The sequence below is a fragment of the Quercus lobata genome, chromosome 5 (genome assembly GCF_001633185.2).
Source record: "Quercus lobata isolate SW786 chromosome 5, ValleyOak3.0 Primary Assembly, whole genome shotgun sequence".
NCBI lineage: Eukaryota > Viridiplantae > Streptophyta > Magnoliopsida > Fagales > Fagaceae > Quercus > Quercus lobata.
The window spans coordinates 15,636,863-15,708,143 of record NC_044908.1 but is presented as its reverse complement, the minus strand read 5'-3'; the positions used below and the strand labels follow the sequence as shown (position 1 = coordinate 15,708,143).

General features: G+C 32.7%; 2 protein-coding genes across 2 annotated transcripts; both read left to right on the top strand.

Annotated features, from left to right (window-relative positions):
- The first annotated feature begins 14,180 nt into the window (after positions 1 to 14,180).
- LOC115990043 lies at positions 14,181 to 28,170 on the top strand. The gene is made up of 6 exons (XM_031113903.1): positions 14,181 to 14,437; positions 24,867 to 24,951; positions 25,147 to 25,241; positions 26,465 to 26,532; positions 27,818 to 27,905; positions 28,000 to 28,170. The coding sequence occupies exons 1-6, from the start codon at positions 14,181 to 14,183 to the stop codon at positions 28,052 to 28,054; spliced, it is 648 nt and encodes a 215-aa protein (XP_030969763.1). The 3' UTR covers positions 28,055 to 28,170.
- Positions 28,171 to 36,146: 7,976 nt separating this feature from the next.
- On the top strand, positions 36,147 to 38,484 carry LOC115990042 (protein FAR-RED IMPAIRED RESPONSE 1-like). Its single transcript, XM_031113902.1, has 2 exons — positions 36,147 to 36,195; positions 36,674 to 38,484. Exon 2 carries the CDS (start codon positions 36,676 to 36,678, stop codon positions 38,482 to 38,484), a length of 1,809 nt encoding a protein of 602 aa, XP_030969762.1. The 5' UTR covers positions 36,147 to 36,195; positions 36,674 to 36,675.
- Positions 38,485 to 71,281: the final 32,797 nt, after the last annotated feature.

The window sequence follows — 71,281 nt, the reverse complement described above, 5'->3', positions numbered from 1 at the left end:
TTTTGGTTTTTATTGGCTTTATGAGTCTTGATCATGGTTTGCCAACATATACAAATTGAAGTTCTAATACATTAGTTCCTAAAGTATTAGAAACTAACATAATCTTTGTTGTGTGATCCTTTGACCCTTATTGTTATGGATCGTGGAAATCTTTTATTATTCCTCCTTGATTTGATGGTACTAACTATGCATACTGGAAAGTACGCATGAGAGCTTTTTTGCAATCCTTAACTATTTGGAATTCTAAGTTTCAAAGGCTCACTACCAATTTTGATGAAATCCAAATCAAGTAACTATGTGCTGTGATTGAAGTTACTATAATCAACTTTTTTTTTCCCTGCTAACTTTGTCAAGGATCCCTTACAGTGGGATCTGCTTGCAAATTTGATTTATCTATCCGATATAAAGAGTCCGGCATTGAGGAAATGAGAAGACAATTGGGAATTTTCCAACAACAAAGCCAGAATATCATTGACTCGGAATTGTTGGATGAAACAGTACATAAAAAATTTCAACAAAAGCAATCCCTAAAGAAAACAATAGGACTATGCATAATGAAGGAGGCGGCAGACTACAAAAGAGAGCTCGAGAAGCTCAAGATAGTAACACTTAATGTTGAAATGGTGGAGTCACACGTCAAGGCTCACTGGAAGGAAGGGACAAGTTTGGAGACAAAGAAGGAATTTCTAAGGATTCCCTTAAGCTTCATTTTGCAACGGAGGAATTGGCCTTGACGGTTATAAAAGAGGAGGTGGAGAGGTTCAAGGCCGTGAAAAATTGGAATTCTAATTCAGAATGCTATTGTTGTAAAAAGTGGTTTCCTGACTCTATCTTGAATAGGAATCACATTGACCGTGAGCATTTCGAGGTTTTCTTCAATGAATTAGCATTACAAAAAATTGGATCTATAGTGGCATTTGAGAAACGCCACAATAGGTCCCTTTGGGCTGTAGTGGCGGTTATGAACATCACTATTGTATTGGACCTATAGACCTATAGTGGTGTTTATAAAACATTGCTATAGGTCGAATTTGATTTTTTTAAAAAAAGGCTATAGCAGCATTTTCAAATGCCACTATAGGTCCATACCCTATGGTGGTGTTTTTAAATGCTACTATAGACCCTTATATTTTTTTTAAAAAAAATTGGCTATAGCAGTGTTTCAAAACGCCACTATAGCCAACAAATCTTTAAAAAAAAAAAATTATGAAACATAAAAATAAATGCTGTCAAATTTTAAAAATTAAAATTACAATTTTAATTAAATTAAGAAATACAACACATAATTAAAACAGGAAAAAAAAAATTCAAACAAAAACCTAGAAAATTCAAAATTAAACACAACATGCTCACAATACAAACACAACATGCTCCAAAATACAAGAACACAAACCTATAAAATCTCATCTCCTTCAATGAATCCAACCCAAATCCATTCAAGGAACATAGAAGCTCAAGCTTAGAAACACAAAAGCCCAAGTTCAAGAACACAAACCTAGATTTAAAAATAAGCACAAAATCAAATACACAATAGCACAAATCCAAGAACACAAACCCAGATTTAAAAAAAAGCACAAGATCAGATACACAATAGCACAACATGGTATCTAACTCACACACACACTAGCATACATCTAGCAATCAACATGGTATCAAACATCCCTAACCATACATCTATCATGCTCACAAACAAAGCCTACCATACATCTAACCATGCATATCACCCAGGGATGGACCTAGGTGGGGTCCTAAGGGGCCTGAGCCCCCCCCCCCCCCCCCCCAGGCCCCAAAAAAAAAAAAATTAGTAGGTTAAATTTTCCAAAAAAAAAAAAATATATATATATATATATATAGGCTTGGGCCCCCTTAGTTTTTAGCTCAGGCCCCTTTCATGAATTCCTAGCCTAGCCGGCCAGCCTAGGAGGCAAGAGCCCATGACCTATGTAAATAAAAAAAAAAGAAAAAGAAAAAAGAAAACTTAGCAGTCCAAAATGGCAAAACCTAACGGAGAAACTAGAAAGTGAAAGACGAAGGAAAAAAGAAAGAAAGGAAACTTAGGAAAGTGAGGCAAGACAGAGAGATAGAGAGGTGAGACAGAGAGATAGAGAGTACTCAGACCGGACCCTGCCATCATCACGTCGACATCAACGCGAGTCTACCCAGTACCCATGTCGACGCCGCCATCATCAGTCATCACGCGAGAGTCTCAGCTGTCGTCGCCGCCCGCGTAAGACCTATCTTGCCGCCACCACCGGTTGCTCGATCTGCCCAGCCCAGCTTCGTTGCTCTAGCCTTCATAGTTCATAGGTATTTAATCTATCCTTTCCTTTAGAACCTAATAAAATGTATATAATACCTGTGAGCTGTGAATTTCAAAATCTGTGCTTGACTGCTTATGGAGTGTTTGTGTTTTTACTAATGAGTGATGAACTAATGTTGGTGATTGTGAATTGAATCTGTGATTCTGTGCTGCCGCCTGTGGTGTTCATTTATTTATTTATTTTTTCCTTTTTGGCTTTGTGACTCTCTGTCACTCTGTGTTTGTGAATTGTGACTCTCTCTCTTGTATTATATAGATAAGAGAGATAGAGAGAGAGAGAGAGAGAGTAGAGTTTATAGAGATTACTCAAATTAGAGAATATTTTTTTGACTGTTTGTTTGTTCTTTGTTAACTGGTAGTTGGGCATAATAGGGACAAGTGACACAAAAAAAAAAAAGAGTAAAGTTAAGAAAAGCTTTTGTTAGTAGTGCAGAATAAATTTATAGTGTCAGTAGTGGGATTGGGTTAGTGGGTCAATGTCAAAAAGATGGAGACAAACACAAAGACAAAGAGATAAAATTGATAAATAAAGGCAGACCGAAGCCAAAAAGAAAAAACAAATTATATAATATAGAAAACTGTCACAAAAATTTAAGAAAATAACAGTGATTCACTTGCTCCTATTTTATTTGTAGATCATGTAAAAATCAACTACAATGCTTGATTTTTTCAAAAGAAAAGATTCAAATTCTTCCGAAGTCAACGTGGGATTGCCAACAACTAATATTGCTATTCCAATTCTAGAAAATGTGGATGTTCCAATTCTAGAAAATATGCATTCCCCAATTCCGGAAAATGGATCTCGAAATTTTTTTTTCCGCTTAACTCCACCCCCCCTAGCTTGAAATCCTGGGTTTGTCCCTGATATCACCTCATCACAAACCCTAGTATTCATCTAACATGGCATAACATATCATTTCTAACAAGGCAGCACATGTATCATCAAATCGAAGCAAAAATATAGCAAACATATCATGTTATATCATCATTAAAAGCATTGCATGTACACTTTGGAAATACTCAACAAAACAAGCATGTTCATCTCTACCCCAAATGCATGAACATTACAAATGCATAACTTACCTTTACTTACCTTGCAGCAACTCAGCACTAATGCCATCATGCATGAGCATGTGAATGGATGATCCTAGCATCAAAGCAATAAAACATAAGATAAACCCTAATTTTAACATATGATGGCAAACCAAGCAATTAAACATGTGAAACATAGGCATTGAAAGCATAAAAGCATGGGAAAAGAAGCTAAACAAACAAACATGTGAAAGCAGGAACAAAATAAACAAAAACAAAAATTTTAGGGTTTTTGGATAGTGGCTTGCGCATGCAAGAACAAGCCTGTGTACGCATAATCAAGCTTGCGTACGTAGACAAGATTATGCGTATACAGGTTGTTAGGTTCTAAAGTTTAGAACTTTATGTATTTTAGAACTCTAATTTGTAATGTTGGCAAACCATGATCAAAATAATGTGTTTAGAAGTGTTTAAAACTAGCTCAAAGTTGTATGTCAATGTAAAGTTGGAATCGAGTGTAAAGCAGAAAGCAGTGTGGCTTTCGGCCTGGCTCGATCGATCGAAGTTTAGGCTCGACCGATCGAAGCTCGGGCAGATTGCTTTTCTGTAGATTTTTCCAACTCAGCCCTAGTTGTTTTAAAACGTTTTTAGGGTTTCTTATTTGTCCTAAGTATAAAAGGCAAACCCTAGCCACGTTTTAATGTTGCTCATATTGCGGTTTGTGTAAATCTCTTGTGAGATCTAGAGGAGCTTTCCTTTACACAAACTTAGGGTTTTCAAGGAAGAGATATTCTCTACACCTTGATGATCAAAACAGTTGCTGCCATTAAAGCTTAAAGAATACACAAGCGAGGGTGCTTGTAGCTGGTGGGAATCCAAAGAAAGAAGGAGTCCGTGGATTCGGAGCTTGCACGTGGTCGTGTCAGTAAGTTCGACTGGTTGGTAGCATTAGGAAATTGAGCGGGGGTGCTTGTAAGTCCTTTTGTATGAACTTCGATTCTTTCTGATAGTGGATTCAAGTTTACCTTGAGGATTGCTTGGTCAAATCCTCCCCAGGTTTTTATCGGTTTGGTTTCCTGGGTGATCATATCTTGTGTTATTTATTTTCCGCTGCTTTACTTGATTTGATCTTTATTATTGTGACAACCTAGACTTGTTTAATTGGACTAAGCAACAACTTGGTTAATTAACTAGGTTTAATCAATTGTTTTAAGGGGTCTAAAAACTGTCAAGTGGTATCAGAGTAGGTTGCTCTTTTGTTTTTGATCCTTTGATCTTTGAGCTAATCCTTGGCCCCTGTTGTCATGGAACACGGACACTCTCTAGTTATTCTTCCTCACTTTGATGGGAATAATTATGCTTACTGGAAAGTAAGGATGAAAACTTTCCTGAAATCCATTGATGAGAGGGTGTGGAATTCCGTTGAATACGGATGGGAGAAGCCTACTACTCCTGTTAGTGAGTGGCAAACTTCTCAGAAAGAAGCAGCATCGTTTAATAGCAAGGCTATGAATGCGATTTTTAATGCTGTTTCTATGGAGGAATTTAAGAGAATCTCAAATGTTGAGATTGCTCATATTGCTTGGAATATCCTCCAGACTGTGCATGAAGGCATGAAGGCTGTCAAAATAAATAAATTGCAGCAATTGACTTCTAAATTTGAAAGCATTAGGATGTCTGATGATGAATCTTTTGATGAATTCTATGCTAAACTGAATGATATTGTTAATTCTGCTTTTAACTTGGGTGAAATCTATGATTAACCTAAAATTGTTAGGAAGATTCTTAGATATTTGACTGAGGACTTTAGACCCAAGGTGACTGCCATTACTAAAAGTAAGGATGTGGACTCCATCCCTGTTGATGAGCTTGTAGGATCTCTTCAATCCTATGAGTTGGATCTACCCAAAACTTCCAAATCCAAATCAATGGCTCTTAAGTCAGTTGATGATGTTAATAGTGGTGGATTTGATGATGAGCTCTCTGCTACAGAGATTGCCTATCTTGCCAAGAACTTTAGAAACTTTCTCAGAAATAACAATAGAAAGGCAAGAGGCACAAACACTGCTGAACCTAGAAATTTTAGGAAGCATGATCCCACTAAGGTTAATAACAATGATAAACCTAGAGAAAAAGTAGGTCAATCTTCCAATAATTCTTCAGGCTCTCAATGTTTTGGATGTCAAGGGTATGGACACTTGAAATCTGAATGTCCAACTTATTTGAAGTCTATGGGTAAGGCTATGACTGTAACCCTTAGTGATGGTGAAGTTTCTGATCATGATTCTGATTGTGATGAGGATGGAAACTTCATTGCTTTCACTGCTATTGCTGTAGTTGATGAAAGCATATCTGTTGAAGAGAACCCTTCTGATGGGGAACTCTCTGAAGATGCAGATCTTCAAGAGGCCTATAACAAACTTTGCAAAGTTGCTGCAAAAGATGCTATGAATGTTGAACTTGGCCTAAAGAAAATTGAATCTCTTGAGCTTGAAAAAAAAAATTTGCTTGTTAAATTATTTGATGCTAATGACCTTTTGAACAATGTGAAAACTGAAAACATGCTTTTGCTTGATAAAGTTAAATCCTTAGAACTTGATTTATCTGTTGCTAGATCTGCTAGTTCTAAACTTGATCAAATGTTAAGTGTTCAAAAGTCATCTTCTGACAAAACTGGTTTAGGTTATGTTGATAGCATCTGTGTGTCTGCTCCTCATTCCACTAAGTTTGTTCCTTCATCTTCTTCTTCTGAACCTTCTGCGAGTGAGAAAGTGAGTGAAACTGTCAAACCCCTTGTGAGTGAGGTTGCTAAACCCTTAGAAGGTTCATCATCTAGGAAGATTAGGGTTGATCTGAAAGAATCTAGGCCTAAGAAGCCTACCCTATCTAAGGACAAGACACATGATAAACCTGCTTGGGTTTGTCATTTTTGTGGAAAGACTGGACACATACGTCCAAATTGCTACAAGCTGCAAGTTACAAAGAGAGCAAACAAACCAAAAGTACTTGTGCCTCAAGCACTTGATCCTATGGTACTTATTGGTGATTTGGTAAAGACTTTAAACTTTTAGTCAAATCCTGGAGTTGGTAATCATTCTCAAGTGAATAAGAACTCCAATGCTCGTGGTGCATTTAAAAAGTTTTGGATGCAAAAGACTCGACCTAACTGAGTCTTTCTGACTTGGTCCTTGTGCTTCATTACTCTACCCTTTGTGACCATTGTTCTTTGGATTTTGTTTTTGTTTGTCTCTAGGATTTGCATAAGCATAACATTCATGCATTTCATTCTAGGTGTTTTTATTTTTAATAAAAAAAATTAAATAAAAAAGGAAGCACATTTTGTTTTTGCACTATTCTTCTTGGTTTTTGAGAACAAGGTTGGTCAATTTATTTTCACATAACATGTTGTTTGTACCTTGTTTAGCTTTGATGAGCTTATTTATTGCACTCAACTAGTTGAAGATTTGTAGTGCATGTTGTGTGGGAAAGATGTGTATGGTTTTTGACTACTATGTCTTAATCTTGAAGTCACTTGTTTTTAAATGATGGACTTGAACTTTTAGAGAAAGGCATAAATAACCATCTCACCACTGTTCACTAGCCAATTATGAGCACCTTAGTGCATATCATAAGATTTTGTATTCGAGAAAGTGTAGCACATGCACAAAAATAAGGTGAAGCCTCGGTAAAAGTGCTTAATTCTTAAAATCTAATTGGTGTGTACTATTAGGCTTGATGCCAAATTCACATAAACTTAAAATTAGAATGTATATTATGAGGCAAAATTCAAGAAACTTACATGATTGCAAGCTTATGATCTAGGAGATGTAGGAGTTATATGATGTAACTCTTTAGGTGATAGTCTCTTTTAAATTCTTTGTGATGAATTTTGTAGACTGTGTGATTGATTACTATTCACATATCACCTCACATGTATCTCATGTCTTTGCTAGTCGCACACACTACACGAGTTACTCGTTGCTAAACATTGTACATGTTATTGTGTGGCTTTATGGTCTGACCAACCAAGTTTTTGCAATCATCTTGAATTATGTGCAAACTATATTTGTTGCTTGAAAATTTGTGAAGAATGCAAAATTTTGTTTTTGGGAATATTCGGCTTAAAATTTTTGTTTGGAAAATCATATCATCTCATACTTATGCATTTTTGTTCTTAAATTTCAATGCTTTGAGTTAAATCTTTTTATTTTTCAAAAATTGTGTTTTCCAGAAAAATTTGGCGAGCCTCTGCCTGATTTGATCGGTCCAATCTGTTTTTCGACCAATCGAAATTTTTAAAATTTTAAAATTTTTAAGCGTGGGAGTCTCTGTCTATTTCGACCGGTCGAGACTGTTTTTCGACCGATCGAAACTCGTGTTTCTGGTTTTTAAAAAGGCAGAATAGGACTTTTTCAAAGTCACTATTCAAACTTTTTCAAAAGTTCCTCTCTCTCTCCGCGTTGGCACTTGGCTCCACCATCAATTTTTGTCGTTTTCCTTCAAGATTCTTGTTGGGTTTTTGTCCTTGGAAGCCAGTAAGACCCTTTTGCCCTTCTTTTTCAAGTTTATTTCTTGTTTTCATGCATTTTTCATTCATTTTAATGGGTATTTTCACCATCTTCAAAATTATTGGGGTTTTTGATGATTCAAGCCAATTCATGTGTAATTGATCAATGGGTTTTTGTGCCATGATGTTATATTGATGTTCCCTATAGTTTAATTTGATCAATTTGATGGTTTTTGAAAAATTGAAAATTCTAGAGTTTTGAATTTGATCCGAATTGGGGATTTAGTCAAATTGGCTTAAATTGATGAAATTGGCTTCACCAATTGATGTAATTGGTCATTATTGTTGTTATTATAGCATGTATTATGATCAATTCGTCAATTTTTTTTTTTAAATTGATCAAGTGGCTTCTATATATTGTTTTTTTTTTTGTTAAAAACCTTTATGTGCAAGCCAATTTTGTAATTTGAATCTTTTTGACTAAATTCACTGCACTAGCACATGCATCATGACATTTAAATTTGTTCATGCATCATATAGATTTTGTTTCTATTTTTTGTTTTTGTGCTAACTTGCAGTTTGCCTTTGGTTTTGTTTTGTGGTTTTGTTCTTTCGCTCTGTGTTTTGATCCTTATCTTAGCACCATGCCTAGGAAAACTAGAGCTCATAGGACCACATCCACTTCCTCTGAGTCTCCACCTAGAGTAGAATTGTTTAAGAATGATAAGTGTAGAGAAGCCTATGACACCTTGAACTGTAAGCGTAAGATCTGGTCTGAGCGAGTTGTTGTGTTAGATGAGCTTGATCCGGCCATTAGGGCTACTTTTGAGTCTAGGGGTTGGTTGCCTCTTGTACAGATAGATCTTCCACCTCCAACCGCCCTAATTAAAGAGTTCTACTCGAATCTCTCTTGCCACGTCTATGATTCCAACACCCTTGTTAGGAGTTGGATACGAGGTGTAGAGTTCACCATTACCCCTCGGGTGGTGGCTAATGCTCTAGGGGTGTCGGTTGTTCGGGATGCTGACTATCCCTATGATGAGACACCTTCTTTAGATGTAGTGATGTCTTACATCACTGGGTCTTCTATCCAGTGGGGTTCTGATCCTCGGATCACGTCTGCTGAGCTTACCGAGACTGCCTATCTCCTCTTTAGGATAGCGTGTCATTCTGTGTGGCCTATTTCTTACTTCCACACCATCCCTTTAGAGCGATGTGTGTTTTTGTACGCCTTTACTTCTGGAGCATCTATTAGTTTTCTCACTTGTTCCTTCGTTCTTTGAATGAGGTTCATAGGAGTTTTGCCGTAGGGCATACGTTGATTCATCCTATTTTCATTCATAGGATTCTGCTCTATTTGGGTCTAGATGGTTTTCCGTCAGGTGAGCCTGTTCATGTGATAGCTCCTATAGGTGCCACCTTTCTTCGTCAGAGGGCTGCTCAGTTGAGGGTTCCTCCTTCTCGTACTAGGGGTGAGACATCTAGTAGTGTTCCCCCTCCTCCCTCTTCTACAGGTACAGCTGCTGCTGAGCCTTCCGGTACTGCTGTTGATGCTGGTGCTGATGTTCCTCCACCGACTGCTACGGATGATTCAGACATTCGTTGCACGTTGGATCATCTCTTGACCGTTCAGGCGGCTCATGGACAGATTTTGGTGGACGTGCTTGATGAGATCCGTGCCTTGCGTGCGGAGTTGGCGCAGTTTGGACCACCTCCCTTTTGATGATGGATATCTTATGTGCCCTTTGGCATTCCGTCACAAAAAGGGGGAGTACTTGTAGAGTTTTTGCTTTCAGGGGGAGTCTTTTTGTTTTTGGTTGGAGCTTGTGGAGTTTTTAGATTTTATCTAGGTGCTTCACTATGTACTTAACATTTTTAGCTCTTTCCTTGTTTTTGATGGATATTCATGTTAGGGGGAGTTTTATGTTTTTGTTGGTACTTTATTTGTTTCTTGTTTCAAACTACTTTTATTGATTTATATTCATGAGTTATTCATTGATATATGTCTTTATTTGTGTGTTGTTTGAAATCAAGAAGTTATTTTGTTTACTTGTATTTTTTTCCACACATGCGGTTATGCATTTTGTTTAGTTTTTCAGGAAATATACAGGTCGATTCAATTGAGCTGCTGTCTACACTTGCAACTGATGGATAGTAGTTAGGATTGAATTTTTGTTTATGAGCATTATTTTGTAAAGGGCTTTTCATTTTGTAAACTTTAAGTTTCTAAGTTGTGTTTTGTCACGAATTGCCAAAGGGGGAGTTTGTTAGGTTCTAAAGTTTAGGACTTTATGTATTTTAGAACTCTAATTTGTAATGTTGGCAAACCATGATCAAAACAATGTGTTTAGAAGTGTTTAAAGCTAGCTCAAAGTTGTATGTCAATGTAAAGTTGGAATCGAGTGTAAAGTAGAAAGCAGTGTGGCTTTCGACCTGGCTCGATTGATCGAAGCTTAGGCTCAACTGATCGAAGCTCGGGCAGATTGCTTTTCTGCAGATTTTTCCAACTCAGCTCTAGTTGTCTTAAAACGTTTTTAGGGTTTCTTATTTGTCCTAAGTATAAAAGGCAAACCCTAGCCACCTTTTAGTGTTGCTCATATTGCGGTTTGTGTAAATCTCTTGTGAGATCTAGAGGAGCTTTCCTTTACACAAACTTAGGGTTTTCAAGGAAGAGATATTCTCTACACCTTGATGATCAAAAAAGTTGCTACCATTAAAGCTTAAAGAATACACAAGTGGGGGTGCTTATAGCTGGTGGGAATCCAAAGAAAGAAGGAGTCCGTGGATTCGGAGTTTGCACGTGGTCGTGTCAGTAAGTTCTACTGGTTGGTAGTATTAGGAAGTTGAGCGGGGGTGCTTGTAAGTCCTTTTGTATGAATTTCGATTCTTTCTGATAGTGGATTCAAGTTTACCTTGAGGATAGCTAGGTCAAATCCTCCCCAGGTTTTTATCGGTTTGGTTTCCTAGGTGATCATATCTTGTGTTATTTATTTTCCGCTGCTTTACTTGATTTGATCTTTATTATTGTGACAACCTAGACTTGTTTAATTGGACTAAGTAACAACTTGGTTAATTAACTAGGTTTAATCAATTGTTTTAAGGGGTCTAAAAACTGTCACAGGTTCTTGCCCAGAAACCCTAAAAATAGGGCAGAACCTCAAAACGTGAATTCTAATAACCTAACATGTATTTAAAACACACAAACATACAAATCTAAGGTAGATAAACATGTTAAAGCATATAAAAACAAGAAAACAAGACAAGCAGAAAGATTTAAAAGAAAAAAAAAAGAAAGAAAGAAAAAGAAAAGTTTAGACTAGATATCTCAAAGAAAAGCCCTTTACGCTTAATTTTTGACCGTTTCCCTCAATCAAATCTATTCGCAAACCAATAAGAAAGTGATTAGTAAAGATTGAACTCAAAGATCAAGGTTAGAAGAGGCCCTAATCAAAAGAAAATTGATTTGAGGGTGTTTTGTGAAAAACTCCCTTTTGATTCACTATTTCTAGTGAATCTTAGTATTTTCCCATGGGATTTCTGTGTGTTTGAAAATATACCATGTAAGGCTTTTTATAATGTGAAAAAAGGGGTTTGGAACGATTCTCAAACGATGTGGGATTCGTTCCAAACCTCAAAATAAATGCAGAAAACTTGCCTTGTATAACTTTCTGGAAATTACTATGCGTGCGCAAGATCAAGCTTGCGTACGCATGTAGAAAGTCGCGTACGCAGGTTGATTCATGCGTACGCATAGTGAGGGTTTCCTTTGGCCTCATTTTTCAAATTTTGATTTATTTGCTCATTAAAATTTATATTTTTCATTTTAACACTTCTTAAGTCAATTTAAACTTTTGATTGGGTCCTAAACCAACTTTGGGTCTTAAAATTCAGCATCATTGGGGAACGGGGGCCTGAGTCATAAGGGGTACAAAATGCGGTGTCTACAACGATCCTAATTAAAAATATCTTTTTTTTTTTCTCTTTTTTTTTCCCAATATAAAACTTTTTTTTTTTTTTTTTTTTTGTATTGACTAACCAATGGGGGTACATCACATCTATAACTAAACCTCCAGCAAAGAAACTCGTTGCCTACACAACTCGTTGTCACACGACATACAATCATTGCACTTATTATCCCTGTATTTCTCTCATTCGTACAAATGAAGTATGAAAACTGTTAGGTTCTAAAGATTTAGGATTAAATGTTTAGAGTCCTAATTTGTTTATGTTGGCAAACCGAGAACAAAAACATGTCTAGAATAGGTGTTAGACATTGCTTAAGGTGATTCAAGTCAAGTCTCAAGAACATTCAAGCTGCAAGAAAAATGATTAAATTTCAATGAAGCTCGATCGATCGAAAATCGCAGAAAAACAAATTTTGCAGAATTTTAAATCAGGCCTAAGCCCGCGAAAATGTTTAGGGTTTCAGTCCAACATTACTAAGTACAAAAGGAAAACCCTAACTACGTTTTGAAGACTTGTGAGTTATTCCTATGAGATCTGATAAGTTGTGTACCTTCTAACTTCACAAGTGTTTACCGTAACAAGATCTACAATCAAGTGCTAGTGAAATCTAGTTGTTGTTGCAAGATCAACAAATGGTGATCTGAAATTTAGCGTGGGAGCTTGTGTGCTGCAAATCCAAGAGAGAAGAGTTCGTGGATTCGGAGCTTGCATGTGGTCGTGTCAGTAAGTTACTACTAGAAGTAGCTATAGATTTAGGGTTAAATCTTATTGTAAAAACTTCAATTCTCTATTAGTGGATTTGTTTACCTTGAGAATAGCTAGGTCAAATTCTCCCCAGGTTTTTACCTTGAAATGGTTAGTTTCATTGGTTTTCCTGGGTGATCATATTTGTGTGTTATTTACTTCTCCGTTGTTGTGCATGATATAATCTTTCACTGTTTAACCTAGATCTCATAATTAACCTAAGTAATCACTTAGCTAATATATTAGGTTAAACAATCTGTTTTAAGTGGTCTAAACAAACAAATAAGTGGTATCAGAGTGGGTTAGCTTTTGATTAGGTAGTCTACCTTAAGTTGATCCTTGACTCCTACTGTCATGGAGCACGGTCACTCTCTTGTGATCCCTCCCCATTTTGATGTTAACAACTATGCTTATTGGAAGGTTAGGATGAAAGCCTTTTTGAAATCTCTAGATGAGAGAGTATGGCTCTTAGTTGAAAATTGTTGGGAGAGACCTACCACTGCTGTAAGTGAATGGACTACTTCTCAAAAGGAAGCAGCAAGCTTTAACAGCAAGGCTATGAATGCTATATTTAATGTTGTTTCTATGGAAGAGTTTAAAAGAATTTCTAATGTAAAAGTTGCTCATACTACTAGGAAAATTTGGCAAAGTGTCCATGAAGGCAATAATGCTGTAAAGATTAATAAACTACAATAGTTGACCTCTAGGTTTGAAAGCATTAGAATGTTTGATGATGAGATCTTTGATGAGTTCTATGCCAAACTAAATGACATACTGAACTTAGCTTTTAATTTGGGTGAAGTTTATGATTAACCCAAGATTGTTAGAAAGATTCTTAGATCCTTAACTGAGGATTTTAGACCCAAAGTCACTGCTATAACTAAAAGTAAGGATGTGAACACTATACTCGTTGATGAACTTGTAGGATCTCTTCAATCCTATGAGTCCGACTTACCCAAAACTAGCAAATCCAAATCTATGGCTCTGAAATCTGTTGATGATGTAGATGATTGTGGATTTGATGATGAAATCTCTTCTATAAAGATTGCTTATCTTGCCAAGAACTTTAGAAACTTTCTAATGAACAAAAATAGAAGGGCAAGAAATAGAAACAATGTCGACCCTAAGAATGTGAAGAAGAATGAAACAATTAAAAACAATAATTTTGAAAAATCAAAAGATAAGGTTGTTCAATCCTTTAACAATTCTCTAGGTCAACAATGTTTTGGTTGTCAGGGGTATAGTTACCTTAGGTCAGAATGTCCTACTTGTTTGAGATCTAAGGGAAAAGCTATGGATGTTACCCTTAGTGATGATGAAGTTTCTGATCATGACTCTGAAAGTGATCAAGAAGGAAATTTCATGGCTTTCACTGCTACAGTAGTAGCAAGTGAGTCTGAAATTGCTGATGAGAACCCTTTTGATGGGGAACTCTATGAGAATGTTGACTTGCAAGAGGCTTATAACAAGCTTTGCAAGATTGCAGCAAACGATGCCATGAATGTTGACATAGGTTTGAAAAAGATAAACACCCTTGAGTAAGAAAAGAAAAATCCATTGGTTAAATTGTTTGATGCGAATGAACTTATAACCTCTATAAAGACTGAGAACATGTCTTTGATTGAGAAAGTTAAAAGTTTAGAATCTGAATTATCTGTTGCTAGAGAACAAATTGATAGGACTTCAACTTCTAAACTGGATAACATGCTAAATGTTCAAAAATATACTTCTGATAAGACAGGATTAGGGTTAGCTGAGAGTGTTTCTGCTTCTGTTGTTCATCCTCCTAAGTTTGTACCTGCTATATCTATTTCTACACCAGAAGTCAAGATGCCTAAGGAAGAGATTCTAGCTACTAGGAAGATTAGGTAGACCTTAGTGAGTCAAAACCCAAGAAACCCAATCATCCTAGAAGTAAGAAACAACGCAAACCTCAGTGGTTTTGTCACTTTTGTGGTGGAGTTGGCATACCCGCCCAAATTGTTTTAAGTTGTAAGCTTCAAAGAAAGCAACCAAACAAAAGGTGCCTATGCCAAGAACACAAGATCCCATGACATTTATTCATGAATTGGTAAAGGCTCTTAACGTTTATGCCAATGCAGGAGTTGATCATCAATCTAATTTGTCTAGAAACTCCAATTCTAAGTTTGCACTTAAGAAAGTGTGGATGCAAAAGACTCAATCTCAATGAGTCTGTCTCACATGGTCCTTGTGCTTAATCTTTCAATTACTTGTGACCAAAATGTTTTTGATTAGGATTTTCCTTTGCATTACATTCATGCATTTCATTCTAGGTTTGGTTTGGTTTGGTTTGGGTTTTTTTTTTTTTGTATTACACATCACCAAGTGTGTAATTAAGGTTGACTAATGAAATTTACATTTCATGACTGAGTACCTTGTTTAGCTTTGACGAGCTATTTTTCTGCACTTTGCTAGTTTGTGCTATGTAGTGTTTAATTGTGTGAGTTGTTTATGGTTTTTAAACACATCCTCTTGATTTTGATGTCACATTCTTTAGATTGTAAAGCCTAAAAAAGGCTAGGAGAAAGTCATAAATAACCATCTCATCACTGTTACTCGTCAATCATGAACACCTATATGCAAATTATAAAAGCTGTGCTTGGTAAGGTGTTGATTACACAGCAAGATTAAACGAGGTGTTGATTTCAAAAAGAATAAGAAAATCAAAAGAAAAATAAAAATAAAAGCCAAAAGAAAAATAAAATGCTTTTACATGATTGCAAGCGTGTTTTCTAGAAGATGTGAGAGTTATATGATGTAACTCTTTAGGTGATAGTGTACACACCACACGCAAGTCTTTGTTAAACATTGTACATGTGATTGTGTGTATGTGGCCATCCAAGATTATGCTTTTTGTGATGTTTAGTGGCTCTTTTTATGGTTTGAGTTGAAATTTTTGAGGAGAAAATTTTTGAATCTTGATAAAAAATTGATTTGGTTGAAGAGAATGTAGTTTTTGAAAACATTTGGAATCATTGGCATGCATTTCATAGCATGAAATCTTGTTTTAAGAAGTGTTTCTGCAGAAAATTTCAGTTTTTCAATTTTTTTTTTTTTTTTGAGTTTTTAGGTCTCGATCAATCAAACTTGTTTTTTGACTGATTGAAAAAGTGCAGTTTTTAGACCAAAACTCATTGCCTGATTTGATTCCTTCTTCGATTCCTCTTGATCATTCGAACCTGTTTCTAAAGCTTTTTCGATTCTTGGCTCGATTCCTCCCGACCGATCGAAAATCGTTTTTATTCAAAAATTAAAAGGAATCAGAACACTGTTCTTCAAAATTTTGTCTTTTTCTTCAATCCCTCTCGATTCCTTCTTAGTATTTTTTTTTTTTTTTTTTTTTTGTTCTTTTCTAAGTCAAAGCTTCAAGGGTTTTCTTCCTCAACATCTGGCAAGACATTTTTACCATTCCTTTTTGATTAAATTACATGCATACATGCATTTTCATCAAATTTTTCAAAATTTTCGAACCAAAGGAGTTTTGGGGTTTTTGGTGATTTTGAGTGTTTTGATCTAATTTGTTGGATGGGTTTTTGTTCATGCATCATATAAACATGTTTCCTTCACCTTAATTTCAAAATTTTCATGATTTGTGCAAAATTTCGAAATTAGGGTTTATGTGTTCTCGAGAAATTTGGGGATTTTGTTCAATTAGGTAAAATTGATTGAAATTGACTTGTGATATTGTTTAATTGAGTGATTATAACATGTTTTATACCAGTTGTGATGTTCAATTGCTTAATATATGGATTTTTGAAAATTAGGGTTTCAAAATTGGGGACTTTGCATAAATTTTGATTTTCTTGGTCAATTTTCAAAATTGTGATATAATTGAACTATTTTGTGCATTAGAGTATGCATCATTTTTGTCTATACATCATGCATCATATAGATTTTGAAAATTCTCTCTATATTGTGCTTTAACTCTATTTGATGTAGTCTGCCCTTGGTTTTTGTTTTGTTTTGGTCTTTCCTCCTTCTTTAGATATTAGATATGGCTCCTAAGGTAGGTAGAAAATTTAAAACCAAAGCCAAGAAAACCTCAGCATCCTCCTTTGCTCCTATTCAGTTTGATAGGGTTAGGTTTTCTACGGCCAGAAATGAGGAAAATTTTGAAAGCTTAACCCAATATAGGTCTATTTGGGGAGAAAGAAAAATTATCCTAAATGAATTAGATCCTTTTATTTGGAGTCTAGAGTCTAGGAATTGGTTGTCACTGTTTGATGTTTCCCATCCCCCTCCTTTGATCAGAGAATTCTACTCGAATCTCTCTATTCGTTTTGATGATTCAAGTGGTCATTACTTGACTACTTGGATTAGAGGTGAAGAGTTTCAGATAATGAAGAAAGTAGTATCTGATGCTCTTAATGTACCTCTTGTATGTAGACTTACTTATCCATACACTGAGTCTCCTCCTATAGAGGATGTGATGTCTTTGCTTTGTGGAAGATCAGTTATTTGGGAATCTGAACCAAGGATAAACTCAAGTGAGTTTACTGAGCTTAACTATCTTTTCTTTAGGATAGCATGTCATGATCGTGAATGCCTAAAGAAAAGACATGCGTACACATACATGCTCAGGAACTCTATCATGGCATGAGGTTTTAGGTGCTTAACACATTCCTAAAACTATACTTAAACTCTGAACCCATATTCTGGTAATAAGATCAGTCATTCCACGTAAGGGTGCTATATACAAGGTTCCTAAGCCATAAAACTAAGTGGTGACTCCAATCTTTTCTCCGCTCCAGTCCACTCGGCTGAGACGTACTCCCCCCTTTTCTTCAAAGGAGGGAAAGCCGTTGCGCTCTCACCAACCCAATTCGGATCACAGTCTGAGTTGGATCAGGTCCAAGTCCAATCCAATATCTGAAAGCGCGGCCTAATAAGGTTATCTATAAGTCATATAATTTCTGCCACCAAATGACTCATTAATTGGATTACTTCTCAAACCATAGTTCTAATTTTTAATAAATTAATTTTGTCTATCAGTGACCTCATAAAATAGTTGTTGTTGTTGATATATATATATATATATATATATATATATATTTGAATAGATAATGTAGATAGCGTTTAGATTGAAGACCACTAGACCAGTTAAATTTATTTCTTATTTTATTTTATTTATTATGAATTCTAGACAAGTTCTTTTTTTTTTTTTTTTTTTTTTGAAGAAGTGCGCATAAGGCAAACCCATTCTTTACTGAGCCGAAATATTTGTCGAAATAAATTAGAGACAAGGAATTAAATTCTCCCGACGAATAATTTGCAAATATTGCAATTGACAGAAGTCTATCATTCTCCTTCTCCTAAAGTGAACCAAACATATAGTCTGCAAAATTAAGGAAGAGATTTACCTTATATTTTTACATGTCCAAGCAATATTTAAAAAAAAAAAAATTCTATTCTTTATTAAAAAAAAAAAAAAAAACCAAAAGCAAAAACGAAACAAAAAAGAAAAGTTTCTTCTATTATAACCAAAAAGATTGTCTAAACTTCAACTCGGAATGTGGAAAGCGCGAAGAAATATTTGATTTTAATAAAGTTTTATTTAATTTTAAAAGTCAATTATATTTCGTATTTTATTTTAAAAGATATTGATTAATTAGATTTTGGGTCCGTTTGGATTGAGCTTATTTTTGCTGAAATTGAAAACTGAAACTGATAACACTGTAGCAAAGTAATTTTTAAATGTGTGAATAGTACCGTGAGACCCATTTTTAATGAAAAAGTTGCTGAAAATTGATTTTTGTGGGTCCATAAATAGTGCACAGGTTGCACTATTAACGGTTGAAAAGTCAACCTTTGCGGCTACTGTTCATAAATAGTGCATGAACAGTAGCCGCATTACTCCCTGAAACGCGTGAAAAAAAAAAAGCCAAAAAACGCAAACGCAAAACATAAATGTTGAATCCAAACGGCATCTTTATGTAATTTATTTCCTAGAATAAAGGTTATTTTTGTAATCCAATAATTGGGATTACCAAGTCATTTAGAATTAGATTCCCTAAGTGCGCATTCACACTAAACTTAATTTTTTTTTTTTTTTTTTTTCTAGAAAGTCATTTTCCTATTTAAAATTTTTTAACTATCTACCTTTTTATTGTAATGATTTTTAAATAGGGGTTTCTCCCACTTATTTAATAACTCTATTCAATTTCTCCTCAAAAATAAAAATATCTCTTTTCAATTCTATTTAAATTCAAATACATGATTAGGGGTGTCTGGTTTGGGCACAACCTGAACCTTCACTGATTTTGTTAGGTAGCAACACGAAGGATTTGCCATCGACTAGAGAGCATCAACGAATAAGATCGAGTTTGATTTCCATCGGTCAAAATTTAGAGAGGATGCAATGATCCAGATTCCAACATATCTTCGTCTAAGATGTCGAGGTCTCCACAAATTTAGGTAGATATTTGAACATAAATGGCAAAGATTTGAAAGAAGGTGGCAGAGGTTGATCGGTTTAGTTCGATTATATTCTTGGAAGGCGAGAGTTGCAAGGAAAACCAAAAACTAAGAAAACTACAGTAGTGCGGCTACATAGATCCTTGAATTGAGAAAGATATAGGAAGAACCATACCAAGTAGAGATCTTAAAGCCTTCCAAGGGCAGAGTAATTCTAAGGTGTTCTCGAAATATAGTAAATAATGCTCTATCCTTTTACATTTATGATGGAGTCCTCTAATTTAATTTATGATGAGATCTGTCATGAATGTGAGAAGATAGAGAGAAGATAGAAAGTTATTTCACTATACTCGAGAAAATAGTAACTCAGGTATGCCAAAGCATCCAACAGTTTACAAAATAGAAAATGACCACAATTTGCAAAGAAAAAAGTGTTGAAATTGAGTAAAGGGTAGCAAGAGAATAAGAAAATTCAAGGAGGAAAGCAAACCCAGTCATATTAAGACCCCAAACTGGAACTCTTACAGCTCAGATCCTTAACAAGCTGGGCTTGGAGAAAGGGACCCAGCCTAGCTTGATCTGCTTTGTAACCAAGCCCCCAATGTCTTAGCCAAAGCTTCTTTGACAACACGGTGGAGAATCAGACTTGAATCAACCCCCCACACTGGACTCGGCATAAGAGTCTACAAGTTGGCTTGGCGTAAGACAGCGAACACATAGTCCACTCCCATCTCTCTCTTTCTTTCTGTTAAGAATCCATGGCTTGGATCTGGGTTGAATTTCAAGGAAAGGTTGTTTGAATTTTTGTTCTTCAAATATTTGAAATTAAAATTAATTAAAATTTTTTATAATAAAAAAATTATGATTTTTCATATTTCTTTTATTTACAAAAACTTAAAAAAAAAAATCAAAATTACCTCGTTTTAAGAGTTACTCAGTAACTAACAACATAATTTTGACAGAGACTAATAAAATGTTTCAGTTGAATAAAATAAAATAAAATATTTAGGCAATTAAATTGTACAGAAGTGAAATTAGAGGATGCAATTAAATTTTAGTTAGAGTGTACTATTTATAATTTAGTCTAAAATATTAGCAATATATATATATATATAAATAAAATTTATCCCAAAACATATTAACTTTTTACAAAAATGAGTTTTTTTTTTTTTTTTTTAAATCATTTTTAAGCAAAGCAATGTACGAACAAAGTTTTTCTCCAAACTAATTTGGTGAGAAACTTTTCAAACTTCTTATATATATTTTTTTAATTGTGAATTTTGGAAATATAATTGTTAAATTTTATGTTTCTTTAATATGCATATCAAATTTCGTTCAAACTAGATGTTATTTACTATTCGATTAATAAACTTATTTTTTATACACAATTTTAAATCACAAAAACTTGAAATTTTAACATTTGTTTGATAATATAGCAATTGATTTTTAATATTCTTGAAAATTTTCAAGCATGAAGGATATAATAAGAATATGCAATTTAATAGCTAAATTTACAAAATTCACACTCAATATAAAGATTTATGAGGGGTTTGAAGAGTTTCTCTCCAAACTAGTTTGGAGAGAAATTTTGTTTGGCAATGTATGGCGACAAAAATTAAAATTTTGATTTCCATATTTTACTTTGATAGAGAGAGAATTATGAAATCATGTGATTAATGTTGAAAATTTATCATGTGAAGACTGATTTATAAAAGTTAAAACATTTAGTATCCGTTTGGTTTGCGCGTCTGCGTCTCACGTTTGCGTCTGCTTTTTTTTATTTTTTTATTTTTTTAAAGACTAGCGCTTGTTGCACGTGCAAATAGGTAAATGAACAGTAATCCGAAAATTATTTTTTTATTGTTTTCAGTTTTCAGCAAAATAAGTGGTATCCAAACCCACACTTAGTTGTTAAGAAAAATTAATCATCAATGATTTTTTTTTTTTTTGGATGAAATCATCAAGATACTTAAACACAGTCATAGCAATTTCCTTAAGAATTTGAATTGTGCTGAATTTTTATTAATGTGTAATTTTGAAGGAAATTTTTGGAGTGGGGAGCCCACACACACACACACACACACACACACATATATATATATATATATATATATAAATTGGTTTTTATTATTTTCCTTGTAAGACCAAATTATCATTTAATTTTTAAGAATTTTTTTTGGGAAAAGTTTATGGAAGCTCTAAGGATATGTTTGGTAACTGTTTTTTTCCTTAGTTTTATGTTTTCAAAAACAATTTTCAAGTTTATCCATCTCTGTCGTTTATCCTAAAAAAAGAAAAATGATGTCCATCATGTTTTTTTACTCTAATAATTTAGATTCCAAAATTTTTATGTCTTACACCATGGTTGGTTTATTTGATCATTGTTTCTGGATGCCAATGCTTTGTCAATGTTATCCATGGGAAGTTGTTCCTTTGTTGTATTTGATGGTTGTGTTTATAAAGGTTGTTCCTTAGTTGTTTTCATGTTTCATTGTATTATAATAGATGAAAGGAAACGGTTCAATTAATGATGATAACCTTTGGACACCACAACTTGAGAAACTATTTATTGACATAATGCTAAAAGAGATCAATAAGGGAAATATGGTAGATGGGCAATTCAGTTCCGATACTTGGAAGAAAATGTCAACTATATTGAATGAATTGGGTAAACGGAGTTTTACAATGACTCAATTTAAAAGGAAGTTTAATAGGATGCGTTTACTACACTATTAGTTTTCTACACTCATAGAAAGGCCACAATCACCCATAATATAATGTGTGCATGTGATTTTGATATGAAGTTTACGTTTATTTACACGGGTTGGGAGGGTACAGCCAATGACTCACCAGTATTTTTAGATGCACTTCAAAGGCCAGAAAATAATTTCCCATGGCCTCCATTTGGTAAGATATATTGTTGCCTCACTTACATATTTACTATTTTTAAGTTTAATCCATTCACCATGTCATACTTCTCTCTATCTTATTATTATTTTTGTTAGATGGCTATTATTTAGTGGATTCTGGTTATCCAAGCACCTTGGGGTTTCTACCTCTATACTGGACTGAGAGATACCATCTATGAGACTTTCGAGGTGGGGATCATCCTGAAGGTGCTAAAAAGCTTTTCAATTATAGACATTCCTTTCTTCGTAATGTAATTGAAAGATGTTTTGGTGTTTTAAAGGCATGATTCCAGTCTTAAGAATGATGCCCCGTTATAAACCATGTCGACAAGGGAATGTGATGGGAGCCTGTTGCACAATTCTTAACTTCATTCAAATGGCAACAAGAAATGATCGCTTGTTTACTCAGTTCAATATTGATAACCTTACTGTTAAAGGTGAAGGTATAAATAATTTGGGCGAGCCATCGCACACTGTTGACTTAACTGATCAAGTCGTTGAAGCTATGACAACTTATAGGGATTAGATCGCAGGATTGATGTTGGCAAATAATAGGCATCATTGATGCCACATTATTTATTTATTTTTTTGGATGAAATTGATTCCCTGGCATTGATGCCACGTTATAAAATTTAGTTATTGATTATCTTTTATAACACTTGATTAAAGTGTTATAGTTTCAGTCTTACTTATATGATTAAAGTTTCAAGCTTGAATGTTATATACAAAACATTTGATTTTATAATTCCTCTAGGTGTAATGATTTTAAATACTTTGAAGCAAATGTGTTTTTGAATTAGAATAAATATAATTTGTTTAAAAAAAAATTAACCAAACAAAACAAAATTCAACTTTTTCAAAAACAATTACCAAACAAATTTCCTGAATTTTGCTTTTGGAAAATGTGTTTTTTCTTTTAACTAACCAAACACCTTTTTCATTCCCTTAAAAAAAAAGAAAATGAAAATAGGAAATGAAAACAGTTATCAAACATAGCCTAAGGGCTTTGGTTTAGAAAATGGTTTTAGAAACTTTTTTTGAGATTAAATTGACACAACACTGAAAAGGTTAGGGATCAAAGTAACACAATTAAAAAGTTATAGACCAAATTGAGATATGGTATAAAAGATAGAAGCCAAATTTATAATTTACCATTAATTTTGTTGATGTCTTTCCATATTTTTTATGAAGATAATGTTAAAATTTTCTTAAAATAATTTATTATCGTTTCTCAAAAAAAAAAAAAAAAATTATTATCAATTGTATATAAGAACACTAATTAACAATTCATGTAGAACATTGCACCATCAACAATCTATATATATATATATATATATATACATATATATACATATATGAGTTGTGTGCCCGTTAAGCTTTTATACTTTTTTTCAACTTTATTGTGGTTTTATGTCATATTTTTGTAATTTTTAAGTTGTGAGACCAGCTTTATAGAGAGAGAAAAAAAAAAAAAAAATCAAATAAGACCTACATTAGTATAACATTAACAAGCTCTGCATGGTGATTATTAACATTTGCCTATATATTAGTATACATTAAAAAAAGAAAATGGAATAAGAGAAGTTGTAGCTTTCAGCCAAAAAAGCGAAGTTGTAGCTTGGGGGTACATAGTGGACCCACAGCAATCAATTGATATGATTCATAATTCTACTATGTGTAGATCAGAAGTAACCTAAAAGGATAAGTGTTTGCGGAGTATGAGGGTAAGGATTGAGTTCAAATTTTTAGGAGGGAGTTTCATACACATATACACTTAGATTAGACTAAAATAAAATTTATATCTTGTATAAAAAATAAAAAAAAAAAGTAACCAAAAAGTCAACCTTCAACTCTTTCAATAGTCCAAAATTTGCATTACAAAAGTAATAGATAAAACTGTGAGAAAATTCAATTAGATTTCAAATTAGAATTCAATTAGAGTCTAATTTTGCACCATGTATTCCATTTAATTTAAGTTTTTAAAATTTTGTGTCAAGTGAGTTAATTCAGTGTAAAAATTGAATTTCAATTAGAATTTAATTTTGCGTTACATGTTCCATTTAATCTAAGTTTTTAAATTTTTGGTGCCAAATGAGTTAATTTAGTGTAAAAAACGAGAAGTCCAATATAAATAAACTATAAAAGACATAATAATATATCTAACTCTATACATAAAATTAAAGGAAGAGGGAGTTTGAATGATTTTAAAAACAATTCAAATTTATAAGTCATTTATGTAATATACTATGACTATGTACGGTCCGTTATTAACTAGGTAATATTTATATATATATATATATATACTCTTTTGTTTTTTTAAACCAAAGTTTAGAGAAAATTAAATTAGAATCAAAATTGGATTTTGCTTTTGTTAACTTTCCATAAAAACTTTGTTAGCTTTCCATAAAAACTAAATGAGATAAATGGGGACTCCCCATCGATCATCCCTTTTCATTTATGTTACGTGGCTTGGATATAAAGAGTGTATCAACTATGAAGTGCACGTCATACTAACTAATAGCTGCTGCTTTGGCCATCTATTATACTAACTAATATTGTCATTTTTTTTTTGATGAACAACTAATATTGTCATTATGTACTTAACTTATAAATGATTGAATGAATTTCTAACTTTTCAAAAATAGAGAATTATATCCTTTTATGGACTTATAGTTTCACATGAGCATAATGAGCTATATATATATAAAGTAATTAATAAGACCACGAAGTTTCATCTAACAAATCTAAATTAATTAATGATTAATAATGGGCCATTCTACTGTACCCAATCTTTTTTTTTGGGTACGGTACCCACTCCAATCTTAACCTTTCATATTACTTCCCTTTAATCTTGGTCGTTAATTAATTTTAGTATGGATATCAGTTACCGGCTAATCTGGTTAGAGTAAAAAAAAAAAAAAAAATGAGGAGGTTTCAAGCTCTGCTGAACAAGAACCTTGAGAGGCGATGTGCCACAGCTATCAGCCTATCACTACTACACAGCAGCTGCCACTGCAAAACTTACACCATTGCTATTGGTAAGAATATTTATGGGCAATTGAGAAACTGTGTTTCCTTTTATTAGATTTGGGTTTTACTTCTGGTTAAATTTGATTCGGTATTTCATATTCTAGGTTTTGTGTAAGATTTGTGCGTTTATTTCGCCTATCAATTTCCTCGTATGCCCTAACTACCTATTCCTTCATCGAGCTTGCTAAAAATTTTGTTCCCAGAAACCATGTCTCAAGGAGAGAGACTTGAAAGGCGACTGTTTTGACAAATTAGTCTTATTCCTCTTGTACTGGTTTCGTATTTCGGTGCCAAATATGTAAGTATCATCAACTTAAAGCATTATAGTTTCAAGTTTCTAATTTTGGATTTGATTTGATTTTTTAAGGCACGCTTGGTGAGAAATTCATCCTGAAGGTATGTTTTACCATTGCTAGTTATCTTGTCTATCTATCCTATCTTTTGTTTCCCTCTCATATATGTGGTTTCAACATCTTGTTATGTAATCTATATAATATTAAATCTTCAAGTTATAAATTACATACAATGATGAGTCTTTATAATAACTTGGGGCTCTATTCAATAGATTAAGAGCTTCTAATATGAGAGATAAGCAAATCTAAAATATAAATCAAGTTCTTCTTTCTACTTATCAAAAAATTAAATGCTTCTTTCTATGACAATGTGACAACTATGTTTGAGCTTGGACATGACATACACAATTACAAATTAAGCATACAGTTCAACTTGCTCTTAAGCAAATTTGAAAGATGCCCACCTTTATAGTTTTTACATTTATCCCTACACACACAAATGTAATAGCCTGCAAATCAAATACTTTGGAAGTCTAGGAGAGTCAAACTTAAGTTTTGGTTTTTAAGCAAAGTCACCCAACAGTTCTACCTTTGTGGGCTTTTAAAAAGGAGCATAATCATGATCTTGTACCTTACGAACAAGCTCACATGTTGCCCTCACAAAGAAAAGTAACTGATACCCAAGCCATTGAGGTGGATATGGCCTATAAGAATGGGATTCAACAGAAACTTTATGAGTAGTCAAGTAGAGGGTCGAGAAAATTTGGGTTATCTTTTATTAGATTATAACAACTATTTGTGTTCAAGGAGGAGAAACGCTATAACAGAAGGAAATGCAGGAGGCTTGTTGATTTATTTTCAGAAGCAACAAGCTAAGAACCCTTCATTCCTTTATTCGATGCAAAGGATATTGAAGATTTAAATGTACTTAAAGATAAAGATGGCAATAATGAATTAATTATTGGAGATAATTTGAATAACCTAATTTAAATGGGTTGAAGAAAAAGGATCATGCTCCTGGTGGTAAACATCAGGTCAAGAGTTGTCATGAGAAAAGTTCAAAGAAAGAAAAAGGTGGAAGTAACCAGTTGTCTACCCCAAATACTGTTCCTGGCAACTAGGTTTTGCTTAAGCCATCCCTAAATACCTTTCCTCTTGCCTATATAGTTAGTTGTTCATGTAGTGGCTACATTAATTTTTTTTTTCTTTTTTTTACTTTAATGTGCAGAGTTCAAGTTCCCAGCCATCAAATTTGGTTCATTCCTTGTCATATCAGCATTCGCTATATTACCATTGGCAAGCACCCTTCCTCAATCCATAAATGGAAATATGGTAGAAAGAATTTAGTCCAATTATGGTTATTTTAAATTATATCCTAAAGTCACTTTTCTCTTTTGACATAATGCTTACAAAGTTCTCGAGAGAGTACTAACTTACTAATGCTAGTTATTCATTAGCACCTGGCCTAATTATAGGTCCAAAAACAATTTTCCATGCCAAAACAATCATCAAGCTTTTGTGTGAGCAACAGATCCAACTAATTGTTTTTGCTTTTAGGTTTGCATTATTAGTTTACTTTGTTTGTATTTTTTGTTTATTTTTATTTATTTCCTCTCAATGTTATAATTTATAATTTCTTGTGATTTCTACATGCTTGCCGTAGTTCTATGTGTATATATATGGTTAAATTAGAGGAGATTAGTTAAGTTTGTTCCCATGGAATGCAAATTGAGGAATAAAATGTCTTGGTGCCTGATTTTGATGCACAAGGTTATGTGTCATTGGCGGTTGTAAGATGTGACATTGTAGGCTATTTTATTTTTTATTGTAGAAATTGTGTAATGAGGCAAGTAGATTAGGTATATTCTGCCAATTTCAAAGAATCATCCCAAAGGAGTAGGAACTCACTTTCCATTTTGTAGGAATGCATATTTTGGCAAAGAATGTATGCCCTTGTGGTGACAGATATAATTGAAGTCATCAAATTCCATTTCATTGAATTTAATTTCCAAAATCCAAACCATTCTTGGACCTAAAAATTTGAACAATCTTCATTTCGTCACATTTTTGTTGTTATTTTTCAATAAATTTCCTTACTAGACTTCCAGGTTGGCTTCTCAAAAAAAAAAAGAAGAAGAAGTTTGCAACGTTATAGTTCTGTCAACTTTAGGATCCCAATTATGACTTGTCTTCCCACAGATATGTGTGTGTGTGTATATATATATATATATATTTATATTCTCAAGCTTTGTGTCTAAGTTTCCCCAACTTTTGGTAGGTAGTTTGACAGTAAATTGTGCATTAGTCGTTGAAGTTTTGATTCAAAGTTTAATAACTTGGGTTTTGCTTTGTGAAGGATCTTCTTTGTCATCATATTCCTGGTGATAACCAATTGATTTGTTAATATGTTCCTTGGTTTAAACTTGGAGTGTGTATAATCTTAACATTGATCTATACATATTAGATTTTTAAATATATTTTATTTTAGTTTTGATTTTGGAAATGCATAGGAGATATTTGTGAAATTATCTGTTAGAAACTTTAAAGTGATGTTAAGCTATTTTATATGCATGTTATGCAGTCTTGAAGGTGATTCGTCAGATTGAGAAATGCACCAGATTGCAGGAGCTCTCTAAAGTTTACTATGCTCCTATTGGATCCTTGGAATGGTAAGTCAGGGAAATCTTGGACTGTGCCCTGCCAAAACCTCCTACACCATGTCTAATTAATAACTCTTTTTTTATTCCAATTGGTCAATTGCAGTTTTGGCCTTAGGGAATGCAAGAATCAGGTTTGGCCCAAGGAAAAAAAATATTGAAGTATGCACTATGGAATAGACTTGTCATGAGTCATGACTATGACATTATTTTTGCCTTATATTGTTGCTATTGTATAATCAAATCACTAAGCAAGTTGTTGCATCTTTATGTCGTAGTTAATCTTGTCTTGATGAATATATAAAATGTATAATTTTTTATTTTTTGCAAATAACATATTGTGAATGAGTTCTATATATATGAATCACTAGAACTTGATTCTAAACTTGAGTCTTAAAGGCTTGAGTTCCTTAAGCAATCTTGAGTCTTAAAGACTCAGACTCGAAATTCTAGTTTACAAATATGTTTCAAAAACATGCCAACTAAAAAAATTGTTTCAAAAATCATGTTAAATGGAAAAAAAATCGTACATCAAAACATGTAGAGTTATTTGATCTAGTTTTATAAGATGAAACGAATGCAAAAGAAGTGTCACTGAAACCATCACTAGTGAAAAATTGCTGTTCCCAACAATTTTGCTTAAGATGGTATAATCTTAGTGCTTAACAAACATTTATCTATTATTTGAACATTGAAATTTCTTTTTGTGCAGTGCAAGTTTGATTGGAGTTCAAATTGGCAAATTCAGTGGTTGTGAACATGGGATTTAATGTTGGCTTCAAAAAAATTTCGTTTATTACATTAAATATTAGGGGTGTCAAAAGTTGTTGATGGAGTTAGTAGAAGTAAGAGTGTGAAAAAAAATTTTCAAAAAGATTAGTAGAAGTAAATAATCAAACTTTTATTAGATATTTTAAAAAATTTATTAATAATGTTAACTGAAAGATAATTTTTAATTAATTGAAAAGTTTAGTATTGATGTTTCATTTAAAGCTAACTATCTTAGTAATTTCATTTTTTTTTTTTTTTTTTTGAGAATCATTAGTAATTTCATTTAGCCTTAAAAAAAACAAGAAGAAGAAAAGGAAACCATCAATGTAACATTGAACTTTTACATAAAATTATTTTGAAATTATGAGCTCACATCAAACTTATTGAAAATCGTACATGCTAGATAGCTTTTTTAGATAACTTATCATCTTTTAAGTTTCAATAAGTATACAAAAAGTACAACTTATTATGGTAATTTTAGAGAGTTTTGGGGGTAATTTTGATTGTTTTCAAGTTTTAGGGGAGTATTTTTGGTCAATTTTTTTTTAAAGTTTTGAGGGTATTTCGGTCATTTTTATGGTTTTAGGGGGACTTTGTGGCACCAATAAGTCTTCAACAACGAAAACATTTTATTGCTATTAGGGCTCTCTTAGACTTAGATAGTGGAGGCTCTGCTAACTCAAATGAGGCTCACACTTATCATTGTGGTCGATATGCTAAACTCTCAATGACAAAATTATTTTAATAATTTTTTAAAAAAGGACTAGGTTGTTTGTTTTTGATAAAATCGGTCAATTGTGCTTAATTGTTTTTAGCTTTTCTATTGGTAATTTTTGTTATTGTGGAAATTTTTTGGGATGTTTATTTTGTTTTAGATGGGTCTAAATGTAATAATAATTTTATGAAACAAAATTGCATAGACACTTTAGATGGGTGGTTATACCCATGTCGGACACAGTCATTTGACACTTCTGCATATGTGGATCTAATGAAAATGACTAAAAAATATAAAACCTGGTGTAGTGGCCTTGATTGATGACTATTTCATATTGGATCTGTAGTTTCAATTCAAGTGTTTACTGAAAATTTTAAAATTGTCAACAATCTTTGTATTGGAATTTTTTGCATAACTTGCTAATTGTATAGTCACCCTATTTCCAACCTTAGACACCACAATAAACAAACAACTGTGATTAAGTTGCAGATGTTGCATAAGAACAATTAGAGAGCACATAAGGTTATACATATTTGATTTTATAGTATATATTGATGATGCACATAAAATCAATAGGTTAAATGCTCTAGGCTTCAATGGGCTTGAGATTGCTTATATGGCCTGAAAAGAAAGAAGCACAAGATCAAAGGTGACCGGGGTGAACTGGGCAAGAACCCTTTGATGCTTAAGTTAGTTTTCTCTCTTGAACTCAGGAATTCCAACTTTATAAGTGGTGAAAAACTTACTTTGATTTCATATGGTTGAGTCCTTTTATAGTGAGTTTTGGAGTGGTTACTTGTTTAGTAACTTCCTCAATGTGGATGGAAGTTAGAAGGTTTAGACTTAACTTCTACAACTGCCATCAGAAGTTAAGAACTTAGTGGGAAGTTAGAGCGATGAATAAGGATTTTGCTTCTACTTCATGATAGTAGAACGTGGTCCGAATCATAAGCTTTTAGATATAGATTTACTTTGAAAATTTCTAAGTGTTTGGCGGTCGTCCAAGTGACTCCATGCTGGACGACGTTCTTGCACTTGGATGACCTTTCTGGTCTTGTACGAAACTATGGACGAATTGGAGATAGTCTAATTTTTGGTTCACCATCATATATAAATAATAAAAATATAAACATCAAGAAAGTGACCTCAACTATGTTATTTTATAGGGAGTTATGCCCCTAAATATGATGGAAGCTACCGAAGGAGATACGTAGGAAGTTAATTGGTATATTCAAATATTTGTGGAAGAAACCTAAATAATTCCAGCTGATTTTTTTTTTTTGTGAACAAGAGTAATTATTGTGGTTGGGTTAATTTCATGGGATTTTTGTTTTTTGTTTTTTTTTTTGTTTTTTGGTTTTCGATTTTATATCTAAAATTTTTAATAACTTTAAAAAAATTACTATTGTGATGAGCGGTTATTAATAAGTAAAAAAGTGATCTCAATGATAAGCCCAAATGTAAAATTATGGTCAGATGTGATATTGGTAGTGCTTACTGTGATGATTGAACTATCAATTGTAAGGAAAAAAAATAGAGTACTACCGAATGTGACAAAAGTACGGTCAGAAGTAATGTTGGTACTGCCCAATGTAATAATAGAACTTTCAAATTTGAGAATAAAAAATAGGATAACACTGAATGTGACAAAAATAGAGTCAGATGTGATGTTGGTACTGCTTAATGTGACAATGAAACCATTAAATGTGAGAAAAAGTAAAGGAACCACCAAATGTGAGAAAAGAACTGTCACATGTGACGTTGGAACTGCACAATGTGAGGATGGAACCGTCAAATGTGAGAAAAAAGTAAGAGAATCACCCAATGTGATAAAAGAACTGTCACATGTGATGTTGGAACTGCACAATGTGACGATGAAACTGTCAAATGTGAGGAAAAAAAGTAAGGGAACCACCAAATGTGAGAAAAAAACTGTCACATATGATGTTGGAACTGTACAACGTGAGGATGAAACCGTCAAATGTGAGAAAAAAAGTAAGGGAACCACCAAATGTGAGAAAAAAACTGTTACATGTGATGTTGGAACTACACAATGTGAGGATGGAATCGTCAAATGTGAGAAAAAAGTAAGGGAACTACCAAATGTGAGAAAAGAACTATCATATGTGATGTTGGAACCGCACAATGTGAGGATGAAACTGTCAAATGTGAAAAAAAAGTAAGGGAACCACCAAATGTGACAAAAGAATTATTATATGTGATATTGGAACTACACAATGTGAGAATAGAATAATCAAATGTGAGAAAAAAGTAAGGGAACTACCAAATGTGAGAAAAGAACTGTCACATGTGATGTTGGAATTACACAATGTGAGGATGGAACCGTCAAGTGTGAGAAAAAAGTAAGGGAACCACTTAATGTGACAAAAGAATTGTCACATGTGATGTTGGAACTGCACAATGTGAGGATGGAACTGTTAAATGTGAGAAAAAAAGTAAAAGAACCACCAAATGTGAGAAAAAATTGTCACATGTGATGTTGGAATTGCACAATATGAGGATGAAACTGTCAAATGTGAGAAAAAAGTAAGGGAATCATCAAATGTGCGAAAAGAACTGTCACATGTGATGTTGGAACTGCACAACGTGAAGATGGAATTATCAAATGTGAGAAAAAAGTAACCTGGTATTGTAGGTTACCTACTAGTGGGTACCGTATCCCCTTTTTTTTTGGAGGTATTGTAGTGTTAGGACATATGTGATTCAATGTTAGGAATATATGTTACTATTTTATGTAATTGGCTAATCCTTTGATAAAACACACTTTACTTGTAACTGGGTAGATTTAGGATGTGTTTAATGTTTCAAGAAACAAGTTTCAAGTTCAAGTATTAAAACCATGCAAGTTTGTCTAAGAATCAAATGATGAAGTGCCAGATTTTAAAACTTAATAGCTAGCTCGACAGCTAGCATTTATTGAGGTTTAAAAGCTGCTAAAACCCATGGTTCGACAATTAGCTCGATAGAGCCATCTATCGAGGTTTATGAAACTCAGTTTTTCAAAACTGATTTCAATCCAATCCATGTGTATATATTTAGGCTTTCTTTTCTCATAACCCTAAACATATATAAGAATTGTTTTAAGGGCCGTCACAGCTGATGCAACTTAATGCAAAAGCTTTTGACAAGCATATTGTTGTGAGCTGGAGACATATGCCCTAGTTCATCTTTCTCTTGAAGAAGCTGCTGTGTTTGTACACTGTAGGGTTTTGTGACCAAGGAGTTGCTTGATCTTCATCGTCTGGATGAACTGATGAACTTTGTAGCCAACATCCTTCTTAAGTTGGTGATTAAGTCACGTACTAGGATCCGTGCAATTGGTTAGTCACATACTGGGAGCCATGCATTGAGAAAGAGAGATTGTCACTACAGAATAAGTCCAATTGAGTATTGGGATAAGGGTTCAACTGTAGGTTGGTATAAGGTACTGAGATTCCTTTACTTGTAATCGCTTGTTGTGATAATAGTGGATTCTCGGGAGTGGTGATGTTAAAATTACTTGGTAGGGTTTTTGCCATGTAGGTTTTCCCCATTTGTAAACAAATCACCATGTCTAGGGGTAAGCAAATGAATACCGGTGTCGACCCAACTGACCGGCGCCGACGACACCATCCCGACACCAGTATCGATCGAATGAGCCAAGGCTGGTGTTTAGAGGGCGAAGCCCGTTCTGACGCTGGTGCAGTGCAGTCACCAAATCAAAGAAGGTGAAACCGATCTACACCAAACCGAACCGATACCAGACCCAGTTCGTTTCTCCCCCCAGTTTGGATATGGCGTTGTTTCAAAGGTTCTAATTTTAATTTTTTTTTTATTGAAACGGTGTTGTATGTGTGTTATTAAAAAAAAAAAGAAAAAAAAAAAGAAAGAAAAACGGTGCATTTAATGCTAGGTTTTCAGATTCTCAAGGCCATATAAATTCATTTTGTCCTGATATCCCTTAACTCTCTCTCTCTCTCTCTCTCTTAATCTCGCCTGACACAGCGACACTTGCCTGAGCTCTCGTTGTCGCTCACCAGTCACGGCAAACCAACGGTAAGCATGAATGATTCTTAATCTCATGTACTTCGTAGTTTTTTGGGGTTGTAAAATACGGTACAATGGGTTTTAGGCTTGTGAGAGAAGTGAAGTCTATGATTTTGATTTATTGGTGAGAGCTTGTGTTTGTGTTTGTGTTTGTGTCTGTATTTGTCTTTGTGTTTGCGAGTGATTGAGAGTGTTCACTTTGTGAATGGGTGGTGTGAGGTACGCGGTAATTTGGGAGGTGGGGATGAAATGAGAGTCGAAAGTATTGAAACCAAAAATGTTTGTCTACAGTTGGATTGGAAATTGGAATAGAAATAGAAAGTCTGAAGTGGCGTTGGGTGGGGGTGGGTCTGGGTCTCTGGAGTGAAGTTTATGATTTTGATTTATTGGTGAGAGCTTGTGTTTGTGTCTGTATTTGTCTTTGTGTTTGTGAGTGATTGAGAGTGTTTTGTATTTGGTGAGGTTTCTGAGTGTGGTGTGTATCATAGGAATAAAATAAATGACTTTGTGTTTGTGTTTGACTTTAGTCCCACTTAGGCACTTACTTTATTGGTGAGAACAGTTTTTTTTTTTTTTTTTTTTTTTTATGTGAACAGATTTTTTGTTTTGTTTTGTTAATGTTTCAAATCAAACTGACCAAGCCGATTAAACCAAGTTGATCAAACCGTACCACTATAGGTCAGAAGATAGACCTTAATCGGTATGCATCGGTTTTAATTATTGCAAAACTGATCCTTATCGGTTCAGTAACAAATTTGAAAAAATATCGAGCCGACTGAACCGCACACACCCCTAACCGTGTCAATTTATTTTCTGTTGCATATTTAGTTTAATTGGTGATTTGTTTGTGCTACCACGCATTTTGCATGTTAATTTGATTAATTAATAAACTTGGCTAATTAATCAATTAATTCATCACAAGGGGTTAATAGATTCTTGGCCTATCACATAGAATTACCCATTAATAAGTATTGATTCATGTCGGTAGATGTCCAATTTTTGCAAGCTATGCTTGCTCCTTTAATCACATTCCTTGGGTGGGGACCAAAGCTTGGCAAGCTACGACTTTCTAAGTGTTTGTTTGACAAAAATTATTTTTACTAACTTATTTTACTATTCAGTTTATTTTTGTTATTATTTATGGGTCTTACTACACTTTTTGGTATTATTTATAGGTCCCATTGTACTATTTCAGCTAACTTTTTCCTTCATCTACATTATTTTTAGCAAAAAATTTTCAATTTGAGCGAAATAAGCGGATCTTAAATAAATCTTAACTGTCTCCTTTTTGGTTTGTTGTTTGTCACCTCCTTGACAGAGAGATTGTCACTTTCCTAGCTCCTACTCTTATCTTATTATTATTATTATTTTTTATGAGACTCTTATCTTATTATTCAGTTAAGCTTTTTTTGACATTTGAGAACTATTTTTTTTTTGGTTAAAAGGCCATTCATATAAAACCAACAAAAGAAGTCTACACAGATACAACTGCCATAATAGCAGCAACTAGTCTAACATAATACAAACCATTATTGACCTTAGCAACTAAAGTTTCCAATTCAGCAGTAAAAGGAAACTCAAAAACAACAAAATCTTCCTTCATAACACTGCCCTATTTTGCCAACCAATCTGCACACTTGATGGCTTCTCTAAACACATGGGACACCCTTACTTGAGGAAGCTTGCCCAGAAGATACCTGCAATTAGAAAGCAGAGGAGTATAGGCAGAATTAGGATTTTTATTAGAATTAAGTAGCCCCACAATCACCTTAGCATCTAGTTCCACTTCCAGCTGCCCAATTCCCATATGATCCACTAGTTTAAACCCATCTCTTAAGGCCCATAGCTCGGCAATAAACTTGAAGTGAACCTGACATTTGAGAACTATTGGAAGTTAAGGAAGATTATGCAATTATTTTATTATCAGAAATAACTTTGACTAATTCACGTTCACCTTGATGAGTCAAATTTGTGTAATTTTCATAATAATTATATTATACTCTTTTATAGGTTTTTTGTACTAATAAGATCAATGAAGCAATTCGAAAAATAAATAAATAAAAATAAAAATCAATGAAGCTTTTTAAATTCTCATCCTAAATTTGCATCCCATCAATTATTGTAAGGGTTAGATATTAGAAATTTAGAACTTATTATAATTCTGAACAGACAAGAAGAATCTTTCAAACATCACTAGTTTCTTATATATGTTTAAGGGAATATACCACAAATATCTCCTTTTTGGTTTCTGGTTTGTCATCTGACGCTATATTGCTTTTCCCCTCATTGATTGTGTTTCTCGTTCTTTCGAAAAGGGTAATTCTGATGCCACACCCTCTCCCACAACTTTTTGCACAACTTTCACATGTGGCAAGCCACCTCAGCACCTTGGACCCACCAACATACCACAGCATCAGAATTACCCAATCACTTAAAGCCTGAGCGCCAAAACAAATTCTACAGTAAACATTACTCCTTTAGTCTTCTTCTCCCTCCCTCCGTGAAAAAGCTTGAGCGCCAAAACGGATTGCAGCTGCTGGAGTATTGGAACTACGGTTCGAAAATGAAAAAATCACTCCGGAAAACACCATCCTACACCAGAAAATAAAAAACCAGCCGTGAAAAACATAACCTCTTCACCGAAAAACCAAAACCCACCGCTCCCGAAACCCGCGAAAACCATCGTTCGTATCAGCTCCATCTATTGTGGAAAAAAAAAAAAAAAGTTCTCTTCCAAATCTCAGAGTTGATCACCATCTGCCATCCAAGGAGGTGATTTTTCATTCCGCTTTTCCTAGTATTTTCTCTAGATTTCTTCGTTACTCTTTGATTCTTTGTTTTCCCCTGTATTATTGCTCTCATTCAGTAAAAATCATTGTGCATTTCTGTTAGTTTACTATGTAATGTTGTGATATTAGTTTACTTTGTCCATTGTTTGTTCTGTTCTCAACTAAATTGTTGCTGGGAGGTTCCTTGTTTTAGGGTCCTCCACTACTTTATATACTCTCCTTGTACTCAGTTCTGTTTCAGTGAAATCTAAATTGAAATATCAACAAAAAATGCAATCTTGAAGTTGTGAATTTGTTGCCTGTAATAACTGGGTTTTCCATTTTTCTATTGCATTTGGAAATGAGATTATGAAGCACAAAATTTTTGAAAGGATAAATTATAATATTTAGAATTATTAATTTTCTTATGATTAAGTGACTTTATATTTTGATAATGTGTTATGAATTATATTGTATAGGCATGGCAGATGAAATATCAAATGTTTTCTCACATGTGAAATTAAACGAAGATCATATTGAGAATGATATGATGGAGGGGGATTCAAATGAAGATATTGAGAATGATATGGTGGAGGTGGAGTCGAATGAAGATAATATTGAAAATGAAATAGTGGAGTTGAATGAAATGGTAGAAACAAAAGGTGTGGAAAACAAAGCAGAAGACCCTAAGTTGGGAATGATGTTTGACTCCATTGATGATGCTGTGATATATTATAGAAGATATGCTAAAGAAAAAGGTTTTGCAGTGGCTAAAAGAACTTCTAAAAAGGGGAACGATGGGGTGGTGAGGTATGTGACCATTGCTTGTAGTTATGCTGGAAAGCCAAGGATTAGATTAAACTGTCCTGGAATTAAAAGGACTAGATCTACCAATCCAGTTCAATTGAAACCTCAAACAAAAACAGATTGCAAAGCTCAACTTAGGCTGTCTCTATGCCCAAATGGAAAGTGGATACTTAGATCCATGGTACTTGACCATAATCATGGATTGAGTCCTAGTAAGACCAGATTTTACAAATGCAATAGAATAATAGAACCACATGTGAAAAAAAAGCTTGAATTACACGACAAAGCTGGTATTAGAATGAACAAGAGTTTTAATTCATTTGTGGTTGCAGCAGGGGGACATGAGAATTTGTCTTTTCTAGAAAAGGATTGTAGAAATCACATGGATAAAGTCAGACGTTCACATCTTAGGGAAGGAGATGCTAGTGCAATGCACCATTACTTTTTGAAAATGCAAGCTGACAATTCTGAATTCTTCTATGCAATGGATTTTGATGATGATGGTCGGTTGAAAAATGTATTTTGGGCTGATGCAAGGAGTAGGGCAGCATTCAAAGAGTTTGGTGATGTAGTCACATTTGACACTACATATATGGTTAACAAATATGAAATGCCATTTGCTCCATTTGTTGGGGTGAACCATCATGGGCAATCAACATTGCTAGGATGTGGATTGATCTTAAGAGAAGATACAAAGTCATTTATATGGCTATTTAAATCTTGGCTTGCATGCATGTCTGAATGTCCTCCCAATGCAATCATTACGGATCAAGACAAAGCCATGAAAAAAACGATAGAGATTGTTTTCCCTAATGCACGACATCGATGGTGCTTGTGGCATATCATGAATAAGTTGTCTGAAAAATTTAAAGGGTTCAAAGACTATGAATCAATAAAATTCTGTATGAAAAATGTTGTTCATGATTCATTGACAAAAGAAGAATTTGAAGAAAGTTGGGGTAGATTCATTAAGAAATATCAACTTGAAAGCAATGAATGGTTACTTGGGTTGTATGATGAGCGGCATCGTTGGGTGCCTGCCTTTGTGAAAGATATGTTTTGGGCAGGAATGTCAACAACGCAGCGAAGTGAAAGCATGAATGCTTTCTTTGATAAATACATTAATAAGAAAACTACTTTAAAACAATTTGTTGAACAATATGAGAATGCTTTGGCAGCAAAGGTGCATAATGAAACTGTTGAAGATTTTAATTCTTTCAATTCACGCATTTCTTGTATAACTATTTATGATATGGAGAAACAATTTCAGAGTGCTTACACTTTGAAAAAATTTACAGATTTCCAAAATGAGATAGTTGGAAGTATTTGTTGCAGTTTGTCTTCATGCAGGGAACATGACAATTTTTCAGAGTATGAAGTACGTGAAGATATATCACGTGGAGAAGGTCAGCGGAGCGTAATTTTTCATGTGTATTTTAATGAGGATAATAGTGAAGTTAAATGCAAATGCAGGCAAATTTGAGTTCAAGGGGATAGTATGCAGGCATCAAATATTGGTGTTTATTCATAGGAAGATTTATCGAATACCAGACAAGTACATCTTAGACAGATGGAATAAAAATGTCAAAAGGAGGCACACTAAAGTTCGAATAAGTTATGACAATTGGTCTTTGAAACCTGAAGCATGTCGCTATGAAAAGATGTGTAATGCCTTTTACGAGGTTGCTAATTTGGCAGCGGATTCTGAAAATGCATATAAGAATGTGATGACACAAATATGTGAAATGAAAGGGGAGCTCAAGGAAGGGGGGAATGCTTGTGGTAGCAATAAGCCTATTTCTATAGATATTCAGAATGATTCTACCTCATATGACAATGGTCATGTAACATCAAAAGAAGCTAGAAAAATTCTTGATCCAGTGGTTGTTTCTCAAAAGGGGCGACCATCTTTTAAAAGGAAGATGTCAAAGGTTGAACAAGCTGTGAAGAAAAAAAAGGAAAAGGAAAAGAAAAAGAAAATGAAGACTGTAATTAATGAAAGGAATGTAGTTAACCAAGTTGAGACTTCAATTCTTGAGGAAATTTGTGAGAAGGTTAGGCTATAATTATATTATTTACTTATTTTTTTGGATATTTAATCATTGTTATTACCATTATTAACTTTTGTACTTTGTGCTTTTGTAGGATTTTGCCAAGGTTGGAAATATGCATAATACAAATTCTACCATGGGATATGGTATGCTTGAAATGCATGAGAGTTTTAACTTTAATGTAAGGCTCTTTATTTTCTATTATCAAGATGTTGCTAATGGGTTTAAATTAAGTATACTGAAATGCAATTATATTGTATATAAAATGTAGGATTTTGAAATGCAACAGTCACAATCACAGCATATTGGTGATAAGAGTTGTCAATTTTTTCCCCAATCGCTTGTGTGGCCAAACATAAGCGGAATTCCTAATATCCCTGGGATACATCCATATTTTGGCCAACAAAATATGTTACAAGGAGGAACTTTTCCATTTCAAACAAGTATAACAAGTCAAAAGTTTGGTATACACCCTTTTCTTTCCCATGATAATGTATCTCAGGTATGCATTTTTTTAGTTAGATATTTTAAAATTTTTAGTGAAATTTATGTTGCTAATTTGAGTGTATTTATTATAATATATATTATCCTTCATTTTATTTTGTAGGGTCATCACTATCAAAAGGTTGGTATGAATCAAAAGAAGAAAGTTGATAACGAATCTCAGGTATAATTTTTTCCCCTTAACTATTTTAGAGATTTTATAAATTTATAGCAAATTTGAATGGCAAAACCCCTAAACCCACTGAAGTTATACTAACTGCCCAATCTTGGACTTGCAGGTTCAAGGAAGCTTTTGAAACAAAGAAAAACCATGATAGACCTAACAAAGGAATTCAGTTTAATCACCAGAATATTGGAGGATGCTGGGATCTTATTATCAAAATAGCAAGAGCTAGGAAAGCTAGACCAAAGAGGACCTCTTTTGCTTATGAAGCTTCAAATAAAGAAGGATCATGTTCTCAGGTTGTGCCAGCAGTGGAGCTTCTACAATTACTGCAGCAACGCAAGAAGCTTTAGTAGTGTCTGCTGTCTGCAGAATTTTGATCATGTGTTGTAGTAAAGGTTTAGTTAGTGTTTGTAATTTGCAGTGTAGTCCTAACTGGCAGCAAATAACCTTGCTCTCTAACTTGGTATTTCTGCAGCAACAGACCCTTTTTGTTCCTCGGGTCATCTTAGGCTCAGTTTGTAACACAGCCAATTTTGCTCTTAAGTTCCCTGGTCCTTGTTGTTGGGTGCACCCAGCATTTGTATAGTTTGTATTCCTTTAATTCTGGTATTTATTAAAAAAAAAAAAAGAACGTATATATTGTAATTGACAGACTATGGATTTTGAAGACTTTTGGACAGTTAACTGCATTTGTACAATTGATAGGTACTGTAGTGTGACTCTGGATATTTGCAGATATTTGTAAATGTATGCTTTATGTGGATATTTGCTGATATTTGTAAATAGGTATTTGACAGTTGTAGGCTATTGATATTTGTAGATATTTGTGAGTGAGTCTAAGGGTGTGCACAAGTGGTGCCAATATATCTGCTGGGGTGTGAGTGTGTAGGTGTGACAATTGTGTGTGTTAGGATGTGCAGGGGAGTGTGCGTGTGTGTGCAAGGTGGTGCAGATATAGCTGCCAGGGGGTGTGTGTGTCTGCATGTTGGTGCAGATATAGCTGCAAGGATTGTAAAGCTCATGTAGATAAGAATTTCATTGTTTCTTCCCTATTATTTCTCTCTACCTTGTTCTTTGTTCCAAGTATCAATTCTTCTTCCCTTTCTTCCACTGAACTAGAATCTTATCAACAATACACAATACTACAACATACTTGGAATTATACTTTGAGCAAATCAACATAACAACAAGCAAATATTACACAAAGAACAAACAAAAGGAATGTTCCACAAATTACAAAGAACAAGTTTTAATTTTTTATTTGACTTCCTTCTGTACTAGAGCAATCTTATAGTTGCTATGCATCCATTTTCCTCCTTTAAGCTTGTTAATGCCTAGTCCATATCAAAAGAGCAGCACCAATCTGCCCAGAAGTTACATTAGCTCAATTGAAGTTATTCCTTTACTTGGATGGAATTCAAAACACAAACAAGATTTTTAAGTCCATTGGATGGAATTTAAAACACACAAAATTTGTAAGCTCATTAAGAAATGGGTTTTTGTTTTCGGCAATGGATTAATGTTTTGCAAGGATGGGTTTTCATTTTCCGATTTGGGATGGCGTTTTATGGTGTGGGATTTCCGTTTACGAGCCACCGTGCCAGTACTCTTGCAAAGCAAATCTGAGATAGACGATGTCTTTCGCGGATTCAAGGAGCAGTGGGTTTTGGTTTTTCGGCGGAAAGGTAATGTTTCTCAAGGTTGGGTTTTTATTTTCTGGCATGGGATGGTGTCTTCCGGGGTGATTTTTCCATTTTCGCACCACCGTACTCCAGCCGCTGCAATTTGTTTTGGGGCTGAAGCTTTTTCACATATGAGCTTTGGGAGGAAGAAGAAGGAAAGGTAGTTACGGTGGTATTTCTCATTTATTAATTGAAAATTTGAAATAATTAAAGTTAAGTGCTGTGATGGTGGGCCCAAGGTGCTGAGGTGGCTGGCCACATATGAAAATTGTGCAAAAAATTGTGGGAGAGGGTGTGACATCAGAAATACCCTTTCAAAAAACAAGGTACAAGGTCTTCGGTAGAACGTAAACTAAAAAAGAGCCACCTCCTTGACAGAGAGATTGTCACTTCCTAGCTCCTACTCTTATCTTATTATTCAGCTAAGCTTTTTTGACATTTGAGAACTATTGGAAGTTAAGGAAGATTCCGCATTTATTTTATTATCAGAAATAATTTTGACTAATTCACGTTCACCTCATTTCTTTTGGAAACTGAACATTCATTTCATTCAAGAGGAAGTCAGAACAGCCAATACAAAGCTCGGAACCGACAGAACCAAACAGAAAGAAAAAGTAACAAGACAGACCACAAACAGTCCAGCCCACAAGCTGTAATACTTTTAGCTGATTTTCACCCCTTTTTTTTTTTTTTTAATTATATTTTCACAAAACTTTCAACCAAAAACTAATCATTATTCGTGCCGATGGACCCACAAAGGAGTAAAACACTTGCCCAGGAATTCCATGCCTTTACCGAGGTCCTTCCTTCCCAATTTTAAATCTTGTACCTATCTTATTATTAGCTTTAGTTTTCTCTGTTATTTATTTATTTTTTTCTCACCATTCTAATTCCTAAAGCAAAATGTATTCATTTTCTAATCAAAGACCTCCTTTGTACCCAACAACCAATGGTGGTACATCACTTCTGCCATTAAACCTCCACCAGAGAAGCCTAAACCACTCCCCGCTATCACACTCTTTGCATTTATGACCCCTGCATTTCTCGCCTTTGTACAAATTAAGTTTGAAAACAAGGACCATACTTCTTTTGATACTCATCCAATAGCCATAAACGCTTCCATTTTGAACTTTCTCTTTTACTGCATCTCATCTATAGCTGAATCCGAGCTCGTCAATCATGCCATTGATAGCGTTTATGTGCCTGTTTTCGGGCACATCACATCAGTGACCACTCAGCAGTTCTTGTAGTGACGTTGCTATCATCTATAATTTTTCCAGTTCCACTTAGATGGTTCACTTATATTGCTTACATGTTCTTATTGGTGCGTACGTTTTTCAACTTACTTTGTTGCTGGAAACGATGGATTAATGAAAAAACGAAGAAAGCAGTGCAATTTGCACTAAAATTTATGTATGCATCCATGACACGTTTATCTGCGCGTTATCTTGGACTACAACACCAGGATCCAACCTTGTTGCCTCTCTAATCTGCTTGTATATGAGGGTATGTTTTCAGGTAAAAGATCTTATATCATATATAGTCATCTTTGGTTTGGTTTCTGAACGGGAAAAACTGTTTCACATGTGTTTATGGAAAGGAAGCAATCCACACCACTCTGCAACTATGCAGCATCACAACGCCAAACTGAAAATGTAGAGCATAAATGGAAAGCCCAAAACCGACCATATTAGTCAAACTAAAATCCCAAACCATCTGTGAAAAGTTAAATCTCACCATTGACAACCCTGTAGTGTGCTTGCAAGAAAATCAATTGTTTTCCATTTTCAATTTTCAAATCAAGTTCGAAATCAGTGAGCTTTTTCGTCATTGAGGTTTCAAATCTCAGATGCTTTTCATTAAAAGCTTACCCAAATTTTTTTTCAGATTTCGCATCCCCCTCTCTGTCAAAATCTATCATCGTTGAAATTTTTTAGATCTGCATGTGTTTTTTCTTTTCTTTTTTTGCTTTTCAGAGAGTGAAAATCAAATGATTTTCACTCTTCTTGTTGTGCTTATTTCTCTAGTTTTAAAATGATGTTCAACTTGAGGAATTGAGAGATTTGTGAATTTTGAAAACCCCTTCAATCTTTAAATCTTCAACGGAGCATAAATAAAAAAATCTGAATAAAGATTTTTGAGAGAGAGAGAGAAAGGGAGGCGCGAAAATGAGAGACGGGAGATTGAGGTGAGTGATAGCCTAGAAAGCTCCATAGAAGGATTGGTAGCTGTAGAAAGAGATGGAAAAAGGGAAAAAGAAAAGGGAAAGCAACGCACAAATTGAGAGAGAGATGTGGGCTTTTTTTTTTTCTCTTTGGATGGTTGGGGTGCCAGATGCCATTCATCTTTCTGAAAACGGGAGGAAACAAGAGAAATAAAAACTGGAGGTGAGCCGCTCAATATATTATCCTATATAAGTTTATTCCAAATTCTACGCTGACATGGGGTTTTATCCAAGTCTCTATATATAATATGTTTGACTATTTTTGTTTTTTTTGGTTGAGAAGATACTAAATGTTATTTAAAAGTTCTAAATTTATGCAATAATTTACTAAAGTAGTGATGGCTGGGATTCTACGGGTCAAAATCCTTATCAATTTCGGCTATCCTTTTTTGAAAACATATGCATTTTTCGTCTACGAAATAAGATTACAAATGGAAAAAAAAAAAAAAAGGAGTTAAATTTGAATGTTAGAACCAGCCGTTAATGAAAGATTACGAGGTGTGAATCTGCTGAGAATTTAGAAGGTTGTTCAAGTGAAATAATACATATAGGTTTCTTTCATGGACGGAGCCATTCATGGACTAGGGGGCAATGGAGCCCCCTATTTTTGTAAAAAATAATATAATTATATAATTATATATTTAGGTACTAAATTTAGCAACTTTGTCCAATAAAATTACATTTTGTCCTCCTTATTAGTCATTATAAGAGAAATGTTAGAATTACAAACTTTTTTACAACATTTTTACAGACTATTGATGTTGCAAATTCTTACTAGTTTGCATCTAGGTTCACCACTTACATAACTTTTTTACTTATTAATAACCACTAATCACAATAAAAATTTGTAAAAAAATTTGTAGATCTCCTCCTTTTAAAGTCCATATAAAATTATAGATCTAAAATCTAAAAAAAAAAAAATATATATATATATATATATTTATACAAGCCCAAAATATTAGCCTAATAACAAAAATTACCAATAGGCAATAGCAAATCTAAAAAAAAAAAAATTTGAGACCAATCAACCAATTTTACCAAAAACAAACAACTTAGCCCTTTAAAAAACTTTAAACAAAATAATTTTGTTTCTACCAACAAAAGACATGCTCTACCAAAAAAAAAAAAAAAAAAAAATAATAATAATAATAATAATAATAAAAGAAAACCTTTGCTGGCTAAACAATAGAGCCGAAAGCCAAAACCACTGTATATAGTTAACAATAAAATCGTCTTCTCTAACTCTTAAGTTTTGGCTCTGTCCATGCTTTCTTTCCCTTTGGCCTATTGTTTTATTTTGTCAGAAATTCAATGGGCTAACCAACGAATAAAATAAATGAAGAAAGCCATGCACCTTGAAAAGTTTGTGGACATTTTTTTTCTAAAAAATTTGGATTTATATATTTATATTTCACTTTTATTGGCACGTTTAAGAAGGATAACTCCCGAACCACCATTAAAATTTTCAAGCACTGATGAATATATATATATATGAGACTAAAATCTCATTTTTTTTCTCGTACAATTTCTGGAGAATTTATTTTTATTATATATTCAAAACGTATCAAGCTTAGTTAATTAAGATACGAGATTGTCTTCTTTATTAGAATTTATAAGCTTAAGCGATTTTGATCACATTAGATTGTCAACGGTTAGGTTTGTAATACACTCCTTTCCCTAGTAAATTAGGTCAAAAGTTTCCCTTTTCTTTGTTTCTTCAGTTGTACAATGCCAAGCTTTGTTTAAAACTTGTCGTATTTGTTACCTGCAGAATTGCTTGGCAAGAAGCTGTATATCAAATCTTCTTGGATGCATGGATGGAAGTACGTACCAGAATTCATGGTGACAGAATGACGTGAGAGGCTAGGGCGAGTAGCTTGCGGCAAGAAAGTGAAGAAGTCTATTTTAAATATAGTCCTCAGGAGCCCCTTGGTTATTTTTAATTTATATAGCTTCTTTTTTATGCTTGTTTTATAAACTCTTTTGGGCAGTGTTGTTTCTGTTTGGTCCTGCGAACCTTGTGCAGCTATTGCTGGCTGCTTTGTTTGTTGGTTGATTAATGAAATTAAACTCTCTATTTTGACCCCAATACTACTTAACTGATAAAATTTGACAAGTTTTATATCATTTTGATCACAAGTTTTATTAAATTCTATGGTGACAATCCAAGCCTCTATAATTTGTTTTACTAATTTTTTTAAAAAAGTACTAACTTTTATGCAATAATTAACTAAAAATGCTCACCTATATAAATATATGTTAATCAAGTACTAGTGAATAGTGATGGCTTGGATTTCACACGCCAAAATCCTTATTAATTTCTGCTTCTCTTTTTGGAAAATCTACGCAATTTTTGTTCATGAACTAAAAATATAAATGAAAGAAAAAAAAATGTATGGTAGAACCAGCTTTCAATAAAAGATTATGATGTGCGGGTTTGCTAAGATTTTGTTTTATAACTATAAACGTAAAACAAATGAGACCAAAATACACTATTGATCTTTAAAATTTATCTAGTGAGCACTTTTGATCCTTAAAGTTTAAAATGAGTGCTATTGATTAATGAAGTTTAAAAAAAATAGTACTATTAGTCTCTTTATCAAATGACCGTCAGTTTTCTAGCCTATATGTTTTACAAAATAATGATGTGGTTTTTTTTTAAATGACATGGCAATGTTTTTATTATTTACAAATTTCACATGTAATGCGTCTTACGGGGTGATTCATTTTTATTTGGGCTTTGCGTAAATTTACATTCAAAATGATAAAATTACAGTCGCTTATCTAGTTTTTTCTTGAAAATACTACCAAACACCCTCTTATTTTTAAAAAGTTTTGATAGGATGAAAAATATAAAAAGTCTTAAAAAAATTAATTATTTTTTCTTTTTTCATAAAAAATTTTTAAAAAATATTTCCTAAATCAATATTCTTAGCCATCCATTCATTTTTCCCTTATTTTGTTGAAATTGAAAATTTTTTACTGAAAGTACTGTAGATAAAGGTAAAATTTAGCTAAAATAGTATAGTGATACTCATGAATAGTACCAAAAAGTGCAGTGAGACCCATAAATAGTAGTAAAAATAAGCTGAATAGTAAAATAAGTTAGTGAAAAATAAGCTATCCAAACGCAACCTAATTCATCTCCAATGAAGTGTCCGTTTGGTAAAGATTATTTTTGTCAACTTATTTTTGCAACTATTCATGGGTTCCACTCACTTTTTGGTACTATTCATGGGTCTCACTATGTTATTTCAGCTAACTTTTACCTTTATTTACAGTACTTTGAGTAAAAAGTTTTTAGTTTCAGCAAAATAAGCGGATCTCAAATAGATCCTAAGTAAGTTTTTATTTTGAGGACCAGTTAAGCAAATTAGGTTTCAAATCCTAAATAATTTGGATAAAAATGCATTCTTTTTAATTGGACATGGCTTGGGTCTCTAGCAAGATATTGGTGTCTTGAGTATGAAACAAGAATACTTGTCTAAAACTTGTCACATGTTTATGTCGTGTTGAGTCACTAAATCAGAACTTTGTCCGTTTATAATCTCATTGTTTGTACAAATTTCATTTGAGATTTTGACAATTTTTATGTGTTGGGTGGGTTAATTTTTTTTTTTTTTTGGTTTATATTGTTTGTAGATAATTGGATAAAAACACAATTATATCTTTAAAAAGTTGAGGTTCAAACTATTTTCAACTAACTAAAAATTGCGTAATTTTTTTTTTTTTTTTAAGCTAACAAGCTTTTGGAGTAATTTGTGGATTGAAAGTCAACAAAAACAATTATTACTATAAAACTTTTTTTTTTTTAAATGTGCCAAAATAAATAAGGTAGAAACTAAAAAGATAAAGGACAAAGTTTAGTTATAAAATTGGTTGTAGCCTTAAGTTTCAAATTCACTCAATAAAATAAATATTATCGCATATTTTGAAAATCTAACCGTTAAATTACATGTTTTTTACGCTCTTAATATACATGTCATTTTTTGTGTCAATCGGATATTATTTACTATATCATATATAATCTTATATTTTATGCATAATTTTAAATTACAAAAACTTGCAATTTAAAAATTTATTGATGATATAGCTATTGATCTTTAATTTTCTTGAAATTTTGCAAACATGGAGGATATAAGAAGAAGATGTAATCCAATGGTGGATTTGTCAAAATTCACCTTCAATAAAAATATATTGAGTGAGTTTCTAACATAAGGATACAATCGATTTTGTAGCTAAATCAAGAGATAATGTTGTTTGCATTCATTTCACATATCTTTGCAACTTGTGAAAAGGTTGGAATTTGATTTGCATTTACCTTTATTATTTAAACATTTTAATTAGTTGTTATCTTTATAAAATTATGTGGCGAACTAGCATTTCGAGACTCTAAAACTCGAGTTTAATGATAGAACTCGAGTCTCTAAGTCTCGAGTTGGCAATAAATCCATGGAACTCAAGTATTTAAAACTCAAGTTCCTATGTTCACCTAATCTATCCTCCATGGCTTTGTGAGTTATGAAATCCAAATCAAGTGACTATGTTCTGTGATTGAAGTTACTATAATCAACCTTTTTTTTTCCTGCTAACTTTCTCAAAGATCCCTTTCTCTACCCAAGGCACACTTCTATACACTAATATTGCTAAACCAAACTTCCCTCTTCTTTCCTAATATTTAGCCTTTTTGAATGGCAAGATGACAATACTATCAAAATCTTAATTGGATCATACTATTTCTAGTAAATCAATGCTTCAAAAGATTTGAATTTATATATCTTTTGATTACATTTATTTATTTTTTGATAGGATTCTGATTACATTCTAATTGAAATTGAAACAATTCAAAATCTTTATGTAAGGTTACCCCCCCTATTGCCTTGGCCTCTCTACATTTTTCTTATTTCCATTGAGAATTCAAAAACCAGTCCCAAAATTGATAGGCTTAGAATCAATGAACTTGTTTGTCTCCACCTCTGTTGGTGATAAGGGGAGAGGACTAAACAGTGGAGTAGTCCTGCTAATTTTTTTTGTGTTTAGGTGTAATACACTGTGCTAAGGGTCTTTTGTTTTTTTGTTTGAAAAGGAATGAAGACTAATATACTTCATTAGTAGTTGAATGAGATCATGGGCTGAGTTTTTTTCCCCCCATAGTTGTCTTCATTATTAAAGGTTTGTATAGAAGGGAATAAACAATTTAATTTCTAAACAAATTTTAGAACTAGGCAACTTCTCCAATGGAGCCCTTATAATCCTCCTATTACTACATAGGAGTAATTCCCATTGTTCAGCACTTGAGTAATGTCCTTGAGGGAGTTGTGCACTTGCTATATGACTATATCTCCCATTGGTGGATTGTACAAATGGTGAAAAACATAATTAGACCTCTAGAGGAAAATTAAAACATTTTAATGCTCATAAAAATATTAAAGAAAAGGGAACTGTTTGTTCTTTGTCCAATACGTGTTATTCTCTTAGAGAAATTTCTCAACATGAGTAATTTAATAAATTTTGTGTGCCCTATTATTTGTTGAATCAAAGGATAAACTATATCAATCATGAATTAATCGGCATTTTTTTATATGAGAGATACTATGTCTACAACATTTCTACAATATTTTTACAACAAATCACAGGTGGTTAGTTGTTATTGGTTCAAATTTGAAACTAATACTAAGATTACTTTTTTGCTCTAACAATAACAATCAGAAACAACCTGTCACTTAGGATTTATTGTAAAAATGTTGTAAACATATCATTCCTCTTATTATATCCCAAGAAACACAAGTTAAATTTGCTTTACAAAATTTCTAATAAATTATTCAAATTATGTACATAAATAGTTTTCATTACTTTCTTTGGTTGCTTAACATTTCCCATTATATCTCTAATGGGTACTTCTTCCCTTTATAAGTTTTAGGGGAAATGTAGGATTATAATTAAATTCAAGACTTATTAGATGCATGTGTAAATTGCCAATAAAAAAAATTAGCATAATGTAATCATTTGTGGGTCCCTACTAAGATCTCTAGCTGAAAAAACACCTCATTTCTTTATAAGAATGGCCTTTACAGGTACTATTATTAAAAAATTAATATTGTAGTATTGCATTAAAGAAAAAAAAAATGTTTGGCACTATTTTCATCCTATTTTTTGATTCAACACCTTCTCTTTCAGGCCTAGAGTATACTAATTCAATGCTATTTAAGCATTCACAATAAGAGCATTTGCATCAAGGATCTCAAAAAAATAGCATTTACCGTTTCAAAAACTTATTTTATCTATTTTAACAACTCACTTTACAATACGACCAACATCAAAGGTTTTATTTTATCATACAACACATTAAAATAATATAAAAAATACAATAAAATAATATATCTCACAACAATGTACAGTATCCACATCCAATTTTCATTAAAAAAAAAAAGCCACATCTAGACACAACCAGCACCACCTCAGCCACAACAACCAAGCCTCAGCCACATTCAGTCAATGTCACACCCCCAACCACCACAATCACAACAAATTGCAACCCACCACACCCAAAATATATATATATATATATATATATATATATGTGTGTGTGTGTGTGTGTGTGTGTATGTATAATCACCCAAAACCACCATCATCGCCTCCCACAACCTAACAATTAGAATCTCACCATCGAATCAATCAGCCCACACCCACCTCTCAGCCATCCCGATCAACCTAGCCACCGAAATCCAAACCCATGAAATGAAAACCCATAGATATCAAATCACAAAACCCACTACAACCTAGCCACCGTAGCCCAGCCACACCTAGCACCACAGAGGGAGAAGAGAAGAGCTTGGGTTTTTTGGGTTCGGTTAGAGGGAGAAGGGCAGAGCATGGATTATTGGCAGTGTGGGTTATTGGGTTGGTCAGAGGAAAAAGGACCTTTGATTTTTGGTGGCGTGAGTTGAAAGAAGGGATGCAGCGTGGGAGAAGGGAAGGGAGCTTGCTGGCGTGGGTTGAGGGAAAACTAGAAAAAGAAAAGAAAAGAGAGAAAGGAATTTGTGGCATGCGTTGGGGGAGGGGGGGGGGATTAAAAAATTGATATTTGTTTTAACATTCAGCTACAGTGAGCTGTTATAGATGATAGCTCATTGTAGCTGAGTGTTAAAAATTTTAACATTTGGCATGTTTGATATAGAAGGTATTTTAGTGTTTTGGATGTCAAATATAGCATTTTAGCATTATAGCATCCTTGATAAGAATGCTCTAAGAAAGTTAAAAATATATATTTTAGCAACTAATATACTACTTTATCTATTTTAACACCCACTTTATAATACATCTAATATCAAATGTTTTATTTTAACACTCAATACATTAAAATAATATAAACAACATAATAAAATAATATATCCAACACAATAAACAACAACTACAACTATCAACACATTAAAATACTATTTTTTTCTTACACCCACATTATTTTATTTATTTATGTGTGTAAGCTATAGCGAGCTGCTATCTCTAGGAGCTCACTGTAGCTTAAAATCATTTTTTTTTTTGTTTTTTTTTTTTTTTTTTTTTTTTTTTTTTAGTTTAGCTTCTTTGCTGTGAAGCATTTTTGGGGAATTGGTTGCTGTTGAGGGAGAAAATTGATGTTCCTGAATGCAATGTGGGGAAGCCAAGCCAAAACTCAATGATGGGCTCTGAGATGATACCCAAAGGCTTTTGGTGTAGTGATAAGCCTATCCAAGCGAGAAATAAAGGTTGCATTTGAGTAAGAACAACAATAAGGCCCAATAAAACACTTCATAATGATTAACCAATAAATTAGTAGTTTTGTTATAACAATGCAAGAAAGTAAAATTCTTTAACAATAGGGTAAAATTAAACTTATGGTCCAGCGATCAATTATTGAACAAATTTAAGAAGGTGTTCACTTCAGGAAGTCCTTGTGTGTCTTGGCCAAAAGGGTCTAGAGTACTTTCTACCATTACTACATCAATATGAGGGAAGAATTCCATTGTTACAAACACATTATATCATTCAATGGAAAAACAAAAAGTAAAGAACAATGGTTCTATGGTGAGAAGAAAGAGGTTATTTGGCATGGTGTGAAAGGAGAGAGAGATTTCAGCTTAGTGCAGCAGATATCTAATCAAAATTCTTGCGGAATATGTATGTGGTGTATGAGTGGGGTAGTAAATGCTATTTTGAGTGCGTGTGTGTATAGGTTTGTAATGGGATAGTGGAACTAATGCTAAAACTAAGTTTTTAATGGGGAAAGGGTTGTTCATGGCTGATTAGGGAGCATTTATGAACTTTGGGTTTGCCGAAAAAGAGAAAGGAATGTCTAAGGTTAGGTGGGTATGGGCATAAATGGTTTATTTGTGGGTTGGTTGAGCTAAACTATAAGCTAAAATATGGCAAAAATGACAAGAAGAACAGAATTTTTAGAGGGATTGGTTTGTGTTTTGTGGGTTGATGTGATTACCATTTTATAGTGGAGCTTAGGGTGCTGATTAGCAAGAATCCAAAAATGTAGGGTTGGTCAGGAGGCAGAATGGTAGACTGCTCATCCTAGAATTTGGTTATAAATGGTAGATTTTCTTTTGGGCTGCCTTACTTTTTTGGGCAATATGACACATGGGTGAATATTTGGGTAATCTTACATTAAATGCTGAGATTTTTGAGATTGTGTTCAGCTAATAGGATTAAGACAAGTATTAAGGAAAAATCTTGGTGCTGCATGGAAAGTTTAGTACATCCAAAATCTTAAGGTTGGCGTAGTATTCAATTTTGTGTTCATTTATTTGATTGTGTGACATGACTACTTGGCGATGCAGTAAAAATGAGAGGACTAGTTAGTGAGGTAGCAGCGTGTGTATAACGAGTGATGCACAAAATTGAGGAAATAGATTATGATAAATCAATTTTTCAAGAAGACTTTATGATGATGGTTACATTATTATATACTTAGATAAACTTTGTTTTCTCTGCTTGGGTGTAAAATAGCAATTTTGGGGTTGTAATGCTAATCCCTAAGTTGTGCAATTTCACTTCATAAATAATTGGGGTTTTAGTGACTTTAAATAAATAAATAAATAGATAGATAAATATATAAACCTACTCTACTGCTCCAATTGTCAAGAAGTGCAATTTCATGACAACATTCATCTCCAAATAGATCATGGGCTGGCTGTCAAATTACAAAATTGGTAAATGTTTTGCCTTTGTTGGATCAGCCTCAGCCTATTAAGGGGCAGCAAAGCAAATCAAAATAACCCTTGAAGTGGTTAAATCTGTCACTTAGCCCATTTGGTTTCATCCTGAAAGCTATGTTTGAAGTAGGCCTTTAGCTGCAATTCATGTATTACAATTTACAAGAGCCTGGGACACTCTCCATCAACCCTCCTGTGGGCTACAGACCTTTATTCAGACTTGATCAGTATTTCTTGGTTAGGCTAGTTTCTTCACTCTAGTCTTGCTACTGTAGACGTTTGCATGGATGATCGATAACAAACATGAGTTCATAGGACACATTGTGTTGATTTCATGTACTTATCCTAATCTCACACATTCCATTCCACCAATTGCTTCCTCTTGATTGCTAGATGAATGACTATAATATTTTACAAATTGCTCATATGGTGAGTGATTTTTAGTAAGTAAAAACATTATATAAGTGGTAAGTTCAAATGAAAAGCATTAAGAATTTATCACATCAACAATATATCAAAATGTTGTAAAAAGGTTTGTGGCCGTAGCATATTACTATTTTCCTGAAAGTAGCAACAAAAGTGCATATATGTGTACGTACATATGGTATGCTATATTAGTTTCCTATTGGGCTCTTGATGCATGTTTTTTATTATTACAATAGGCAACACCACTTAGACCTAGTTCATATTGTTTGGGATCGATCAGTTCTGGGCCTAGTGCAACAGGGGCGGAGCTAGAATTTTTTGTTTGGAGGGGCCAAATTTTGGTATTAATACATTAGTTTCGAATCAAGATAAATTATCGTACACATGAGTAAACGTACATACACAAATATAAACATTAATATTTTGATACTAGAGTAGGTCATAATTTATAAATATATTGTATATAAAATTAACAACTTTCAAATATATATATTCGCAAGATAAATTTTTAGGGAAACTTATTATCTTTTAAACTCCAATAAGTATAAAAAAGCTATTTAGTTTGATATTAAACATGTATAAAAAAATGAATTAGAGAAAACAAAAACTACCTTATCTCTATAACTATTAGATCAATTGACAAATTTTATTAATTTTTAAGAGCATTATTGGACTAACTCAAACATTTTTTGGGGGGGGGGGGAACTTCTATTTTGTAGCTAAATATTTAAAGTTTTAATACTTATATATAATATAAAATATTTTTTTTTTAAAATTTTGGGGGGGCCATGGCCCCTCCAAGCCATGCTATAGCTCCGCCCCTGTAGTGCAACCCTACCACAAAATGCTTCCCTCCAACCCAATTACACTCACAGTCTGAGTTGGATCAGGTCCAACCCAATATCTGAAAGAGCGGCCTATTAAGGTTATCTATAAGTCATTAATTGGATTACTTCTCAAAACCATATTTTCAAATTTTTAATAACTTCCTTTTTATCTGTCACCGACCTTATAAAATTGTTGTTGATGTTTTTTTATTTTATTTATTTTATTATTATTATTATTATTATTATTTGTTGTCTTTCCTATTGAATGGATGATGTGGATAGGGTTTGGATTGAACACTAGTTAAGTTGAAGAAGTGCGCAAAAGATACAGTCAGCTCAAGAAGTTGTGGGCCTAAGACGATTACTTTAAGTAATGTTTATTCTTATATGTATTTGGATAAATTCTTATATTTTGAATGTTAATAAGATATTTATTTAATTTTTCTTTTCATTTAAAATTTATATTTTTAGATGAAAAATTAAAAATTAAAATGAATCTATCGTATTATCATGACTATATAACTAAAATAAATACTATTTATTGAGTGAAGCAACCAAGTACTAAAAAATTATGATTGTAAATTTTAATAAAATTTATATATTTGATATCTCTAAATAAAATTTGAGTATAAATTTATTTACTAGTGAGAGATTAATGAATTCTTTCAGCATTTGTGTGTGTGTGATTAAGTAAGTTCTACATTGTAAAATTGAGAAAAACGAATAGCCACATCCAATGAAAATATTTTTCTTTAACTGGTTTTATTTGATAAAAAAACTTTTTTTTTTATTTATTGGTGAATATTTGGGGCTTAATTAATACTTCTATTGGTACAAAAATATCTCTATTGGTAAAAATTAAATGTATTGTTTCATTGGGGGCCTTAGCCGGTTGTTTTTTTTCCTAACAATTGAGTTGGCATTAGTTGTCTATTTGTCTAATCGAAGTGTATATATGTGTGAAGTATTATCTTTGAGATTTAAACTCCAACCCTTAGCCCCCATACCCCACAAGTACTTAATACTTATGAAGTGATTATTACGTCAAATGTGCATGGTGGTAATTTGCAATTGAAAAAAGTCTAACATTGTCTTTCTCCTGCCTTAAAAAAAAAACATTCTCTTTCTCCTAGAGTGAACCAAACATATAGTCCGCGAAATTAAGGAAGAGATATTCATATATCCAATATTATAATCTATGGTCCAAGCAATATTTTAAGAAAAGCTCCTTCTATTATAACCAGAAAGATTGTCTAAGCTTTAAACTGGAATGCGGTAAGTGCAAAGAAATATTTGGTTTTGATATATATAGTTTTATTTAATTAAAGAAGTCAATTGTATTTCATATTTTATTTTAAAATATATTAATTAATTAGATTATTAGTAGAATGAAGGTTATTTTTTTAATCCAATAATTGGGATTAACGAAGTCATTTAGAATTAAATTCCCTTAAAAGCTGAATGAACTTAAGTAACACATTTCCAATAAACAATTTTTTTGCTAGAAAGTTAGATTTCATTTTTTTCCCGTTAACAAATTTCCTATCTCATATTTAAATTGAGTAGTCATTTATCTTTAGATAATATTGACAGATAATGGGGTGGAATGACTTTTGGCTTTTGACAAAACTTCTATGTGTTGTAACAGACTTGTTAATTTCTAGTTTTTGTTATTATCCTGTTTTATCAAAAAAATATATATATATATATATATATATATATATATTGACAAATAAAAGAGATGTTATCTACAACATAGAATAATATAATATAATAATATAACAAGAACAAAATAAATACTGAAGAGTCAAAAAATATAACCAAATTTATCAAATTAAGGCAACTTTATAACATCACTTAACAATAGAATTACCTAATAATTAATCTTAGTCTAAGCGATTAAACTTGTAACTTGATGAACAAATACTAAAGAAATCAAGATAATTTCTTATCAAGAATGTAATTATGATTCAAGTATAAATTATTAACAAAAGAGATTAAAATGTTTAATTTTTTTTAATAAAAAGAAAGAGTTTTGCTTTAGTTTAAGTAAAGCAATGTGAAAGAAAGATCAAAATATTCAATTCAATTCTATTTTTTTTTTTTTTTTGATAATTCAATAATTACAATAAGATATGTGAGTTATAAAAGAGTTACAACTTATAAGGCTCTTGGCAAGCTCAATTTCTATTGATATCTAGTTTTTATGAGAGGACATTTTGGGGTGGAGGAGAAATTATCAAAACACACACACATATAATAATAATAATAATAATAATAATAACAATAATAATAATAATAATACTAAAAGTTGAGTTTAGACGCCGTGGTTATGCCAAGTGGCAGTATCAAACTGAAGAAATTTTGTTAAATTTTTAGATTTTAAAAAGAAAAAATGGATATAATTATTTTTTCTTATCTTCTTCTTCTAAAATTTCTAAGTTGATAAAAATCTTAATTTAATTACAAACCAAATTATTTTCTTCATCTAATTCTTCTTAATTTGATTATAATCCAAAATCTTCATCGAATCATTTTTTATTTATTTAAATTACTACACCTATTGCTACATGTAAAAAAAAGAAAAAAGAAAAAGAAAAAAGGTGATATTGAAAAGCTTCTTAATTTAATTACAATCCAAAATCTTCATCTTCATCTAATCCTTTTTTTTTTTTTTCATTTAAATTACTACACCTATTGCTACACGTAAAAAATATTAAAAAAAAAAGAAGGTGATATTGAAAAGTTGAATCAAAGAGAAATTGAGTTAAGCCAAAACTCTAAGTCTACTAAATGGATATAATTTTTTTCCTTATCTTCTTCTTCTATTATTTCTAAGTTGATAATTTAACTACAATCCAAATTCTTTTCTTTATCTCTATTTCTTTTAATTTGATTTCAATCAAAAATCTTCATCTTCATCTAATCCTTTTTTTCATTTAAATTACTACACCTACTACTACACGTATATATAAATAAATAACTAAAACAGCAATGTGATATTTAATTGAGTTAACATGATTATTTTTTACAACTCCACAAAATAAGTTTGAATCCAAGAGAAATTGAGTTAAACTAAAACTCTACTAAGTCTACTCTACTCCACTATTTAAGAATTAATTATTAGTATTGTTTGTATTTGTTAGATGGAAGCCCCAGTGGATGATGTATTTACTTTTGGGATCTTTAGTCACACGCATCTGCAGTATTGGAGGTGTTTTCATAAATGATTTAAAGCTTGATTTTTGGTTGTCATTAGAGAGTATGTCATTGCCTCATGGTAACGTACATTAGATTCTTTTAGATTTGCAATACGTCCACAGAAAGCAGCATCTAGTATGCTATCTCTTGGCATTAGTAATGATGAATATCATTTAATTTATGGAGTTTTTATTTTGGTCAAAATTTTTTCATTGAATCTATTTGGGATGGAACTCATCTACCATTTGAAATTAGGAGATTTATGTGAGAAGATATATCTTTATTTTTTTTTTGAGTATCTATTTAATAATTTCTTAAATTATATGATTTAAAAAAATTTTAGATAATGCAATTCAACTTGATTATTGATATAATTTTTTCATTTGGTGTTTTTAATTGACTAGGCAGATTATTTGCTCACTTATAGCAACATTAAAATGGCTATAACTGGTAATTTATAGGTAAACATTTACATTGCAATTTAAATACTTACATTTTTGTAATTTATGGAATTTGTTTTTGGTCATTTATACAAGAAATTTATATATGATTAGCACTTCTACTACTATGCATGCATGTTAGCAAGTATAATGGAAATATTTTCAAGTGCTATATATATAATTACAATTTTACTACTAAGAGCTTTTAGATATTTAAAACTTATCATAATTTTTAAAAACATTTTATAATATCTTTTTTTGCAAAAAAAAAAAAAAGTTACATAATATACATTTTCCGTGTAACTTAATTTTTAAAAATATTTTTACTATTTTTTTATTAGATTTGATTATATTATCAAAAAATACATTTTTTTAGATAGAAACAACACAACCTAATTACTTTTATCAACTTTCTCAAAAACAATTATATAGTTATTCTTATCAACTTTTTCTCTATTGTTTTATTAATTTTTTAGATAAATACAAAAGCTTAATTGTGGATATGAAATTTTTTAGCTTTTTCTTTATTCTCATCTTCTCATTTTGTAATATATCTTCTTCTTCGTGGAATAAAAATCACGCCAGATTGTGAATCCCCAAATCCCCCAGGAAACGCCTCTTCCTCTAGCTACAAAGGTATGTATTTCTTTTCTTTTCTTTTCATTTTTTTTTTTTTTTTTTTTTCACAAAGCTGCATTCTAATTCATGAGTAAGGAGCAATAAATTCAACGATAATAATAAATAGAGCATTTAGGTAGATCTATAAATGTTATTTTCTATGAGTGTATGTATTTGTTACGTGTATACATATACATTGCATCTTATATTGTTTATAGGACCTTTTGTTTTCTATACTTTGTGTTGTCTTACTCTTATTATGAGCTAGAAACCTAGAATTTGCATTTTATGAATTTGGAAGGACAAATTTTTAAACTCTTATAAGAAATGTAGATTCATATGTTGGCTTACTTTCGAAATCATGAGTTATTCTCTTTTGATAAATAATTCTCATAGATATATATATATATATATATATATAGAGAGAGAGAGAGAGAGAGAGAGAGAGAGAGAGAGAGAGAGAGAGAGAGAGAGAGAGAGAGAGAAATACACACATGTTGTGGTGGTTACCTAATGATGGACAATATATTTTATTCAAACACACTACATATATTATGTATTAGGATAATTAATTAAGAGTTTCAAGTTTCTCACTACTTAATTAGTAGAGTATTTCATAAATAAATCCCCTTTTTTTACATTCAATTCTAATTAAAATAATTTTTTTTTTTTATAATCTATATTTAACATCAAAATATATTTTTTAATTTTTATATATTTTTTATCTAAGACATTTAATTCACATGTGATTTTTTTTATTAAACCGTGCATTGCACGGGCATAATACTAGTGTGTATATATATATATATATATATATATATTTTTTGTTACTTTCCTTGTAAGAGCTTAAGAATTTTTTTAATAGGAGGCAAAGGCTTAAGTGACGTGGCCTTAAGCTTGCGCTACAAAACTGGCATAAAACAAACATACATTAATGAATCAATGATAGAATAGAAAGGTGAAAGACTGGGTTGTAATATTAGGGTTTTCTTTAATAGGGAGCAAAGACATATGAGTCATGAGTGACGCTACAAAGAAGCCTAGGTTATAGTATTAATTTTTGGGGGGTCTTATTTTTATTTTTATTTTTAAACTGTGGGGGCAAAGACTTCAGTGACGTCGCTGCAAAGATGTAATACTAATTATACATGCAAACCATGCACACAAAGGTTATATTAGTTTTAGGGCTTTTTATAATATATATAGGGCAAGACTTCAGTGACGTAGTCCTAAAGCCAGCGCTGCAAGGATTGGATACATATATATACGCAGCGTATGCACACAAATGTGAAAAGGCTAGGTTATATTAGTTTTAGGGTTTTTAATTATAATATAGGGCAAGGCTTCTGTGACGTAGGCTTAAAGCAATGATATGGGAACAATCAACATCATACATATTTTTTATAAGAATAGTAGTAGTTTTTTTTTTTTTTTTTTTTTTTTTTTTGAGGAAAATAATAGTAGCTGGGGAAGGATTTTTGTTTGGGGTTGGATCCACAACAATCAACAATAATATGATTCATTATATATAAATATATATATATATATATATATATCTCAACTTCTTCTAGATGAAGTATCCTTTAAACTCTAAAATTTAAGGTATAATTTTTTAATTTGATTGATTAGCTTTTCTTGGAAAATAAGCACAAAAAGTCTATTAAAGAAAGAAAAAATTTAGCTACAGTACTTAAGTGATGTTCTTTAGATTTTCATCTTAAGCTTCCGCTAATTAATGTTGTTTTTCTTTTATGAGATGGAAGTGTATTTTTTGCTAAATACATTTACATGAATAATCTTAAGAATGAAATCTAAGAAATAGTATACTGTATATAAGTATTGTACTTAAGTTTTATCTAATAAAAAAATATTTATTTATTTGTTTTTGAAATTTTACAATGCAGTGAGAACCATTAAAATATTCTGATGCACGATTAACAAAAGCCTTAAAATAATAATTAGCTTCACAATTAATACTTTTTGGGATACGTACGTTTCCTATGATATTGGCCTTTCACAGTCTAATTAGCTGCTGCCATGCCATTCCTTTTAGGTAACATTTTAATTTAAATTCCAAATGTTCAAGAGGTGAAGACAGACTCCAAATAATCTGGTCTATTTGGTAGAAAGGCGGTACATTTAAATAATAATAATAATAATAATAAAACAAACTAGTTTCAGAATTGGAAAACATCATTGTCAATATACTCCAAATTAATATCGGGCCCCAGCTCCTTACTATGAAAGTAAATTCAAACTCATGTCCATTCCTTTCACAGGATCCTACGTTGTCCAACCAGGGTTAAGGTTTCTTTTGGATGTATTTATTTTTCTTTTTCTTTTTCTTTTTAACAGATGTACAGTTTTAATATATAATCTTTTAAAAATGTTATTAGGCTTAAAAATTTTAATTAAATGCACCCGTAAAAATAAGTTCTTCTATACACACTAAGAAGGCCATCTAAGTTCTTTCTTGAATTCAATAATTATCCATAAAAGGAATATATATATATATATATATATATATATATATTGTGTGTGTATACACATACTTTTATTGTAAACTTTATAACAAACAAGAAGCAGACTTCAATAAATTGAAGAAACACTACATACATGCTATAATTAAGAAAGGTGTTAAAATTGTTGCAAAGTTTACAATAAAAGACTTACTAAATGTCTGCACATCTTTGGTGTAATGCGATGATCACTCTACAAGTATAAGTGCTTGTGGAGTATAGGAGGCAAATGCTAAGATTCAAGTTTTTAGGAAAGAGCTCTACACATATATACACTTAGATTAAGTTAGAGTATAATTTTTATCTTGTATATAAAAAAAATGTGATTGGTATATCACCGCGTACCCTTAATATGATAGTATCCCACAGTCCACTTAAGAGGAGCTTCACACACACATACGCACGCACACACACACACACACACACACACACACACACACACACACACACACACACACACATATATATATATATATATATCAGTTAGATTTGGCTAAAGCAGTTTTCTATCTCAATTTTTTTTTTTTTAAATGCGATTGGTTTCACTTCATTAATATAATAAATAAATATTATTATAAAAAAAAATGCAAAGTGAGATTATTTTTTGTGATTAGTTCAGTTTGTAAAAATTGATAATATAATTTTTTAATTTCTCTATCATCATTATGTAATTACTAATTTTATATTTTTCCAATTTTCACGTGAATCTTCAAAGGTCAGGTTTATATATGGCCCCATATCTCACTCTCTTTCTCACTGGCCATACCCATAATAACTTCATTTAAGTTATATATATATATTCTCTCTTCTACGTGTTGTGCACTCACAAATCACAATAGAGTAGCAACCTTTTGGAATGTCTCTACCATCACATCTCCATCAAAGAAGCTCATTGCCTAGGCCATTCCCCACTGCCACACGACATGCCATCTTTGCATCTGTGATCCCTCTATTTATGTCCCTTATACAATTGAAGTATTTGAACAAGGGTTTAATTAATCCTTATGATACTCATCCTATGACCATATACGCTTCCACTTCCACCTTGCTTCTCTATTTTATCTCATCTATAGTTGAAGCCAGAGTCAATCACTCAGTTAATAAAATATATGTGCTTGTTTGCGATCACATCTGCGATCTCAACTGCAATTGTAGTGACGTTGCTAGCATCTATAGCTTTTCCTATTCCACTTGGATGGTTCACTTATATTGCTTTGGTGGTCGTTTTGCTTCGTGTTTTTCTCTGTTTACTTCGTTGGTTGGAACGACGGTTTTATGAGAAAATGAGGAAAGCAGTGCAACACACTCTAGAGTGTCCATGTGTACCATGAATATTCAACCTTGTTGCCTAGCTCATCAGCTGCCAGTATACGATGAATAAGTACTACGTGATGACATCTCATGTTAAAACCTTTTCTTTTTACTAAATATGGCTTTTCTTCTACATGATGATATTTCATGTTTAAAACCTTCTGTTTTCTAAATAAGCTTTTTTGTAATTAAGGTTTTATATATTGATATATTCATATATTACCAAAGTAGTTCAGTTACTGCTATTAAGAAGAAGAAGAAGTCACCTTCTCAAAAAAAGAAAAAGAAAAAAAAAAGAAGTCAGAACAGAAGAAGAAGACAGAGCAAGAGATGAAAAAGAAGACAGTTTAATAACAATAATTAAGCTACAAATCGTATGATAGTAAACTGTATGTAATATATAGCATAAGAACATTAAGTTAAGCACGTGTCAAGTGTGCCAAGCGTGTGTGAGTAGATGACAGCTGTAATATTAGTAGTGGGGATGTTAGTTTTCTGTTATTCTGTCTGCTTTCCTATAGTTAGTTAGTTCCATATATATTGGGACCAATCTATATCAATTATTCATTCAATACAGTTACAATCCTTGTTTCCTCTCTAGATTCTAATATGGTATTAGAGTGAATTCCTCTTTTCCTTTAGAGCATTCTCATCAAAGGTTGTAAATGCTCTGATATGCTATTTTTATAGCTCTAAGCACAAAAAATGTGCTCCATTAAAGAAGGCAAATGTTAAATTTTTTGACACCTAGAGCACTATAGATGAGTGTCAAAACCAAATATTATATTTTTAATCCCCACATGTGCCCTCTCCCATTCTCTCTTTCACCTGCATTTTTACTCTCTTTGCTCTCGTGTTGGTTCTCCCTCAACCCAAGCTCTTTTCTTCTCTCTATGTCCGAACCCAAAAACTCAAGCTAGAGTTGACATTTAGATTGGGTTGAGTCAGCGTTCAAATCGGGTTGAGTCGGCATTATTGAGGCATCATTCTTGAGTTGGCGTGGTTGGTGTTCTTGGCTAGGGTTGGGATTAGAGAGGCTGGGCCGTTGGGGTGGTGGTCATTGGAGAGGCTGAGGTGGGTTTTGGCTGCAGTTTTGTGGTGGGTTTAGATCCAGTTTTGTGGTGGGTTTTAGGTTGAAAGCTTGGATTTGTGTTAAAATACAAGAGCTTGTTCAAACCCTCAATTAAAAATTACAGCTAGATTGCTTTTACTCTAACTTAGACTAAGTGTGGAACAAGAGTAAATAAGCGCAATGAATTGATAACCCTACCCTAAACCATATTCATCCATCATCAACAATAAAAAGAAAGCTTAAAGAGTAGGAAACAGAGACGCAAATACAAGATAACACCAAGATGTGTTATCAAAGAGAAAATCGAAGAACTTAGCAAAGAACCTCTCTGCAACCCTCCATGTCAAAATCAATCCACTAGTGAATAAATTTGGAGTACACAAATAACAAAAGATCCTCCAAGCTTAGTTTACCCCATGTACTTGAGTCATCCAAGCTCTTGCTACCAACTAACTTCTTGGAGTCTTGTTTTCTCTAACTTTTCGGATCCCATAATTTAGCTCGATTGCATCTGCTAATGAATGGCTCCTTCTAATACTTCTAAGTAGCACCAAAATCTCACTTTACACTCAAAATGGATGTATTAAGTTTTTGGGCTAGCGACCTCTTAAAGATCTAGAGATAGAGAGGTAGGAGTTAAGGAAAATCACAAGGAAATGTGTAGATGATTGTGGGTATAACAATTTCTAACCCTCAAGTGTATTTTCTAGGGTTTTCTCTTTGAAAAACACACCTTACAATAGGGTAATGAGGGTATATATAGTGTGAGCAAATAAAAGGTAGAGCAAAACACAACTTTTTGTCCAACAAAAACTTTCACAAGTCTTTCGTAGGTTGGCCCTTCCCACAAGATAGTCGCGAAAAAGACATCCTGGCACAACTCTTCGTCTTCTAGTCATGTGATCCACACGTGGCCTTTTTGTGGGGTTGCTTCTCACGAGCTACTCGTGAGCCAGTCGCAAAATCTACTAATTCAACTTTTGAAGTTTGATTCTTTACCGATCTCTCACACTCATTCCTTACAAATAAACCCACATATTTACAAGGAAAATGATTGAAGAAATTACAATCAAATTTGGCACAAAATTAAAGCCAACACAATATAGTTGGAAATCACAACTCTATAATCTCTCCCTTTGGCTATTTTGTGACAAAACCCCTAAACAAAGTCTAAATTTAAATGTGAGTTTGGGAACATAGGCAAAACTCACTCACACCTAACTCTAGAACTATGACGCACTTACACCATATACACCTGTATCTTGAAACAATTGCACATAACAACAAAACTTCATTAAGTTCAAGACAAGTAGAACACAAGGCACATATAAGGAATAAGTAAAGTGTGATCAAGATACCAAAAGAGATATATGATGTTAAGCATAACTTGGTCAAACGTAAACAGTCATTAAGAAATGACCAAAATGAACATTTATCAAGTAAATGATCATCCGGACATGCAATGCAATTAAGAGCAATTCTAGAATCAATTGCATGTCCAACAAACACATGATACATTAAAGAAACTAAAGCTATAAGTAATAGAAAACAATAAGCATCAAGAAACGGCTATAAAAACCAAGATACAACAAAGTACTAAAGAAAACCAAGTACTGTAAACATCAAAAGCTATAAAAGTGTAAAGTAAACTAGACTAGCCAAACTATGGTTAGACTATCCAAAAGTGTGTGTGGATGTAGGTTAGCTTCCTTTTTTTGAGCCCACTGATCTCCCCCTTTCAATATGCACACCTCCTTTTCATGTGATGCTCTCCCCATTACTATATGCTATAGTCAAAACTATTCACATTAAGTGCTCTCCCTCTTTTTGGCATGAATAGCTAAAGGTTCTGTAACACCCGAACCTAATTTCATAATTAATTTTATGGGTTTATATGCATGTTATTATCTTAATTACTTTTAAGTGCATGAAGTTTTGATATTGTGATATTATAGAACATATATGCTCTTTTAATGTGATGGATATAACTTTATAAAGGTAAGGATATATATATATATATATATATATGTATGTATGTATATGCAAAGTGATATTATTTTTGTTGAAAAGTGTGAGTGTGAATGCAAGAAATTATTTTTGTAGAAAGGTGTGAGTGTGAATGCAAGAAAATTGGAAAAGTGGGTGGTGAGATTTTTCCTAAGCTCCACTCGTATTCCACCCAAAGTCCCCATCTTTTATCCCCTTTTTGCTGCCCCAAAAGTCTTCCCCTTATCTCATTTTCTTGACTGCACCAGACAGAAAGTCCAGCCCCCTTTCCCTACTCTTTTCCTTGTCCTTTGTTTCTTTCTTCTCCTCTTCTTACATGGCAGCCCTCCCTCTCTCACCACAACAAAATATCCCTCTCTAAAGAAGAAATTAAAGGGTTAACACTAAAATTTCAGCTTCAAATTGTTGGGAGTAAGTAATCAAAACTTCATTTGTTTATTTCTACTTCTTTAACCTCTATCCTGATTTTATGGGCCGAATTATGATTCTGTTTTAGTGATTTGAAGGTTTGATGATATTATGGTTTATTGAATGTTTAATAACATATTTTAGTATGTTTATTATAGGTATAAAAATACCCAAATGAAATTAAGGCCTATTGCTATTTGTTGATGATTTTGTAAGAATATGTATTGAAGCTGTCTCTGTGACAGATTTGATGTTTACAAAAAGAAAAATATGTATTAAATCATATTCTATGAATTAGGATGTCAGAAGTAGTTTTTATGACTTCTAAGACACACATGGTTGTTATGGAAGTGGTCTCACAGAATTTGGATGAACATAAAAATAATGGTTTAATTTTTAAGTTGCAAGAAATTCTGTCAGGACAGATTTGAGTATTTTGTCTTGTGTGATTTTTAGTAAATCATGGGTTTATTCTTTGACTCCGAAATTTTTATAGTTTATACCGGAGATTCAGGGGAGTAGTTAGGTAAAATTTCATGACAATTGGATGTGTGTGGCCAGCCCATTTGTATTTTACAAATGGAGCATATGCTACTAAAATAAGCAGTGAACAACATATGCTACACCTGACTTTGTGGATTTAATTCTCAAATTATGGTGAATTTTTTGAGCTATAATTTAATATGCTCATCCTTTGGTATGTTAGAATCATATATAAATTTTATGAATTGGTTTCTCTATGATTTAGTACATCATGTTGTCTGATGAATGTATTTTGTATTTGTGGGAACCTCTTTGGGGTGGGATTAGGGCTTCCTTGATTTTAAGAGATAGACTTTGAGATGAATGTGTAAGTTTATGATAAGGAATAATTCATAGTAAGTAATAAGATTTGATATTTGATTTAGGTGTTACCAGTTCCCCAGGTTTAAGCTCCGTCGACTGTAGGCTTTCAGTTCCTCTGCTTTCAGGTAAAGGATAAGTATATGCGCATTTGGTAAGTCATGAGATTATTTTAAAGTATATTATGCATTAAAATGTTTTTTATTAGAGATATGACATATGATCATTATTCTAACAAAGATATGTTTGTGAGTTTTCGAAAACTGATGTATATGATTTAAACATATTGATGCTATTATTTATTCCACGAACATAATGTTTAAAGAAAAGAATGAAAATGCTATTGTTATGAAATGTTATGCAAAATAAGAAATTTCAGTATGATGTAAAGTGTGAAATGTTTTCGGGTTATGTCCTCTGATAATCTAAACTTGGCTAGTAGGGGTTAATTACTAGCTTACCATGGAAAAATGTTATCTGTTTGGCCATTTAAAGTAGAGGAAATGGGGCTGCCCATAACTCTAGGCCATTTAAAATAGAGGAAATGAGGTTGCCCGTAACTCTACTCTGAATAAGGTCTTTTCCCCAATGTATACGGACCACGGGGAGGAATAAAACCTTGAGGAGATGTGCCATCAAGCCTCTCAAAGAGGACAATATCATGCACACGAGGTCATCCAAATGTGATGAGGCATTCTCTGCACAGACTTATCAGATATGGACTAACCAATAAGTTATTTATGAACAGCTATATTATGTTATTAATCATGAGAGAATTATTTTGCTTAAATGCATTGTGAAAAGTAAAAGCTCTCATGGCGAGAAGAAGTTTTTGATGAAAAGAAAAGTTGTTCATTAAAGATAAAAGTTTCTGAATTTCTATTATGCTATAAAGATAAAGCTTTTGATGAAAGTACAAGTTTATGTATAAAAATTATTAGATATCTATTCTTTACGAAATGTTAAGTTTTATAACTATGAAAGTTATAATATTTTTCGGGAAGAGGTTTATAAAGAAATGTTTTCTTATTGGGTCAAGATGTTTCTAGTTTAATACAAAGTTGCCGATTATCTGATTTAAGTTAAAATGATTATTTTGTAATGAGAAGAATATACATATGGTGACTTTGTAGGAAATGAAAAAGTTTAATCCGAAAGGTTTTGTTAATATTAACCTGATAAGAAAAAGGAGAACAATTATTTTCTATGGAGAGTGTATAAGTTATTATTATGAATAGTATAAAATACTATGCATGAAAAAATGTTCTCCTATTCGAGTATTCATAGAATGAAATGAATTGTTTTACATGCGTTCTTATTAAATTCTCATATATCTTGCCTTTACTGAGCTGTATAGCTCACCTCTTCCACTCTTTTAGTCAACAGGTTTTATTTTGAAGCAGAGGAAGCCTTAGTCGAGTTTTGGAATGAGTTGGTTTTAGTTTTATATGTATAGATCCTAAATTAGCAATTTGATGTTTAGATTTATAGTATGGTGTATTTTGGGATATAATGAAAGTGTGTACCTTAAAGTATTAAGAGATATATTATGTAAAATTTAGAATTTGAATAATCGGTGGATTGTGTTATTCTTTGAGGTACAATTTAGATGCTTTGAATATCAAGTGGAAAGTTATATCATTTAAGTAAAGAAACAAGAATGAAAAGAAAGAGGGAAGCTTTTGTAAAAGTCTTGGAAAAAGTTAAGTTGGTTCTTGTTAATATCAAGCTTAAGCTTGATATTAGTATGTCGGTCATGGTCACAAATCCGGGTATTAGGTTTGGGGCGTGATAGTTGTGGTATCAGAGCAAATGTTATGATTTTGTAGACTCTAAGTGTTGATCTTCAGAGTAAGATATTAAGATTGGGTAGTTAAAGGTAGACAAGTAGGGTACATCTCTTCTGAGATGTTTGAATTGTTTGATTATTGGCTTATATTCTGATGTCTACTATCATTTTTGGATATTTTGAATTATGAAAACATGCTTAGTATTGCTATGGTTTTGGCTCTTTTGTTATTAGTACTATGATGCTTGCTACATTGGTGTTTTGTGTTCTGTCTTGTTTCGCAAAGGTCAAAGAAGATCACTTACATCATTTTTGTTCCATAGAAACCTCTGGAATCATCTTTGTTAGAGTACTATGGAATCATAGTAGGTTGACTCTAGGTTTGATATATTTGTGTTCCTCTAGAGAAAGAAATTGTGGTTGGCTTCTCTAATTGACTAGAAAAATGAAAATGGAAGCCAAATTTTAAAGCCCTTAAAAAAAAAAAAAAAAAAAAAACTATAGTACTTTAGTTTTTTCTATTATTTGGTTATCTGACTTTTTGTATTATTGTGACATTCAAGAAGGGAAGCATACATTGTAGAGCAAGTTTGTTAAACTCCGGTGAACCAAGCGTTCGAATAAAATTCTTTATCCAATTTGTCAATAGGATCCTCAAAGTTACCAAACAAGCTTAACCAATCCTTACCCGCAAATATCTTAGGGATAAAGGTGGATCCCAAAGTGTCAAATCTCATAACCCACTCCACCATAGTAGGTGCACTCTTGAAGATGTTGGAGAAAGATTGAGAATCCAAGAGAGTCTTGAATCTCTTGTTGTCAAAGTCACTGGATGATTGACAGGTCCTTTTTGATACAGGAGATGATGTGAGATCAATCACCTATTCTTTTCCTCAATAGGAATGTCGAGACATCTGCAAAATGAACAACCACACAGACAAGCAAAAACAAACACAAACACAAACATGGAAACAAACTTGATTAGATACAAGTTAGTCCAAAAAAATGAACAAAATAGTCCCAAAAAAAATATAAAGACAAGCACACAAATTCACCAGATCATGTTTTAAGTGCTAAAGGTCTAACAAGACTTATCTAACATGAGTGAAACACAAAACATATCAAGTGATTGAGTTTGTGCGTCAAGTATGCATCAAGTGTGCTTGCGATGTGCATGTAAGATGCATGAGTAATGCATGACAAGACACAAGACACTCAAGGGGAAAAGTGTGCAAAACACATAACTAATATTTAAAATGTGTTTAACATGTAAAAACATAGTAATCCCCAAAAATTGGTACTCATCGGAGTCCAAAATAATGAGAAAATGTCATTTATGCATTTTGTCAAATACTTAGAGTGCACACAAACCACTTACATATGAAACAATGCATGAACATGTGGAAAACTTGCCTAAATATATGTTAAAATGCCACTTGGGGCCAACACAAACACAAACAAACACAATGGGACACAACCTAATCAAGAAAATTAAAATTTTTTACAAGAAATTAAGTTTCTCCCAACCCCTTTCAAAAATAACCCAACCCTAGAAATACTAGAATCTAAGGCTTAATCTAAGGATTCAAAATAGAAAAGATGTTAAAACATACCTTAGATGAGTCTTAGAGATGAAAACCCTTGAGATTTGGTTGAGTTTTTGGAGAAAAATGTGTTTTGGGTTAAGAGAGGCACGAAAGAGGCAAAACATAAGATGTGAAAAAACTAACACTATTTGGCCTTTAAAACTGAAAATCCGTTTATTTCGTGGGTAAGGGACTTGTGAAGTTAGTCACAAAATGGCCTCAAAAGCACAGGACATGTTTCGTGGGAAGCTACTTCTCACGAAGGAGTCGCGAAACTCTATGTAAAATTTGAAGAAATAGAAAATAGCATCCTCATTTTGGGGGGTAAGTTCTTACTCACGACTTACTTGCGAAAATGCATCTGAAGGAGTTTTTCAACAAAACAAATTGGCTTTTTGGAAAACCTCATAACACAAACATGCTATATAAAAACACTTTCAAAAACATATAAAATACTCAAAAATCTTTTTGGGTTTGATTATCACGCAACTAAGTAAACACATATCACATTTGAACACGTACAATCACATAAATGAAATAGGCATTCATTGAACATTAAACTTGTGTGTTGTGTGGATGGATCAAGTATGAACTAGTCCATAGTCTAGTACGAAGCTTCAATGATCAATCCAATCAAGTCATACACAAATAGCACGAAGTCAAGTGACCTTTCTCACTTGTAGAAATGAACATATATGACCCCTCATCAATGTGTTTACATATGATTGAATGCTTTTCATTTGGCTTTCATTTTTCATGCTTTTGATAAAAACAACTCAAATTTTTGAGAAACGATACCATGAATTTTTTGATATTTCTTTGACAAATAAGCTTTTGGCTTTGGCACCATACATTTTAATACATATTTGCTCCACATTTTCCTAGTCAAACTAGTTTTTGAAGTAGGGTTTTTTCAGATCTTTCCCTTTTTAAAAATTGACATTTTTAGAGCTCTTTGAAAAAGAAAAAAAAATGTGAGGAGATATATAAGCACAAGTCTATGCATGTATCAAGATCAAACAAGACTATTAACTAATCATTCATGACAAGCTTGAAGATTTATTTACAACAATCAAACCTTGATTTCTAGATGTAACTCACACTTAAAAAATTATGCATACATAACAAGCTAAGCTTGTAAATGCACTACGCCATTAGTATGGAGGTACTAGGCCAAACTCAACATGTGATGTATATAACATAAGCGATCAAATTTTTTGAGATTTTTCATTTTTATAGGTTTTTGAATTTTTCAACACACTAAAAAACAAAGCAATAAGGTAAGATTAACAAAAACAAGGTACACAAACAAAGACCTACAAAAGAAACATGCTATAATGGAAGCAATGACATAAGAAGATCCCATATGTCATGATGCATGAAACTATAACCCTAATACGTTGGAA

Coding starts and splice junctions, on each gene's coding strand:
- LOC115990042 (XM_031113902.1), top strand. CDS start 36,676: ATGGCAGATGAAATATCAAATGTTTTCTCACATGTGAAATTAAACGAA.
- LOC115990043 (XM_031113903.1), top strand. CDS start 14,181: ATGTCTTTGATTGAGAAAGTTAAAAGTTTAGAATCTGAATTATCTGTT. Junction 14,438..24,866: donor CTAGCTACTAGGAAGATTAG/GTAGACCTTAGT, acceptor CTGCTGAACAAG/AACCTTGAGAGGCGATGTGC. Junction 24,952..25,146: donor AACTTACACCATTGCTATTG/GTAAGAATATTT, acceptor TTTTGTTCCCAG/AAACCATGTCTCAAGGAGAG.